We start from the raw sequence: 54218 nt of genomic DNA on the forward strand, positions 1-54218 counted from the left end.
AAATGCGACAGTTAGCTTGACGCGAATGCTGGATGATGTACAAAATATGCAATGGGTTGAGCACGGTGATGCACGTGCGCCTCTGAGTGCATCCACCCATGAGGACGTCCACCCCTGAGACGTCCGCTCCTGACGCGCCCGTTCCTGTTCAACAGCCGACGGGCATATTGCTGCAGTTGGAACTGTGGACATTTCGTGAAACGTGTGTATGTGATATTGAGTGCCAACGGGGTGATGCCGCCCACTCCGGACGCTGTATCAATGCTATGGCTGTCCGCGGCAGCCTTTCAATATTAGGTATGCCTCATAGCGTTTTTTATAACACTAGTCGGCCTGGGATGACCCTGGCGGTAAAGCTGAAGGCTTTCCGCAGTTTTCGAATGTTCGAACGACGCACTACCTTAGGCTTGGACACGGTAACGTACGTGGGACAGGAGCAAGGCATCAGTGGTTCAAGTAACCCGGTTAGAAGAAGTGCGTGCTTATTATTTAGAATGGTTATAAGGATGTCAACCCCTTTGTTTGCCACCTGATAATGTGTCGGCTGTATGACACAATGGATCCATTACGAACCTGAGGTTTTGCGCAGCTGAACACTAACACGTGATCCACACTACAGCCGGATACTCTCTGGTTTGGTTGAGCTGTCAGCGGTCGTCACACAATAACGTCTCGGTTTTGGCGGTATTTACCATCACCCCGCGCTGCAAAAACCACGTGCGCGCCACGTCCAGCACTGATAAGTGACTGCCACATCTTTGCTACACTGACTCGAGGGCCTGTAGTGGCCAGCTGCGCGTCATTAGTTTACCGGACTATTGTGAGCGCATGAGAGGTGGGTGGTCTCATGAGTGTAGTAGTGTAATGGTTAGCGCGTCTGCGCTGAATGCTGCGCGTCTTGGAAACAGGAGGCGCGGGGTTCGCTACCCCGCGGTGCCCGCTTTTCCTGCCTGGATGAGACGCGGGCGACACAATAGAGCCGCAGCAGCTGAGTGCGTCGAAAAGCCCCAATGACGATGGCGACGAAGGGCTACTGGCACACGGAAGCCTTATATGTGCTATAAAACACGCGATATCGATGCTGAAGATGCATAGCGATGGCTCGAGAAAACACCCTTTGATCGCTTCTGACAGCGTCTGGTGAACCCTCACACGCTGCATGTGTCCCTCCAGGTGGCTTTGGATCCATCCTGTGGGTATTTGAAGCTGCCGTAGCTTTGATAGCAATATCGAGTGGTCCACGAATTCAAACAGCTGCTCAAGTTGATCGAATTCCAAAGGGTCACTTCTGATCGGCCCATGACCCGTAACACCTCACGGGAGATCAATAAAAGTGCATTACAAGTTGAGTGATTTTCCATGAAGCCGTACTGGTCAGAACTGAAAAATGATGGTGTGTGAGCTAAAGATGAGCAGACGATAAACCATTTGATCGACTATTTTACAGATGCCTTGTAGAAAGTGGCCGAAAATTTCAGGCTTTTAATGGATCGTGCTTGTAAATGGGAATCACACTGGCGCACTTCCAAGAGGAGTGCAACGCTTCCGTGACAGAAACTAGTGTTGTTAATATGAAGCAAGACGTCTCGGAGGCCAAATTTCAAGGTTTTCACAGGAATGCCACTCTCCATGCTGGAGTGGTTGCTTAACTCAGATGATAAAATCCGCCACAGCTGTCCCAGAGGCAGCAGCGGCAAACGGCACCTGATGATCAATTACCATAAATCAGTTAATTGCGGCAGCCAAGTAATAATTTTCATTACAACTCTCAAAGTGTGCCAGCGTGTGCCTCCACAAGCGTTGAGGGAGGCCCCGATGGGACGCGCGAAGACCTGCCCGCGACGTGACAGGTGACGCGGAAGGACCTGCTCGCGACGTGACAGGTGACGCGGAAAGACCTGCCCGCGACGCGACAAGTGACGCGGGAAGACCTGCCCGCGACGCGATAAGTGACGCGGAAGGACCTGCCCGCGACGTGACGAGTGACGCGGAAGGACCTGCCCGCGACGTGACAAGTGACGCGGAAGGACCTGCCCGCGACGTGACGAGTGACGCGGAAGGACCTGCCCGCGACGTGACGAGTGACGCGGAAGGACCTGCCCGCGACGTGACAAGTGACGCGAGCGGGGCTGGCCCGCGCGGGGTCGTCACTGTGTCTTAATTCGGTCGCCGTCGGACCCTTCGTTAGTGCATGTGAGCCCATTCTCGCTGAGTAAGAGAAATACTGGTGGCTGGCTGACAGGTATAGGGCATCGCTCGTGCAAACACTACGTCAGATGAATCACAATATAAAACGGCAACAAGTTGGCTCGGTCAGCAAACTCACCTTATTGAGGTTTTCACCAACTGCGTATACTCTTAAGTCATACACGTTTGTTCGCTCATATGCCCCGTTTACATGCAGCATGGTTAAATGACCGATATGGTCCTGGGGATGCCTCAGTCGTCTTTATCAGCCCCGAGCTAGGTTCGCTGCGCTGATCACTTCCGAATGCGAGCCGTCCAGTGTGACCTGTACTGGCCCTCGACCTGGCTGTGGCTCCTGCTCCGTTTCTTCTCCGGTCGCTTGTTGCGGTCTTGCTCGCGCTGGTCTGCGACCTGCCGGCGTTCCTCCCGGGACCCGCCCGCCTTGCTGCTTTTGTGGCGCTGGGCCCGACTGGACGCCGACATCGGCCCGTCTGGCGCCATGCGCCGGGGCGACACCACCTCCACAAAACCGTCGCCCGTCTGCGCGCGATGCGTTCGGCTCGCTGCGCGGCGCGCTGATGGCGCGCCGGATGCGCTCCGCCGCTGCTTCGACTGCGGCGCGTCCCCTGCCGCGCGCTCCCGCTGCGAGCCGGCCGAGGTGGCCGCCGGCCGGCCGCGACGCGGGCTGTCCTCGCCGGTGTTCTTGAGGATGCCGGCCGGCGACGGCGACTTGTGCCGCCTCGCCGCGCCGGAGCCGCGCCGGCCCGGCTCCGGGCTGGCGCTGCGCGCCGTGACGTAGCTGGCGCTGCGGGCGGCCGCCGCCGGCGGCGCAGCTCCGCCCGACCGCCGACGCGCGCCGCCGGCCGACGCCGACTGGCCGCTTCGCGGCGTGGACTGCTGACGGCTCGCGCCGCGCTGAGCCGAGGACGACTGACGGCTTTGACTGCGCTGGCCGGAGGAGGACTGTTGACCAGCGCTTCGATGCAGTTGCAGTGGACTGACGACTCGGGCTGCGTGCTGCGGACTCCTGACGAATGGAACTACGGACCGTCGGTATCTTGTAGTTTGAGCTGTGCGCTGCCGACGGCTGACGATCAGGTCTGCGTGCTGTTGGTGCCTTGCGACCTAGGCTTATGCGCCGCCGGTGCTCGTGTCGTCCTCCGTTTGCGTTGCGGGGACGGGCTGCGGGAGGTGCTGGAGGAGGACGGCCGTCGCGACCGGGCCGAGGGCTGACTCCTGAGAGAGCTGCGGCTGCCGGGACGGCCCTGCACCGGAGATGTCAGTCTGGTCCGCTGCCGGGCCCGCTCCACGATAAACGTGTCGTCCTCGTCACTACCGAAAGCAAAGGAAGCAGCCCGCTGTCAGTGAGCTTCAGCGTAACACCCATTTAAAGCATTCAGTGCGTCGGTCGGTAGTGATCGCCAAGCTGATCCTGGGGGGGGGGGGGGGGGGGGGAAGGGAGACCGATGGGTCGTGGATGAAGCAATCGAACCTAACAACCGCCAGGAAGGGCCACGCAAAGCCCCAACGGAGGCGATGGTCCCTGCCCCGCGCCCTCAGTGGAAGTTCTCCTGGATCTCACTCGGCGGTGTCATACAGAGAAAAACATTACCTAGCATCCCTTTTGAGAGAAAATGTGACGTAGGTGAGTACTCAGCACATCAAACGGACTCGACAGCTGGGGATCGTGACGACCTTCAGGGCGTGTTCGGGTCTGGCGGGCTCCCGACGCCCGGGTGGCACGCACCAGACGTAGACGGCCGGGCGCCTGAAGCGGTTTCTGACGGCGCGCAGGCGCTGATCCAGTGCGCTGCCCACCGAGGTCTGCTCGCCGCCTTCCGTGTGCAACACCTCCTTCAGCGATCGGTTCATTGGCTAACGACCGGAGAAGGACAATATTGGCAACGCACAACGGAAAGGCGTGGAATGGTGATGGTGGTGCGCTATCAAAAGCGATCACATGTTACATTTATAACTTCGAGATCGGAAAATGGATTGGTGCCACTGCTGATCAAAACATATTTCGGTGTTTCATAGTATCAAAACGAAATGCTACGTAGTCATTTTTAGATGGAAAAACCAAGGCATCTGAAAGCGATAATTCGGTGCAAGAATGCTCTTTCCAGACAGTCCACAGTGATTATGACGTGGTCGCGACAAGCCATTTCCGGGAAAACGCTTGCGTGAAAGCTTGTTTTCACTATTGCGGCACAACTACTGAACCTTTTTGCATGCGGAGCCGATATCCAGCCTCCCCTCTCCCCCTCTTCCAGCCCCGCTGACACCATCTTAGAAACTTCTCCATTCAAGGCGAGGAAGTTATGCAAACTTGTTGACTCAATTTTGCACACCATGTTTAGCTTTGGGCGCCAAAAATGACCGTCCGGGACAGGTCCAGTTTTGATTCGTCAGAGTCAGGTGTTCTCCGATCGTGCTGCTCTCTAATCAGTGTTTTGCAGGATTGCTTTTCCTAGCCAAAAGTCGATGTCGGAAGTACGTCTTCATGTTATCAAATGGGAAATAGGTCCCCATAGTGACCATGGGTATGTGACCAGCACCGAGACCAGCGTGTATGCATAGCATGGTACAATCATAACTTAATGCTGGTCTCGGTGCATACATCCAATCCGCATTTCTACGTGTCCTCCTTTTTGTAACCGCGTACAGACCACAAGCAGCTACACGGATAATAGTGAGACTCCCACAAATTACCGAGTCCACGTTCGGGACGTCCCACGATCCAAATTCACAGCTGTCCACCATGGAGAGCGGCTCCAGTACGTGCAAAGACGGGGGTAGCAGTTGGTGGACAGAGATACAAATATCGCAAATCATTTTTAGTGATGCGGAGCCTTTCACGGTCTACAAATTCTTAGTGATACATATTTCTGAAATGGAAGGAATAATCAGTGTTTGAACTGTGCGGTCGGAAGAAAACCGTGCGTAATCAAAAGAACTTATGATCACTTATAAGGTCTTTGATTCCGTGGTCATAGCCCTGTGATCACGAGTGATCATAGGGCTTATGATCACCCGCGGTCATGAGCCAACTTGAAACGTCGAGTGCTGTCGATGTCCCCTATGTTTGCACTATGACTTCGTTTAGCCAGTACCGCCTGGTATACTGAAGGTCGGACAACTCCGCCTGGTATACTGAAGGTCGACAACTCAACAATAATGTTTTAGATAAGATTTACAATGATTTAAACCATGCTTTAGGGCACGCAAGCGCGCCCACTGCCGGATGAAAAGCCAAGAGCTTTGAACGCGTGACGCGGTCAATCTTTGTGACGACCCACGGCAGAAATTCGGCCGTGACCGTGCGAAACTAGTTTTGGTCATCGTCAGTGCGTGCTACTACTGACGCGTATGCTGACCTTCTCCGCAACCGGCCACCGCGCATTCCCGTATAACCCCGTCCGCCGGCGCTCCAGCTGCTTTAGGTCATATGGCGATATGTGTGTGTGTGTGTGTGTGTGTGTGTGTGTGTGTGTGTGTGTGTGTGTGTGTGTGTGTGTGTGTGGTGTGTGTGTGTGTGTGTGTGTGTGTGTGTGTGTGTGGTGTGTGTGTGTGTGTGTGTGTGTGTGTGTGTGTGTGTGTGTGTGTGTGTGTGTGTGTGTGTGTGTGTGTGTGTGTGTGTGTGTGTGTGTGTGTGTGTGTGTGTGTGTGTGTGTGTGTGTGTGTGTGTGTGTGTGTGTGTGTGTGTGTGTGTGTGTGTGTGTGTGTGTGTGTGTGTGTGTGTGTGTGTGTGTGTGTGTGTGTGTGTGTGTGTGTGTGTGTGTGTGTGTGTGTGTGTGTGTGTGTGTGTGTGTGTGTGTGTGTGTGTGTGTGTGTGTGTGTGTGTGTGGTGTGTGTGTGTGTGTGTGTGTGTGTGTGTGTGTGTGTGTGTGTGTGTGTGTGTGTGTGTGTGTGTGTGTGTGTGTGGTGTGTGTGTGTGTGTGTGTGTGGTGTGTGTGTGTGTGTGTGTGTGTGTGTGTGTGTGTGTGTGTGTGTGTGTGTGTGTGTGTGTGTGTGTGTGTGGTGTGTGTGTGTGTGTGTGTGTGTGTGTGTGTGTGTGTGTGTGTGTGTGTGGTGTGTGTGTGTGTGTGTGTGTGTGTGTGTGTGTGTGTGTGTGTGTGTGTGTGTGTGTGTGTGTGTGTGTGTGTGTGTGTGTGTGTGTGTGTGTGTGTGTGTGTGTGTGTGTGTGTGTGTGTGTGTGTGTGTGTGTGTGTGTGTGTGTGTGTGTGTGTGTGTGTGTGTGTGTGTGTGTGTGTGTGTGTGTGTGTGTGTGTGTGTGTGGTGTGTGTGTGTGTGTGTGTGTGTGTGTGTGTGTGTGTGTGTGTGTGTGTGTGTGTGTGTGTGTGTGTGTGTGTGTGTGTGTGTGTGTGTGTGTGTGTGTGTGTGTGTGTGTGTGTGTGTGTGTGTGTGTGTGTGTGTGTGTGTGACGTAGACCGGCTCCAATACCAATGAGATCAGCTAAGCATGAAATTACATGTTCGAAGCGAACCGGTAGCGAAATGCGTGACAGCACCAAAAAATCGCTGACATCTCCCAAGCTCATCATGCTGTTGCCACCGTGCTTTTCGTCACAATACTGTCTCAACCATCTGCGGATGCGTCACCTTCTTGGCCCTGAACTTGTCGATGACCATCTGGGCCTGCACGCGGACCCAGTGGTCGCTGACGGCGATGCGCGTCGGGTCCTCCATGGTGGCCGGGTCCTCGGCCTCGATGATGCGGCGCGCCTTCTCATGACTGCATAGTCTCGTCACGCGACGCTGCCAGACCCTGGCAAGGCGGCCAGATGGGGCACGGGTCAGGTTACCCCAGCCAGCAGGGCGCACTGAACGGCGCGACGCCGAGAGGCAAGGACCCAGCACAGCTTCTTTTCAGCCGACGCATCAACGGACAGCTGGGATCTGGAAGTCGTCAAGAAAGCTGCTGAGAAGTTAAGGTTTTGACTGTAAAACTAGATTCAGATGGACAACTGTACAAGCCACCCATTCCGGGCTTTAGTCAGTAACATTAACAAGTTCCTGTTGAAAAGTTTCGCGACATTGGAATTGACCGTAATCATTTCGGAGAAGTTAAAACAAGCACGTCAACAACTAGCGCAGCGCCATAAGCATTACACTTTGTTCTACGCGTCAGTTCAGATGGAGTGCGCGGTCGCATTTGAACAGAGATAGGAAAGCATGCGGTGAATGACATCCTTGAAAAACTTGCAGTGCATTGATGCGTCGTGAAAACGGCTAAGGTGTGAGTGGAGATAGCTCTGCACGTAGGGCTATCAACCCAAGCACCGCACCGCTCGGACGCAACACGAACATCGGTCAGATCAAAATCCACGAGGGCCCGCCTCGTCAAATTTAGGGTATGGATCACCAACAAACAACGATGACAGTGATGCACACAAACGGTATGCACGCGAAACGCCAGACGGCCAGGGTCCGCAGCGATGGGTACCAATTTGGATAGGCTGCCCTGTCACCCTGCTGTCTTGCAACAGCAAGAAGAAGGCCAGCACCTAATCCAGGCGCGTGTAATAGACCTCTTAAAGAGCACATATAACACGCGCACAACCTCAATGGCGTTATAACCCACTGGCTATTTGTGTTTCGAAAAAAAATAACTTGACCTGGATCCTATAACGAATAGTGTGTGTGTGTGCACGGAAAAGGTGTCGGCATTGATCGCAAAGCTATGTACCGCTCCTTTACCTGTACGCTTTGTAAACGGTTTGACAAAAGATGAGCAAGAAAGCACGGTATAACTTTATGGTGTCATCGTTGGCCTCACTTTCTGATAAGGTCCTCCTGAACGAGGCATTTGTACTCAGACGCCCTGTCGATTACGCGCTCCTCCCGCCTTATCTCTCGGTCGTTGACACGCTTGAAGATCTTGGCGACCGAGTTGCCGATTTCCTGCTTGGTCGAGCCCACGTCAGGCCCGTCGTCCGACTGGCTCTTCCGCGCAGCCGCCGGACGCCCCCGCTTGAACTCCTGCATCTGACGCTCCCTCTCTATGGTGACCTGATGTTGAGGGATATCGTCACAGGCCCACAGGTGCGCTAATGAGTGTGTTTTACCGTGACGTCTACGTCACAGTCATTGCCTAAGAAACAAAGCCCTGTTCAGTTCACAGGGTATCTTAGCAAAACTGCGTGTCTGTATACAGACAAAAGATATGAACGGGCAAGTCCTGAGCTGGTAAGTCCCCAGGAAATACGACCCATAACTTCCGATGCCATTCACAGCAGTTTCAAGCAGTTTTGCTACGCTCGCCTCGGACACGACAATGCGTTCCCAACCACGTCTTCCAGGCTGACCTCGATATTGATAGTTTGTATGAGGACACAGCGTAACAGCTCGTTGAGGCAAGCGTCCATCAGGTCCAGTGAGCGCTCCACCGCCACCTCCTCCCGCGAGCCCTCGTCCAGCTCACTGCACGAGAAGGCCTCAGACAGCTCGCTCAGCACCGAGGACATGTGCTCGCTTGTCGACGCCACCGCCTCCATGGCCTCCGGAGACAGCTGAAACAGCATGCTCAGACGGCCAGCGAGAAGACCACTCCTGAAGACCGCCTCGTGAGGTCACCAGGCGGGAAAATGTGGCGTAGTACAAACTGAACATTACGGGGAGGAAGCGAAACGGCACATCTAGGAAAAACTGGCTAGCGCTATTCAGATTGAACAAAAACGAGGATTTCGTGGGGACGTCAAGTCATTATGTTAGAAGTCAATTCGATGCTAATGATAGCTTATGCTAGAAGTCGGGTTGATTCGACTCAATTCAATGTGAAGTCACGTGGTGATCGCAAGCACCCGTAAAATTCAACATCCAGACGCAGTTTCTTTCGGAGTGATTACTCCTTCAGAAGTTAATCAGGAAGCTCCACATCCCCACGCTCCTACTCAACCATCACGCAACACTCAAGCCTGACCATGATCTCTGCAAAATGGCGTGACCCCGTTCCGATGACCACCGCGCACCTTGTTTTTGGCGATACCCTTGAAGAACATCTGTTTCCACTGTTGCGCCTCTGTCACCTCCTCACGAACGGTCTTGCGGTGCACCTCCCGTACCAGCTGCTCTCGCACCAGGTCCATCTGCCCCTCGGTGGCCTGCGTAGCGGCGATGGTTGCCTCGTTCTCCTCCTCCTCGGCCAGGCGCGCCACCTGCTTCAGCTGTCGCTGCACCTCCAGCCAGCCGGACGATACGGCTGCGCCCCGCGACTGGATCTCGGACATGCGACGCGAGCGCTCCCTGACGGAGGCGAACAGTGACAGCGCGAGCGCTCCCTGGCCGAGGTGGACAGCGACGGTGACGCAGCGCGGGGAGGCGGACAGTGACGGCGCCGCAGCGCTAGAGAGGCAGGCAGTGACGATGACGCAGCGCTAGAGGCAGACAGTGACGGCGCCGCAGCGCTAGAGGCAGACAGTGACGGCGCCGCAACGCTAGAGGCAGACAGTGACGGCACCGCAGCGCTAGAGAGACAGACAGTGACGGCGCCGCAGCGCTAGAGAGGCAGACAGTGACGGCGCCGCAGCACTAGAGAGACAGACAGTGACGGCGCCGCAGCACTAGAGAGACAGACAGTGACGGCGCCGCAGCGCTAGAGAGGCAGGCAGTGACGATGACGCAGCGCTAGAGAGGCAGACAGTGACGGCGCCGCAGCACTAGAGAGACAGACAGTGACGGCGCCGCAGCACTAGAGAGACAGACAGTGACGGCGCCGCAACGCTAGAGGCAGACAGTGACGGGCGCCGCAGCGCTGGAGAGGCAGGCAGTGACGGCGTCGCAGCGCTTGAGAGGCAGACAGTGACGGCGCCGCAGCGCTGGAGAGGCAGACATTGACGGCGCCGCAGCGCTAGAGAGGCAGACAGTAACGGCGCCGCAGCACTAGAGAGACAGACAGTGACGGCGCCGCAGCGCTAGAGAGGCAGACAGTGACGGCGCCGCAGCACTAGAGAGACAGGCAGTGACGGCGTCGCAGCGCTGGAGAGGCAGACAGTGACGGCGCCGCAGCGCTGGAGAGGCCTTGAGGTGTCGGGCATCCCGATGCAAAGTTTGCGGGCCAAAGATGTGTGAGTTGAGTAAGGAGACTGCTCCAGACCAAACGCAAGCCTTGTCGTGCAGGAGATGCATAGGCATTGTCAGCATAGCACCAGGCTGACCTTCAGTTTTGATGACAGGCAGTTTCCATCGAATTTTAAGGGAGTGTTCCACATTTGTGTGGGTTGTCGAACTGAAAGAGCCATCTTGAAGATCACTCAGTGGAGTTCACAGCCCTGCCTTGCTTAAGACCTAAACCCTTCCAGCTTCTGGGCTTAACACCCGCGAAGATTTGCAGACTTTTTCGTGCAGACTGTTATGAGCAGATTATTTCGTGCAGGTCATTTTGTGCGAACTATTTCAAGATCACCTAGGCATTCATGATGTCATAAAAACTTCATTCAAAGTCTGCCATTTCATTAGTCTGCGGTGGTCAAGGCCAAGAAAATATAATTGTCCAATGGTTCATGTCGGGCGTTTATAACAGTTGTTAATTGATTATCAATCAATGCTGTGCAAGGCACGATGGCGCAATCCACTAATGATGTATTGAGGAATATTTTTACCAAGTAGACAGATTGTGTTTAGAGCAGCCTTTCCACTTAAAAGTATGCCAATAGTTATGAGTGAGCTTATTTCATAAGATCTGATGGTTGCTTCGATATCTTTAAATGTGGAACATTCTCTTAAACGGTTTATAGCCGACTGTATGACAAAGTAACAAAAACCAGAGTAACTGTATGACCAAGTATGCTATAATGCAAAGCACTGAGGCAGACCGCGTGCCGGCCAGTTTGGACGGAGCGCGTGTGAACCCCCCGGCAGCAGCGCCAGTACGCCGGTGACCTACCCGTCCACGGCTCTGGCGATGGCGGTACGGGTGAGGGCGCGCGTCGACCTCTCCAGGCGCAGCGGCGCCTCAACCAGGTAACTAGTACCCCGGTACAACAGGTCCTTGGCGTCCGACTGAGCCGTCTTACGGTCTGGGAGCTGGCCACCGGTCAGAAGTACACAGGTATTGCAGCGCAGTATGCTGTGTACTGTTTCGCACATATGTCAAGGGAACGAGTTAACTGCGCCGGGAGAGTTACATCACACCTTGCGCTGTATGTGAGGCCCAGAGGTTAACAAAACTTAACTTATTTGGTAACGTTCCGATCCCAGCCATTACTGATTGATTCTTCCAGGACGCCCTCGTCATGTGGAGATGTGGATGGTTTGACAGGAATTATAGGACACATGATGATAATCCGAATACTTTAAAGTGATACGGTTCGTGCCACTGTGCGAACTGATCAAACCTCCTTTCGCCAGTACGATAAGACCATTCCGATTTTCGCGAATATTCTACTGTCGCCTGAGCTGTCTGAGCGTCCTGCTGTCTGCCGAATCAGGGATACTGCGCGTACATCGAAGGCAGGCGTGGCCATGGCTGGGGCAGCTCGTTGACGAGTACGAATGACGCGTCCTGGCATAATGCTGACGCCTCGCGGTGGCTAATCGATGCCCACGGTCAAATTTTTCGCTTGCTAATTTTGTTGTTTGTTGTATTTGTGCACAAATACGACTGAGGCTTGGCCGGAGAGAGCAATTCACATGGATGTGAAAATAAATAAATAGATGATGGCGATGATGATCATGATGATGTGGACAACTGTTAGATTGCTAGTGACTATTCACTTTAAGGAATAATGGCATAGACGGCATATTGAAGTTCGCTATTTTTGGAGAGCATCAAATTATCTTGCATATTTAAATCCTATGTAGTCCTCTGTGAACCCATGTAGGCACACACCTGTATTACCCATGGACCTATTTATTGTCTATTTATTACTTACGACCTACCTATAAACCTTTATCATCTTTATTACCTTTTCCAGGATTGTTATCAACACTGCTTTTAGGGTAAATGACATGTAAACTACAAACAAGAAAGGTGATCTTATTTGAAATTGAGCATGACCTAAATGAGAAAACGAGAAGTGGAAATCGATCACAATTTGTTCTCAACACCAGCAAAGTTTTACAGCTCTCTTCCGCGCTATGTTGCTATTGTATCGAAGTTAGAAGGTCGATATTTGAAAGTAAAGAGACTAGAAGATCGTGATTGCAGCTTGCAGGTGCTTAGGATATATGCATATGAGTTTATCATTCATCACAAGCATGCGAAACATTTCATATAGTTCTTGCTTCGTCGTTTCAGAGAAGAATCTGCCGCATTGCAGTGCCATGTTACAACAAACATACTAAATCAAAACCACTTTTCAAAATTATAGTGATTGTCAGGCCGCGCCTGCTGTGTGTACTGTGTACAGAACCACGTTAAGAAAGTAGTTCATGGTGGCCAAGACGACTTACCCGCATGTGGCCTTCCATACGCGGAATACCAGTGGCGGTTTTACGGATATTAAAGTTCAGCTTCAGCGCGTCCCGGAGGTTTTTGGCCTCGGTGCCGTACTTCTTATCCATGAACTCCTCCACCTCGCTGTCCGTGTCCTCATCGGACGTGTGTTGGAACAGCCGGCTGAAGCTCTCCGACACATGCACCTGCCGCGTCGCAAGCTTCGGATGAAAAGACCAGGTATAGACCCCCGCATCACAGGAGGCCAAAGCTCCAGCTGGACTCTTTTCCGTCCGCGATTGGCGCGACTGCTGCTAGCTGCAACCGCTGCGCAGCCCAAGATCGTGAGCAGCGTGGACGAACGGGGCGGGGGGGGGGGGGGGGGGGGTCGCATTAGTAATTGCAATATTCGATTACTCTAGCAACCGTCTGTATTCAGTGCATTTATTCGAATACCGAAATCGGTGCCTTGACAGACGAAAGCATAAGGACACTTACTGAAATAGCCTCACATACACCCCAAGGGCATTCCACACCAATTCTGGGCCCATTCAACAGATCGTCTTAAACCCCTCTCGCGGCTTTTCACGAGTACATACAAACAGGGTGTCCATCGTTTTTGGCGGTACATTCTAAGTCTTATGATGTAAAATAATGAAACTTGATTTCTTAGCTGTAATTTTCTGCTAACCATCATCTTAGCTTCGCCAGTTGAAGTTAAATGATAAATGACATCTCCACGGACTGCGATTTAAGGGAGAATGGGATGAATTGCGTTATTCCCACGTAGTTTCAGGACCATTTACTCCAAATCTGCAAGACAGATGCCGGCTTTGAGTCACTTGACTGACGTGCGGTAGCGCCCGCTATCTGTCAGCGCCTGCATATGTATTCGCCACGCTCACCTCGAAACGCGTGCACACGTTTCGAGGTGAGCGTGGTAAATATTTTTTTTGCACATCACTCAGAACTCTAGCGACCGATAGAAATATGTGTTTAAAGTCTAACGACGCATCAGAATGATCAGAATACCATATCAACTTGTGGGAAGTACTTGTGTGACATATGCCAAAAAAGTGTCTGCTTGCGAAGGATTTCGGGATGTCACAAACATTCTTTCAAGGTGTCAGGTGGTACATGTTGTATCAGCTGTGCATGGGGCATGTTGAATCAGTGTACAATATACCGACATTGATGTTGCAGACGGGTTTGCTGTCAGTGATTGAGTGACATGATTGCCCTGACTGATTTCATCCAGACAATAAGTTTCGTGGTCGCGGAGCTCACCAGGGGCACGGAGTCGTTGGACGTGTAGTAGTTTCCGTCGAGGAAGCCGCTGACGGTGCTCCTGACGCCCAGCGGCGCGCTGTCCGCCGAGCCAGCGCCACTCTGTGGGAGGGCAGCAGTCGCAGCGCCACTGGCCGGACTGGCCGCTCTGCAGAGCGCTCCGGCGTCCCAGAGCCAGCACAACGCCGCCGACTAGGCTTCTATGACACGAATGGAATACACGTGACCATCTGCTGCAGGGAAACGCTCCCGGCGTTATGGAAGATGAAGACCACCCAAATACTGCATGGATCTTACAAGCACTACACGGGGTAAGGGCTTTGTGCAAAATAAAACACAGCACAAGAGGATAAGCTTAGCCTCAGGAGAGATGAAGTGTAGCACACATCTAGAGTGCGAATGGAGCATGTAACTTCGCACATATAGGCCATACATTTAATAATTTGAACGAGCAGATTAATTGGAGGGGGGAGGTCTTTGTAGTCGGAGTCTGCTAAGAATGCCTCGATACATTCACCCCGACTCTGCCACACCGACAAGGCAGCGAGCACGTTCCAGTACAAAGGTAGCGTTGGCTGATGTAATTAGCGTTCCGCGTGATGTCACGACACGGCCGCCATGCCCCATTCTGATTCGCTCAGGACTAGCAGCCAGTTGACCCTTGACGAGTCCAATAGTCCAGTGTAGTTTGTTGCTACGCGAACTCACATAATCTGGTGCCCAAGTGGTCAGGTGTCCGGTGCTCTACTCAATGAGGGTGGTCATGGTCAGTTGTCCTGTGCTCTACTGATTGAGGGTGGTCAGGTGTCCTGTGCTCTACTGACTGAGGGTGGTCAGGTGTCCGGTGCTTTACTCACTGAGAGTGGTCAAGTGTCCTGTGCTCAACTGACTGGGGATGGCCAGGTCTCCGGTGCTCTACTGACTGCAACGGCGACGACTCAGTCGATGAACGGGGAACTTTATCACTCGTGAGTCACATTGTAGTCGGTCGTTGGCCATACGGTGTGGCCATATGTTGTACAAGAACATCTAGCTGCCCCTGTCGGCGATAAGTTACACTGGGTGCCGATCTAGCCATTCGTGAGTGATGACTAACAGCAGGTACCAGCCTCCTGATGTCTCTTCCGTGTGCCGAGGCCTTCCGCCGAACTGACATCGTCCGATCATTGCTCGTTCTTCTACTGCCCTTTTTGGATCCAGTACCATCCACACTAGAAAATAATAGAGGAAAATAACGTCAGTACCCGTGCTTGAGAGAAGAGTGAGGTGAGATATGGCGGCGGAGGCATAGTTCTCTTCCCGGATATCCTATGACCATCCCATGAATATCATCGCCTCCCATTTTTCTTCGTTGTGCTCTGTAGGGCACAACGCTGTATCCAATAAAAAAAGTTTTATCAGTCCGCTGGCATTGTACGAAAAAGGAAAAATGGCGCGGTCGTGTCAGCACAAGAGCTTCCATCCGGCCCCGGCCAATATCACTGGAGTACGAAACATTCCTTGATGGGCGATGTGTTGCTCTGTACGTCGCTAATCACAGAATCTTGCGCATTAGTTAACGAGCCAAAGACCATACAAATACATTTTTGTACACAAACTGTAGCGGAATAATTCCACCACTAATCTGCCTAAGGCGTCTGATGAAACGAACCTTATCTTATCGTGAGAAACTGGCGAAACAAGCTAATCTCTTATCATGCGTCGTCTCATTAATGGGTTTAAGATTGTTTTTATCCCAGCCTGATCATCGGTCCTTTTTGAGATTTGCTGAACGGGACGCCCGGCAACTGAAACGCTCCTCACCGCTGTCCATCCACCGTCACAATGCCGTTTTCCCCACTGCAAAACGAAAGGAGCCACACTTCATCAATCACTGGGTCATTCATGGCTCGCAGTTAATAGTGCGCGGTTCACACTTTGTCCCTAATGCTGTCCCCAATGTTCCTCACAATGCGTCGAGCACGACGCCCGGTAGCCGGGCAGCGGCGCAGAGCGGCCAGACAGGCTCCATGCCTCTGCTCTGGCACACCGGCTGTCAAGACCCGTGCCGCTGTCCTGGCACACCGGCTGTCAAGACGACCCGTGCCGCTGTCCTGGCACATTGACTGTCTGGACAACCCATACCGCTGTCCTGGCACACCGGCTGTCAAGACAACCCGTGCCGCTGTCCTGGCACATTGGCTCTCTGGACAACCCACGCTCAGACCACTGCCAATCCACAAGCACAATCTCTCCAGAGACGCCCCAGACCAGGTGTGCGATATGTCGTAATGACCCAAACACTGGCGTGGACCAGGGGTGCAGCCAGAGCCTTGGCAGGGGGGCACAGGTTTGAGAAAGGACCCCTAATGGTAACCCCCCCCCCCAAAAAGAAAAATCTCCGGATACAGCCAACCTTGAAGGGCAGCTCTGAACATGCATGCTCGCAAATCTTAGCAACAGAAACCTTGACTCCAGGCGTTGCAGTCTTTGTAGGTGTTCGGCGTTAGCCCCGCGGCGAACTTCAGTGTTGGTAAGCAGGAAAGCAAACTTGGTGGTGAAACTGGGAGAGTGGAGGAAAAATCCCCATTTGTTGCGTTTTTGTAGCTATTAGTTTGTCCAAACGACATGCTCAGAATAAAAAAGATACGCGCCGGTCTAATTTTTGAACAGTACATAAATATTTTGAGTCTCTCAGAACAATTTTCGCAACGGACGATCTCGCGCACACGGCGCCTGCCGTCTGGTGTTATTTAAAGTGACCAGCGTCGTCCGGCTTTACGGAGACTGCAACCGCGGCCATCGCTTTTCTCGCTCCTGAGATTGAGAGCGCACAGGCTCAAAACTTTTTGATGTCATTTGTTGTGCTAGTTGATCCCGCAAAAGAATCAACGTTCCCAAGTAAACAAGGGTTGACTTCGGACAAGAATGCTCGCTCCAATGCCTTCAAATGTGGAGCATTCCCTTACAATGACTTGCCTCTGAATGACGCACAACGTGCCTTACTCTCTCAATTTCGTTGTTTAGTTACAAGTGCAGCAGTCTTTTCACGTAAAGCGCGAGCCCCCGTCGGGATTAAGGTGGCAGACGTCGGTGACCATTTGGAACGACCCCACAACTTCGCTGGTTTTCGCTTACGAGTTGCAGAGCATTAAGCACGTTGCCTGCTGCCCACATCGGGCTGAACAATGGCCTCGGCACCAACACTCCATGGTTTGTTCACGTTATTTGTAAAATTATGGCCCCCTGATTGGAAATAAGTTGTCACAAATCAGAATCATGAAGGAATTGGCCCTATTCGGTCCGCCAAGTGGCGCCCGGCTCAAAAGGCCAGCGATTGTTTTGATTGATTTAACCCCTGGCGACCCACCGGCGCCGCCCCGTCTCTGCGTTTAGCATAGCAGAAAAGTGTTTTTGTGTAGCCGGCCTGTAGTTGCAGAACAGTTTTAGATTCGGTCCTGAAACGTGGACGCTGCTCTTGATGGTAGTTCTCACAAATGCTTGCACAAATGAAAGACCCCAGTGCGATAATTCGTGGACCCAGAGAATGATCAAGGGGAGAAGTGCTACCGCCGCCGGGACTCTCCGTGCGGCCTCCTCACTATCACAGAGCTCATTTTCAGCTGTCGGCCGGCGGGCCGGGCACCCGTACGGATACCGAGGATACCGTGGCTGGTACTCAGCGCGTGAAGGAGATTGAGGGGGGTGGGTTTCGGATCCCTTCTCAATCGCGCGCCACCCAATCCTTGTCCTCATTATACTTCGTCAATCTCAGGACTAACGGACCGACAGCCCCGGCCACATACCCATCGTGCGGACCGCCGGCGTTGGGTCCCGGTTGGCCGCAAACAATCGCTTGTTCAGATAAGCAAGCAAGGCCCTGAGCCTAGGCGTCATGATAACTTTGAGCTCATGGGTTGTCGCATCGAGCCATATGAATCGCTGTAATCCTCCTCCCCACATGCAGTCCTTATCGTAGTACCTTGAATCGGGTGGTGGGATGCGGGACCTCGAATGATGCATTACTTTGATTATTTAATGGTAGTGTCTGCTCAGATTCAAACCATTTTCTGTGCCCAACGTCTTAGTTCTTAAATGCATTTTTTGCCTAACTTTGTTCACGCGTGACCACAAGCACATCTGGAAGCGTCGAGCTTTGTCAATTTAATCAACACTTGTTTTATAACGTCGTTTAACGAGCATATTCTGCTATAATGAGGTTAGATTATTGCCAGAATAACAACTTCCAGCTTACAAGCCTTTGTTGAGTCTGACGCTTCTCCCAGGGGTGGAGGAGCCCTGTCTGAAGTCTACAATGAAAGTCCCCAGCGAGCAGGCCGCGGCTGAATCGGCTGCTAGCCAGCCGGCAGAGCAGAACACTGCAAACCGGCTGCCCTTGATATTTTATAGTTCTAGGCCCTCGAAAACCTCGCCACTCGCCCCAAAATATCATACCACTGGAAGCTATTTCTCGATAGATCGATATCCTTCCCGGCGATCCTCCCTCAATAGATTCCTTAAAACAAGCCTTTCAAAGAAGTCTTTCGCTGACAGGATGTGTTCATTTGATGTCTCCTGCATGGATTGCGATTAACACGGACTAACCGGCTGCGCACGGAGCAGTGGGAACAAAATAGTGCGGTAACTCAGGGGTGGCGGAAGCACAGTCTCCCTGCCGACGCTCGGGGCGCGCCTCGACAGCCTAGTGTGTAACTCGGTTGGCGGAAGCACAGTCTCCCTGCCGACGCTCGGGGCGCGTCTCGACAGCCGCAGCGTCCTGATGCCTGCTGCTCCCGATTCTCGCCATACATTTTCGAGGAAATTCGGCACACACATAATGACTTAAACAAACCCAAGAGGATTCAGGCGAGCCTATCACGTGCTTAATTGGGTACTGATCTGGCAATAAATTAACTTCTACATTTCTCAGGCACTTGGGGACTAGTGTGTTCCGCTCGTTAAGATGCACTGCGTGTCGGGTTTTGGGCGTTTTCTTCTTTTTTGGGGGTGGGTTGCGGGGCTGACCGTGGGGTGAGCATGCCATCCCGTAGATCTCGTTCCCCAGGTTGCATTCTCACACCCTGGATCACATATTTTACCCACAACTTATAAGTTGTCCCAAGGGTAAATCCCATTTCTCGCTCTAAGCTTATTCAATGAATCCCCGTTAACCAACTCACCGCGATAAGTGCCAGAACACCGTGTACGCACCGCAAAGTGCATTAAGATAGAACAGTGCTATAAGCCTTATTCCTCGTTGAAGAATGACTGGATGAAAATAGGTATATTATGATATCTAGGGTGCAAGCCTCCATCAAAAATCGATGATCGACCATCGATGTTTCACTACAGGCTTATACCACAAGTGTCATAGCAATATGCTTATATTTTTTGCTCTGTAATCATAGGGGTAGGAGCGTCTCAAAAAGTGGGGGGCCAAGCTCAGGGCGTACCTCAGGAGCTTCTTTTCTGGAAAAAAGCCCGACGACCGGGGGCGGGGGAGGAGTAGAGATGGAGGTTACTGCTCTTTATTATAATGACTGCTATTCTAGATATGCACCTAGAGCTGTTTCTCATTGGTGCACACTCTTGCCTATCCGACTTATCTATGTCATTCGAGAAATAAGGCTTTCCAGCTTCCCAAGGTAATTCGTCCGTTTCAACGTTGCCTGTCCTGGGGAACCGAAATTCCACGAGCGGGTAGGCATTTTGGATCGTTGAGGAGGCGTCTGTCTCCACAGGGTGGATGCCAAAATATGGCCTGAGCCTAGCCTGGTGAGAATTTTGAAAGTAAATCGATGGCTCACCGAACAACAGGTTTTGCATGAGCTTTCATTTCACTGACTGCTATTCAAGAGATAAGACTTGTCGCGGTATTTTAGGCGAAAACAAATTCGGAAGCATGAAACTGCCAAACACGATGTGACAAAAGCCATAGAGCTGGAGATTCTCCTTCGAAAACCAAGCCACAGAATGAAGACCATTCTGTCATATATTCTTTGTCTGAGCTCTGCTCCCGTCCACCGTCGGTGGTCACTGTCCTGGCCCGGCTGCCTCCGAATGACTGACCGCGAACTGATGTCATGGCTGCTTTGTTGCAATTTCTGGATCAGCATTGCTACTAATTGGGGTGCAAAGCATGTGTTGGACACCTGCGGCAGTACCTTTTTCCGAATTGTCTTCCCTAACACCACATCGCCCCAGCAAAATGCCGCCGGGAAGCTGTCTACTTTAGGTAAGAATTGGCCCAGCGAACATTCAGTTGCCCATCATTCAACGTAGATGACTTGATCCGTTTTTGTGTGTAGGCAGAGGGTAGACGGAGCCTTGCTAAGAGGAACACAGGGTTGACAAAAGGCCCCTTTATGTTGAAAAAGCCCCCCACAAAGGATATCTCCGGATATAGCTTGCCTGTTAACAAGGGATACAGTTTTCTTCGTTTCGTTGTTATTTTTACGTTTCAACCAGAACGGAAGCCAGCAGTTACCGTGAAATCAATTCTGTTTACATTTTTAACACGCGCCCGGGTGGCCGGCTAGATACCATTCTCTCGGTCGGGGGTCAATTTGACTTCCCTGAGATCTCGAGGCCTAAGAAAGCTAGATACACCAAATTCACAGGGCGTGTTGACCTGCACGTGAACTCACTTAGCTTAAAGTTTGAGGTTCCTAGGTCACGACTTTTGGGTCAAATAAATTCAAACAAGGTCTAATTCCAGGTTGGTCGCCAAATTGCACCCAGAACCTGGATAACTGTGTGTAAGCAAAACATCACATCTTCATTTAGGATCAGCGACCTGTTTGACCTTTTGAAGGTCATGGTGACCAAATCCATACAAGACCGCTCTGAGTTTTGCATTTAAATAAGCGACAAAGATTACGCTAGTCAGTGTATTTCTAAAAACAAAATGTTGACCTAGGTCAATGACCTATTCTGACCTCTAAGAGGTCCATGGAAGATGTATAATGCGGTTGCTGCTATCAATAAATTTGAAATGAGCACCAGAAGCCATCTCATGCAGCAAGCGCTAGAGTAACAAAACAAGCTGGTTTTGACCCTGGTCTGACCTCTATACCTGGCCTCAAGTCAACGTAATTTGCTCATGCAATATTTGTGTTGCCTAAGAAAGCATCTTAGAGATGCATGGCTTCGTCTAACACTCCATTGTTGCATCATATTGAACGATTCCCTAGAAGTTGACTTCGCTGAAACCATGCCCTGACTTTGACCTGCCATAGGCTAGCGACCTTACAAAGTACATCTAAATTGTGTTATGCTAAGCGATCCACTATTCAATTTTCTACAGCTATGCAAAACATGGCGCGACTGCACCGCGCCGTTCGAAAACCATTCTGGAAAACCCTTCGGGGCGAGTCAATTTGACCCCCAACCCGAGCGTATGTTAAGGTCAATAAACTGCAGAACTCAGGCGTTTAACGACCGCATAGAATTAATCACCGGTGTCCTTAACTTGCCATGACTTAGTGGACTCCTTCTTAACAGATATAACTCAGAAGCTTTTTCATAATATTTTATCTGCGTTCTACAAACATTAAGGAGATCGCGAAGGTAGATTGTAGATCCATATGTCTGATCAAAATTTGAGGGTGAACATTTTGATTGTAGATCGAGTAGTCAACAATGTGTATTAACGTCGCCAGGCCATGTTTGTCTGGAAATGTCTATCATTCAGTCAGAATCGATTAGTGATGCAATTTATATAACGTGGTTTTTAACATGCGCGCTCGCAAATCTTAGCAACAAAACCTCGACACCCGGCGCTGCAGTCTCCATTGTCCACGGAGCGCTAGCTTAATGGTTAACTTTTCGTCAAGGCCCACCGGTGGACAAAAATGACAACGGTTCTGCCATAATTTCTTTTAAACACTTAACCCGGTTCGTAATGAAAGTTATGTGACATAATTTTGAGCATGCGTACTCGCAAATCTTAGTTAAAAAAACCTCGACGCCAGGCGTTACAGTCTTCGTAGGCCGCGCAGCGTCGGTTTAACAGCTAATACCGAGTCGTGGCCAACGGGTGAAAGAAAATAATGACGCTTCTGAAAGAAGTACTTTTGAATGCTTCAGGATATCAGATATTACATCTACAAGGCAGTCTGGGCGCGTACTTTACGTGTGCGATTTTTGGACTGATGATAGGAACAGATGCGCTCTTAAAGCACCGCGAAGTGGTGCTAGAATCTGGTGGTGGAACTGGAAGAGTAAAGGTAGATTTTCTATTTTTCGTGTTTCCGTAACTATTAATCTGTCCAGAAGACAGATTAACGTGTCTCCCGCCGTCTGGTGACACTTGCAATGGCCGACGCCGTTCGGTTTTACGGAAGCTGCAACCCAGACCATCGCTGTCCTTGCTCTCGAGACTGCAGGAGGGCATGTTTAAACTTCTGAATGTAATTTTTCACTCATCCATCATGAAAAATGAGCCTCCTCGGGAAAACATGGGATGCCCTTGTTGGTTTTTTAAAAAATCATTTTGACCCACTCTTTTCAACAATAATGAGAACCCCACTCTACTCAATAATAATGAGACCCCTTATTTCCTCCCGGGCAAGGGGCCCCTTGAGTAGAACACTAGAGGCACATTACCGGTTCCGGTCAGGGGCTGAAGGGCCACTCCGTCCCATCGCGAAGTGTCTTCTGCCTGTCATTCTGGCCAAACGGGGTGGGGTCTCCTGGTCGATCCGGAGGACATGAGAAGGATATATCATATCATATTGTTGCCCTTCCTGAAACGGGAGGTCTTCTGACCCTCGCAGTTGGCCCCGGATCAGCATAGGAACCCTCATTGACGCAACAACATGCCTGATCGCTGAAGGTCGTCCAATAATTGTCACATAGACTACAGGCTCATGTTTTTCTGTGTTCTTCAGAGACATTTAGGACGCCCTGGACGTAGATAGATGAGATGGGCCCCAAATTTGTATTTACATGGCCAATTCATCTTCGTCTTAAAATGTTCAACATTCAGTTAGAATTGATTACTGATAAAAATCTATGCAACATGGTTTTGAACACGCGCGCTCGCAAGTCAACAGCCTCGACGCCCGGCGTTGCAGTCTTCATAGTCTGCGCGGCTTCGGCATGTGGCTGTGACACTGAACGATGACCAATAAGCAAACGAAAAAGATGACGCACCTAGAGGAAGATGGCTGGTGAACTAGACAAATTGGCACGTATGTTTAATGTGGTGCAAAATTAAGCTAAACGCAACCTTAATATAAATGGTGTGTGTGGAGGAGGGGGGCAGTTAGCACTGCTGTCCCACCCGCACCTTGAAAGGTGGGGGACCATGGCCCCCTGGCCCCCTGTTCCTACGTCCATGCTGTTCAAGAGATCTCAACGAGACCGGTTCCAGACAAATTGTACTGTCAGAAAAGCCAGACGTTTGATAACGAAGCGGGCTATGTGTGCCCTCATATGCTCCCGGATATCTGCAAACCAGGCGAATCTCGTTCCCGATAGAATGGCAGTCGGGTCGGGATCAGCGGGTCGCTGTTGACTCACTCGTTCCGAAACTCCGTGGCCCTGCCGGAGCCGCGACGTTTGGCGGCTGGCGAGCGCTCACCATCCGGCTGAGAGGTGATGCCATCTGTCGGCTGATGTCGTAAATGCATCAAAGAATGGTGCGATGCGAGCCAAAATTGCATGAACCGGGACCAAGCAAGAGTTGATTGTCTTGACCACTGAAAAATGCCCTACCCCTCCCCCCCAAAAAGATCCCAGGATCTCATTAACATGGAACCCTTTACGATTCAACTTTGGGATCTAGGCACATGTCTGAGTGAGCGGAAGTAGGGATCAACTCGGCCAGGGCTCACAATATTAGTACATTCGCTAGGCGTCTGTTGTGCCTCGCAAACACCACGCAATAATGAGCACAGTGACCACTAAGTTCACACATTAAGCCCTTGCATACAAAGTTGTTAGTGACGATCTGGTAACACACCGGTCATGAGCAACCCGAGAGATCTGGCACGCACTCAGCCATACCTGAAAACGTTAAAGCTAGCCTGGTGACGCTCTCAGTCACCGAAGTACGCTGCGCTGCATGCACCAAGTCTTACCGTGAAGAACTCATCGTATCCACCGGCTACCACGGAGCTGCGGCGGCTCCGTCCTGCACTCAAGTCCATCGTGGGTCGGTTCTCAGACAGCAGAACCAGAGTTTAGCTACAGGTTTACCACCTTGCGTCGCGTTCAAGCGGCACGCCGACACAGTCCAAGGCAACGAGGCTAGAGTGGTGTCGAATCGCGCATAACGACCGCGACTGCTCGTGGTGAACTGCTCATGCCCCTCAAACCGAAACGTCACTGCTCGCTGCAAACCCTGCTCAAGTCAAACCGAAACGTTTCACTGAATTGAAATGTAGGCGGTAAACGAAACGCGATGTTTGTATTTTCTCTTAAGGCGCCATATTGGTGCGCATAAGAACTCGTGGTATTCTGATTTTGCCGAAACGCTTAACACATCCGTACATTTCAATTCATGTCTCGTGCCGCACCCAACTTAAGATTTCCTGGTCAAGGTGACGGCCCAAATCTTGTACCAGATGATAGCCTTAATTGTGGCAGCCATAGGCTGGGGAAAATGTTCTCAAAACGACAGCTGGAAATGGGTTCTCGATTCACTTTGTGCAGACAGTGACGCAACACCAGATTATAAGCAATCGCGCTGAAACGAAATTAGTAAGGTGATGAGCATGCTTGCTGGATGCGCGGTTATAAAAATCGCACATTGAAGATACCATTCAGAGCGTCATAAAAACTTCAAAATGCTTACACCAAAAATGTATCGTGGCATCGCCTTCGAGGGGCCGTGCACGCGATATCCGTGTACGGTGGTGTCGTGTACGCAATGTACCGTGACAGCTATTAGGCTATCCGGCGAATAGCAACGTCACTGTCAGTTGCCACACCCAGACTTCAAGTAGAACTGCATTATCATGAGCAAACCAAATTATTAAAGGCTGGCCACTTACGTATCTAGCGTAAAATATACATCTAATTTTACTCACACCATCTCTAAACGAAACACGACCACTTGGCGGGTTTACCGCAGTTCTTGACAGGGCGTGAGGTTTCTTGTCATTTCTCAGCATTTATTTTTGTACGTCTGCTTTTCAACAGAAACTATGTACACGATGGCCAATGCACGATATTTATTTCGATAGCATCGATTTTGAACCACAAAAAGACAAAATCTCGCGATGACATTTTTCTTCCATATGCTTCACCTCCCTCGCCACTTTACGTTAAATATATCTGACCCATAACAAACAGGTGCACATGCGCAAAACACGATCACAAGCCAAACGGAATAGGGGCCCGCTCAAAGACTGCGCGTAAAAGCGCCGCAGTCAACCCCACAATGGCAGGGCCTCTCCATTCCCCCGCAGCTCCGCCGTTGTCCGCCGTCATCGTTGGGGTGAACTCGAGCGGGTGGTCGAGAGCGCCACCTATCGCGGCCGTCGGCTTCCAGATTTGTCACGAGCATCATCGCTACTTGAGCAGGCTCCACTTCAGCTGCTCCTTGGCCGACTGCAACACCTGTCATCGGCCATGGGCGGCTCATTAGCTTGTGCAACAAAATCTGGAGGGTCAGCAGGGTCCCGCCCACAACTTGTGCAATAACGGCTTAAGAAAACGGCCGCAAGGAGGCGATGGGGTAGAAAAGCCAGCAGCACCGTAACACTGGCAGAGACCACGTCGTGAAAGTTAGCCTTTATACTTTGCACGAGCTGGAAACATGCATGGGGGTTCACAAAGTAATGCGTACTCAAACCCGCATAGATTTGAGGGAAGGGCACATGAAAACTGACCATTCGAAATACGCGGTGGCCAAACCCCAAGACGTGTACGCCCGTCCTAGCAAAAAAAAAAACCTTTCGATTTGTGGGGATTGCCACGCGTCTGGGCCCTGGCCAGTCAGAACTAAACGCATTTTTCCCCTCCCCCGCCCCACCCAGTTGGATAGCCTTACTGGTCAGCGATTCACTAAATTCAATAAAATATATACACCAAGTAAACATGTGGCACTCCCCAGTCATCATATTTATGGGAAAACAGATCAAAAACGCCTGCAACAAGTTAGATATCAGCCAAGTTAGATATCAGCCAACTGGAACTGGGCTAAAAGGTCACGTCCTTTTCTGGGACAAATTGTTCGGGCTACGAGCGAACTGTTTTTGAGAAGAGGATGAGAATATCGCCACCTGCTCTCTGACTACCGGGCGACCGGTGGTATGATCGAATTAAGACCAGCGCAAGCTTCGAAAGCAAAATGCACCTGCATAGTACAGCTCTGAAATAACGTACTCATGAGGTATTGTACCCGCGACACAGTACAGTGTGCGAACCCGTTAGGAGCGGGCAAATATACCCGTATATTCAACCCTGTTTAGCTGCCGAGCTGCACAGCTTCGCCAAGTCATGCGCAGAACGCCCAAACTGGTACCAGTTAGCCCAGTCAGTTGACAAACGTGGGATTCGTGCCACTCCAACACAAAGCGGGACAGGGGAGGGGCTTTGCGTTCCTGTTGGCACAGCGTGATAAGAATCGAGATTCCTGTTGTGCAGTTATCACGCTAACATGGGTGATTTCACGAGGTTTGCTAAGCCTGATTGTTTACTTTCCAGTTAATGGAACGAACCACTAAGCACCGCGATGGAAGACAAGACTCATAATTGCTCTACGTAGGTAAGCTACGCAACTACCAGTATCATTTCAAACTCAGTCATGGCTTGACATCTGGTGGCAAACAACATATTCATGCCGAAAACGGGACGAAAGTGAAGACGAAAATAAGTAATATTTTAGTTGGCTTCCGATAAAGATAACAAAACTCCTCCATTTTGGGCACACGCACCACTTTTAAGCAGCATGACCACCCACAATATAATACCAACACATCCTGTACAAAACGCCTTTGCGTCGATAGTTTTTTTTCGGTAAAGCCGCCGCATCTCTTTGTTAGAACCCGACCACACGCAAGACCTCAAGAAGTGCAAGGTTTCTTGTGACCCAGCTGTACAAATACACACAACAAACAAACGCAAGTGTCTGCATGCCGCATGCTCCCCGCCGCCACCGCAGCCACAGCACGCGCGCTCACAGGGTACACTCCCACTCGTGCTCATTGCTGGCCATGGCGTGAGTCACGATCGGTTGTAACGCGCGTGCACGCTTGACCACGGCACGCCAGAAGCTCCCACCCATGGCGTGCAGCCAAACGAAGAATTACGTACGGCACGCCAACAGAGAAATACAGGAAATAACAGCTCAGTAAAGATAACCGCTGTTTGGTATGTAACCAGCGAACAAAGCGACTTCTGAAAGCCTGTTTGAAACTGCGTTTGGAAACTGTGTGATTTCAGTGATTTACTTGTTTTTCGAAGATTTCGGGTTAGTACGGGACACTTAGGAGAGCTTTTCCATGAACGCACGGTTCGACGAATTACTCGCAACTCATCCCACATAAAAGGCGTGGTCACAGACATCAGCATGGCCCGAATCACTGTAAATTCTGCCAGCGACCAAGACAACACCAAGATCCTTGTGCAAATACTTCTGGAGAGCTTACGAGTGCGAGGCACACCAGTAAATGCCCTTAGACGACCCATCACAATTCGGAGCCCGGTTGCAAAACATACTGACAATTTCGGGTTATATAGCGTGCAGAACACACTACACAACTGTCCGTTTCGGCAAGGTTATACATTTACTAGATCCCAACTGACAATCCTTTCATCGTTCATCTGTCACAGACGGAATGGCAGCCACCTTGTCAAACGGGCTGTGCGAACTGACTGGCTGAAGACGGACCGCCGGACGTCAGCACGAAACTCCCCTGCCCATACTGATGTGTAAAACGATACGGCCAATTCCTGAAGCAGTGGTTCCCACTGATGATGGAGCATGCGCATCGGCTTTTGGCGACACATGTTCAGTATCAGTCAACCTGTTCAGCAGCTGATGCGCTGCTGCTAATCTGGTGCCTGCCAAGGCCCTGGTGTCGTCAGCGTCTGTTAAGCAAGCCCACGGGACGGTACTGTTCAGCTCAGCCCGCAACGGCAGCGCACCCGGCGCACCGGATCAGGATGACTTAGTGACGCCTCCCGGCTGCAGCCCGTTACGCTGTCCATGCCCTGTCGGCCCAAGCAATTAGACCAGATCGCCGTCTGTCGCATCTGCGCGGGGGCTACCGATTCGTTCCCGACTCCGGCCTACTTGGCCAGAGCGTGCAGGGAGAGCGGCTGGCCGCCGGCGCGCGCCCCTCACCGCCACCGCACAAGCCGGCGCGGCCACAGACACCCAGTCCCGCCGGCCACTTACGCTTCCCGTCAGGCCCGACACCCTAGCCTTCACCTGCGGCGTGCAGACGGGTCCAGTCAGCGCCGCCGCGGCACCAGCTCCGCACACGCACACCACGGCGCACGACCGCCGACGACGGGGCGACGAACGTGCCACCGACTTGACACACGTACATACATGACCTTGACCTTGTGAAACGCTGACCTATCGCATCAGTCGTCGCTCAGGTCCAAATCCACGACCAATCCCAATATTTGGCATTAAGAAACATTGACTTACAACTATCTTAGAAACAGTAACGAGACTGACGAAGGTCATCATGACGCTTGCTTCATTTCTCCTCCATTGACAACAATATTTGGTTCCTGCGCAGCTTAGAAAGCGTTTCGGAATGTTCTTTTCCGTATCATTGCCGTGCACAACTTGGAAGGAAGGCAATAGGTCAGTAGATCAGTTAGAAAAGAAATAAAACTGCCAGGTCCTGAGAAAAGATTTGCACTGATCACTGCTGCTGCGGTAACAAGGAACTGAACACCATTAACTAGTCTAAGCTGCATTACGATGCAACGAACAGCTCGAGGGATACCTCACAAAACAGATGAATAACAGAGGAGAGGGTGGGTTGCTGCAGCCCGTGTCATGCTGGGAAAGAGCAATGCGGTCTCGGTAGGGGCAACGATCAAATCAAGCGAAGCCTCGATTAAACACTCTATCTCCAGCTGTTTGAGAGCCACCACAGTCCACGAGCACAATTACCCCCATCTGGGACATATGGACATAGAGACCCTCACTGGCACATCCCCCCTTATAAAATGCATTGCATGCATTCATATGAGCATGAATAAATAACACCAACAAATTCTGGGTACAATTAAAACAAGGAGATCAAGAATGTTTGATATCATCTAACATTGTTACATGTCAATGCATCTAATATGATGTTACTAACATCTAACATAGAGCACCATGTAACAAATTTCAGGCACCTGCAGCATGCTTACAGGTCTTCAGTGGAAAATTTTGAGACATTGCCTCTCCATATCGCGAAAACCTGCCTACGCCCATGGGCATACACGAAGGCTGCCTCATAACCATGACCACAAAATGCACACGCATAATCGAAAAATGTTAACATCAATTCTACACGATTAAAGTTTCCATCACCTAGTGTTTCCATCACGAAGTGGCTAGATATTGCGACCAAAACATGGCAGCCACAGGCCGGCTCGTCCCCATCGGGATGACCGCCGGCCGTTCGGCGCGCACTCAGCCGTTGAGGGAGAGTGCGGGGCGCGTGCGCGTCTCACCTGCGCCACCGTCTGCTCGCCCAGCGGGATGTCGTCAGTGCGCACGGCCACCCGCTGCATCACGGCCGCAGAGTCCGACTCCATGATGATGCTGCGGCAGCCAGCGCTCGGTCACTAACACGGCTCCTGGCAGCTGTGATCTCGGAGCACACGAATGGGCTTCACTCGTCATCTCGAAGCCGCAAAACAGAGTGCATGCACATGTTAGTCGATCGCAGGCGTGCCTCCTGCGCGCCGTACCTCACTATACCTTGTTACGCACGTACCGTACGTAAGAAAGATAACGCCTCAACGATAACGCTCGGGTCGCGACAGAGGCGGATAACCCATCATTTACTCTCCCTCAATCCAACCACCATGGCATGGCCGCAGGTCGCGACGGCGGACGGCGTTAAGGTCGATGTGCGGGTGTGGCGCGCTACACGAGATGAGCGGTTCCTGCCCAGCCATTTAGGGTTTTAGGAATACAGAAAAACAGAAGCCTCCATCTACGGACCCATTGTCACAGATCTCGTCCATTGCCAGCATGACGACGTCCATGTTGTCCAGTAGAGCACGCTTCTCGATGTTCTTCCGCAGGATCATGCTGACAGACTCGTACAGGCAGTTGAGGACGGACATCAGAATCAGCTGTGGGTGCACAGACAGCTTCAGTCCACAATCCAGTTACAAATAGTGGCGAAATGGCGGAATCTGATTTACATTTTCCCATGGCTGGGAAGTCGGACGCTGCCAAAGCAGTAACATAATCAGCACACCAAGTCCACTCATATGAGTCTTTTTGAGAAAACAAACAAACTACAGAGTAGTCAGCATACAGCATACATCTAACAGTGCACATAACCAAAGACTGTACTCACTTCATTTTCATGTGAACTTCCCATCACATAAAAGAAAAGGTCCACATTGCTTTTGTACACACAAGTAAGACCATCCAGCATTATTATTTCAGCACTTGCTCTGTGTGTCTTGTTGAATAGATTCTTTTCAAACATCTTTTGTTCTTTGGCACTTGGAAATGTTTCTGTATCATAGTATCTTGTCAAAATTCTGTTGCCATCATTATCCAGAATTGCCATGCCCTTCACACTGTATAAAGATGGCTCCTGGAAAAGGGATTCATCTTAGCATAAAACATATTTTCTTCACTCACACAAGGGGTTCATATCAGGCCACTTAATCCAGGGTCTCAATTTAATGATACTTTCTGGCAGCCATTGTTGACAATGACACTATGCTAGGGCTTAATAGAAGTGAACTTTTTTACTGTTGATTTATGAACACAGTAGAAAATGGCACCTCAATTAAGGTTGTTCCACAAGTCATAGCTAGCAAAGTGAGAAGAAATGCTCCTATACAGTCACATACAAGTGACCCCAATAACAGCTGGATGTGGATATGTACACATTGACATGCACCTATGCCAAATAAGAACAACCACACTTGTCATGGCTTTTAATGAAGGCTTTGAATGGGGAGGAACCCTATGGCTTACAATGCCCCGACAAGCAAATTGTCGTGAACGACCCAGCCAGCATTTGCAAGAACATCTTCCTCAAACAGTGCATCATAATCATGGGCAATAATAAACATGGAACTTTGAGGCTACCAATACTCAAACAACAGATGTCAAGCTGCTTGCCTGGGAAACCGGGGTATTGACTGGTGTGAGACTATGACTGGTATGAGAGTCAATTCCTTCAGTGCCCACCCTTCCTGCCTGGACTGCAAAAACATGTTACCCCAAACAAACATAAACATGTCCCATGTCCAACATGAACATGTTCAGCAGGGCAAATTAAACCAACATTTCAGTGCAGGTGTGCAGGTACACAACACTCAGAGCTTGGGAGCTTGACACACCTTGTTCAGCCACCAATTTCAGCTTCTGGACATAGAATCAATATTTCAAGGAATTGTGATGCTGAGGAAATTCTACATGAAATTGAGCAAAAAACATCATACTTAAGTAATCCCAAAATTCTGTGCAATGTATCCTGGCCTGAGTTTGGTGCACGCAATAATAACATTGATGTTATGCAGGCATCTTGCACAGTGGATCCATTTTCATCCACTACAGGCTGACTCCCACTAGGGTGAGAAGCAGGTGATACCGTAAAGCATCCACAGCTAGGCGCAATAAAACTCCAATCATGCACACAAATATGCACACATGTCACACACACACAAACCCAGATATCAAACTGTATGTGCATGAAGGTTTGTACAGCCAGGACCACATGGACCAGTTACCCTTAAAGCCAAACAACCATCAGCAAATTAGTGTTGGATGAAAATATGCTAGACAAAAGTGCAAAAACCATTGCTAAAGTCATTACTGTTAATCTGTGCTGCAGTTTTCTGTCTTAAAGAGGGCAATTGATGTACAATATGTTTATGTAAAGTTAGACACAAATATGCATGTTGTTGCCAATCCGTGTACAGTACAACGTGCTCATGTACGGCAAGGAAATTATTTTATCATTACTATAACTACGCAAAAATCTTACCAGCAGTCCAGTCCGCATCTTGAAAGTTAGTTGAGTTCACAACTAACAACCAAGATGCAAATGTTGGCCTCGATTAAGAGATGATGGGCACTCAACTGGGAGCCTATTTCACGACGAACCAGTCGCCTATATTCAGTTCAATACAAATACTGAACACTGGCCCCTCCCAACAGTCTTGACCATCCAAAATCCACTCTGAACAAACACCACGCTCAGCGCCCCTTCCACGGCAAATCACTAGGAGGGATCCCAGCCGGCAACCAGTAGGGAATCAGAGCTTAAGTGGCTACATAAACTGCGGCCTACATGGCGCAGTATTTACGGTATGACGCGTCACAAGGAGAGGGACTAAAATACTGATATTAGTAAATGACATACATATACTAAAAACCATACCGCTGATTGTCCTTAACCGTCAATCAATGCTCGACTTTAATAAGTTGATTGAACGGTGGCTACATAGTTTCTTGATATAAGTTAAGATGCGTTAAAAGCGCCAAAAGCAATATTTCAAGTGCAATTGCAGACCCAGGCTAGAATCCAATTTACCGCTACACTGTTGCTTTGACTCAAAATATTTCCTTTGCCAAATTCACTGGAGGGTCCGATGACGAAGATTCTCCTTCTTGGAATTATTTCATTGTATCACACTTTTCCGTGGTCCCTGGCGTTGAAGATACGGACTTAAGTACGACAGGGAACTTGTAAATCAGTTTTCGATCTAGGCTTTGTCCTCACAATTCATCCGTGTTATTGTCAGGGAACTCTCACCGTTCGGAACGGTTTGGTTAGGTCCAAGCGTCGCTCCATAAATGCTGACCTTTGGTCAACTCGAAGGTCGTCAACTTCACCACATTCCGATCAACAAGAATATCACAACTCGGTGAAATTGACTTCCTTTGACTTGACTAGGGCCCGGCAGTAGCCGAGCCTTTGTGACGGTAGGAAGTGGCAAACGTGACGCTTACTTTTTTCATATACCGTACTATGATAATTGTTATCCGGAGTTCCCCCCCCCCCCACCCCATTTACCGCCCCTGACTGCTTACCCTATGAAACAACAAGGAGCCCCCAAAAACAGCAAATCAACGAGATAATCGACCATGGGGAATCGGGTATTGATAGTTTTGTGACAATTTCACCGGTGGATTTCAGCGCTTAATTGTCCGCATTCTGGAATGACGTGAAACTGTTCAGCTTTGGCTCTTCTTGGGTGCACCACTTTTGAAACTGCCGACGCTCATGAAGTTGGCGACGGTTGACTCCGGATATTCAGAGATGCATCTATCAACGAATTCCCATTTCGATGAACACGTATCAGATGGTCAATTGCAACTCAAGAACACTGAACCTGAAGTATGTTTTGCTACCCTTCTCATATCCTTTTAGAGGGGACCTCAGCTCAGCTGAGCTGGTGCGACCTCACGGGCTCCATCGGGATGAGGAGTGGCTCCAGCAGGAAGGGCGACACCGCATACGCCACGGGTTTCAATGGAATGATTCAATAGCCATTTCCCTGGAATTCACATCAGCTTTAGGCTGTCGTACTGTGGCATCTCACTCACCGGACCTATTGGCCCTGGATTTCATGCCGTAACAACTTAACGCCACCTTCAGATTTCAAATGGAAAGCATCACCGTGTGCAATCGACCGGACAATCTAGTACCTACCGCAGCCTCAGCTGTTGCGCATCTTGGACCACTCGGAGGCCCATCTGGAACACCTTTCGTTTTCACGATTTGAAGTGTGCGCGAACATCGACTATTGCTGTCGCCAATCATCTTTAAAAACTGCCGCTCACGGATTACATTGCTCGTTATCTCAAAACAGGTTATTTAGCAATGACCAAACATCTGCAGACAGACTGGTCTTACCAAGGAAGGTGTTCGCATAATGAAATATTGGGTACCTACAATATAATATTTATAAAAAATGAGAATGATACTAATCGTGATGAGCCTAGGCATATAGTGCATCAATAGTTGGGAAATTTTCTGCATTTGTTTGGCAGTTTAGCATTCAATCGGGCACCTTATTTGTGCCCACCTGTATTGCGGGGGCTCAGAGCAGCATTGCGGAAGAGGTAAAAGTCAGTATCGGTGGGATCAGACCGCCCACCCCCTCCCAAAGGATATAAAACGACGACGTTTCAGATAATTATGGGCTGCATTCAAGGCTATCGGTGCATCAATTGTTATTGATCTTGTGATAATCGCAAGGGTCGGTCGTGAAAACTGTACTGTCTTCAGATAAAACGTTTAGAATTTGACAAGACTTACGGTTTTTAGTCCACCCTAGTGTCGTAACTTTAATTTTTTGAAATGCAGAATGAAATAAACTACGATGATCGAGCGTTAAGGTTTTGTGACCACTGTACGGCAAAATAGTTGTTTACGGCAAGGTGTTGGAAACTTGACGAAACTGGAAATATTTGAGCTAACTCAGGGCCACTATTTCGAAACTACACGAGGTACTCGACTATAATGCATAACGTACTGAAGCTTCTGTTGCAATCTAAAGAACATGGTTTAAGGACTGTGTAGTACGCATGCAAGAGTCTTGAATGCAGTAAAATTGACACCACCGTAATGGGTGGAGAAGTAGAGATGCACACCGTCACACCATTTCACACTGGCGACTCGTCGCAACATAAATCCTTCATAAAGTTTATACGGGTGTCTTTGTTTGGCCAGGATGGCCATGACCGGTTCATTGTAGAGTACAAACGCTCCTGAAATGTGTGTGTGTGTGTGTGTGTGTGTGTGTGTGTGTGTGTGTGTGTGTGTGTGTGTGTGTGTGTGTGTGTGTGTGTGTGTGTGTGTGTGTGTGTGTGTGTGTGTGTGTGTGTGTGTGTGTGTGTGTGTGTGTGTGTGTGTGTGTGTGTGTGTGTGTGTGTGTGTGTGTGTGTGTGTGTGTGTGTGTGTGTGTGTGTGTGTGTGTGTGTGTGTGTGTGTGTGTGTGTGTGTGTGTGTGTGTGTGTGTGTGTGTGTGTGTGTGTGTGTGTGTGTGTGTGTGTGTGTGTGTGTGTGTGTGTGTGTGTGTGTGTGTGTGTGTGTGTGTGTGTGTGTGTGTGTGTGTGTTCAAAATGCATGTAAATATCACACGAGTGTACTGACTTTTTTCGTTTACAACGAGCCGGTCATAGCAATCCTGACCAAACAAAGGCATTCGTACAAACTTTACGAGAGATTTACGAAGGATGGTGACGAGTCGGGACAAGTCTTTCTTTCCAAGTAGCTACAGGCAGTGAGTATAATGTGGAGCGGAAGCGACAGCAGCAGTCACATTGCGCCAAGCATAAGCAAAGCCCTCAATGAATTAGAGAAGATCTAGACATTATCCGATGAGTACATAACGCATCCAACTTGTCAGTGTTCAATCCTAGTAAATGCCTGCCCAAAGTGCAAGACGTCTTTAGTGGCTTGTCCAGGCTCCATCCAAAACAGGTTCAAAATGCATAAATCACGAAACCAGCTTCATTCAATCATCTTGTAGGCACCTGTTCCGTGCCACACCCTGGCTAATATCCTGAGCGGCCTCATGGATATGAACAACCTGTCTATTCCCTGAAGTCGCAAATCAATTTGCTGCGATGATCAAACTGAAAAAACCGAAACCAGTTGGAACAAACACCAGTGAGGGGCAGCATGGGTTTTTATGATATTGTGTGCTTCAATGAATGTAAGCCGTAATGCGCAACATAAATCGTCCGCAGAAACTGCAACATGGAGACTGAAGGGACTGTACCACATTTATTAGCTTTTGAGCGGAGATAATCATGTTTAACATCATTTCCTGCAGCTCACATTTGTGCCCCTTGTAAAACATCCCGGTCTCTTGAATCTAAGCTTTGACAAACGCGAACTTCGGCGACTTCTTTTGCGTCGCTTATTTGAAAGGCAATCAAGCATGCATGATCTCATAGGAACACCTAAAAGTTCGCCCTGTCTCAAAAATCCTCTCATAGCAATCATTTGGTAAAGTCTTTCAGTCCCTCCTTTTATCTCCCTTCAGATAGGTATATACCGTTCAGCTGATGATCGCTGGCGTGCGCCGGGTCCGCCCGACGTGTCGTTCCAGCTGGCTGCAGCCGGACCGGAATGCAGCGGCTATCTGCGGCCTCCAGGGCTGTGCCAGGACCGGTGCCCGCCGGCCGGCTGGACGGCATCAGGTCGGCGGCGGACCGTGTCGACGGCCTGCGTCTCCCGGCGCCGCGCGGCCCGACGCTGGCGCTGCAGAGACGGCGCCAGCCCGCCTCACCGGCCGGCGCAGGACCACTGCTCCTGCCCACAGCCCCACCCCGTCGGCCCAGGAGGCGGTGCCAGCCCGCCTCACCAGCCGGCGCAGGACCACTGCTCCCCCCCCCCCCCCACAGGCCCACCCCGTCGGCCCAGGAGACGGTGCCAGCCCGCCTCACCGGCCGGCGCAGGACCACTGGTCCCGCCCACAGGCCCACCCCGTCGGCCCAGGAGACGGTGCCAGCCCGCCTCACCGGCCGGCGCAGGACCGCTGCTCCTGCCCACAGGCCCACCCCGTCGGCCCAGGAGGCGGTGCCAGCCCGCCTCACCGGCCGGCGCAGGACCACTGGTCCCGCCCACAGGCCCACCCCGTCGGCCCAGGAGACGGTGCCAGCCCGCCTCACCGGCCGGCGCAGGACCGCTGCTCCTGCCCACAGGCCCACCCCGTCGGCCCAGGAGGCGGTGCCAGCCCGCCTCACCGGCCGGCGCAGGACCGCTGCTCCTGCCCACAGGCCCACCCCGTCGGCCCAGGAGACGGCGCCAGCCCGCCTCACCGGCCGGCGCAGGACCGCTGCTCCCCCCCCCCCCCCCCACAACCCCACCCCGTCGGCCCAGGAGACGGTGCCAGCCCGCCTCACCGGCCGGCGCAGGACCACTGCTCCTGCCCACAGGCCCACCCCGTCGGCCCAGGAGACGGTGCCAGCCCGCCGGCCGGCGTAGGACCACAGCTCCGGCCCATGGACGTCATCATTGGGTATCGTCTTCAGCAGTTGCAATATTTTGTCATCAGCGACGGCTTAATGGCATCAGCAAAGCGCATTATTGTGGCATAGTGCCATGGCTAAAGTTTTTGTCATCAGCAGTGTCATTCTCATGAATGTCTGTCAACAGCAGCGGCTTCGTTTTCAACAACGCATCTAGTCTCAGCAAGGGTGTTGTTCTCAGCAGCAGCAGTGGTCATGCCAGCAATAAAGAACATCTTCACATTTTGCGTTTCGTGCGGCGATAGTTTGCCGCGTTTTGAGACCACCAGTAAGCCGTGCGATGACAGCCGCCGCCGGCCTGGAGCCAGCGTGCCTGTTTCTCAGGCTTGACTGGATCGATCTCGTCAGGGCGGGTGCTGCAGTGGTCCGGCACCCTATAACCATATCAATGTGTTTATTTATGTCGGCCGGTATGCCGGGAGCGGGACGAGCAGCCTCGAGCGCTGCCCACGCCCTGCGCAGCCGGACGCCCTCCCCCACTCGCCGTCCGTGTGCCCCCCGGAGCCGGCTGGACGCGGTGCTCGCGCGCAGACCCATCATGAGGTCGGTGCTGGCGGTGCTGGTGCTGGCGGTGGTGGCTGGCGCGCAGCAGGCGGCAGGTGGGTGGACAGGCGCAGCGGGTGACGGACAGGTGGAACCGACACGAATCGGAAGCCGGCACCGACAGGTTGAATAATCCTGTACCGTCAGGCGAGCGCGGTGTGGAGGGCCAGTGACACCCTACAGGCATCGGTGGAGATGGACAGCTCACACCAAGTCGTTCAAACCGTGCACGCTAGTCATATCGGTTCCTAAAGAAGGGACTCCGTGCCCAAAAAGCACACATGTGCCTGATTTGGATAAACAGGATCCTGGGACCAGTTCCCTTAGCTCTGGATTCAGTACTTTCTGGAATCTAGGATCCATTTGGCCATTTGTCGAAGAATGTCCTGGGATGCAGGAACCATTTTACAATTCAGCCGAGGAATCGTCAGTGATCTTAAATACTTTCAGTAATTTCACAGGGAAGAGAAATGGTTCTCCTGGTCGAAAGCAGGGCCTCCTAATTCGCAAAGGAGGCACTGCCTTTGCAAACGACCTCCTTTTGCCCGACTTTGCAAACGACTTGCTTTTCCTGATAAAGAACCTTGTACGTGAAACCATGAGCCTCCTAATCAATTAAAGGGCCTCTGATCTATAAATGCGGTGTCTTAATGTAGATAAGGGTCCTCACGACCTTTCAAAGGGCCTCCGCACCTCAAAAAGGCCTCGAGTCCAAAAAGGGCTTCTTAGAACAAAAATCGTATTCGTAATCCATAACAGCAGCGCTTGATTTGATCGGGGAATTTTTGATCCAATACAGGACATCCTTATTCCATGACGGTATTCCACCACCCATGACTGGCGCTACCCGAGCAGTGTCTGCAGTGGAACGCCGTAAAGCTAGAAGCACATTTAAGGGTAAATACTTGCCTGTTTGGACAAAATGAAAGCTGGTACATTTACCGACATCCGCCGACTTGCATCTCCCCGGTGGCCTGTTACTTTCCTGTTTTGGATAAAATGAAAGCTGGCACATTTGCCGACATCCGCCAACTTGCCTCTCCCCTGTAGCCTGGGCATCTAGGATGGCGCCAGTATGGTGGCGATAGCAGTTGTAGCGAATAATTGAATTTAAAGGGAATGTTTCACATTTGAAGATGCTGAAGCAAGTGTCAGATATGATGCAACAAGCTCGCTTATATACTGGTATACTCATAACTATGGTAACTATTGGTATACTTTTTAAATGGAAAAGACTACTCTAGGCAGCACAGTTCTTTGTGTAGTGCATATGCTCCTCAATGCGCTATGTTTTTTATTGCATCGTCCTACCCTGTACGACATTGATTGAAAGCCAGCTGACGGCCGTCATACCTGGCAATGGCGTTCACGAAAGCCAAATATGAACGCTTCGACGATTACACTTTTTGGCCTTGATCGCTGCATGGCTTATGGAATGGTAGGGTTTGAATGACATTATTACGACGTTGTGAATGCCAAGGTGACTTTGAAATACTCTCTCCGATATACCTTTCCCGATTTTCGCGGGCGTATTGCTCAGAAACTACAGACGCTTAGGTCTTAAGTAGAGCAAGATTGGGGAGAGCACTGAAAGGTCTTCAAGACGGTTATTTCAGTTCAAGCCCCCATATAAATGTGGAACACCCCCTGCAAAGCTCGTATCGTTCATTTGACCCCAAAACATGAAGTCGAATGAACAGCCTCAAGTTTTACTGTTGAATGCATACAAATTGGCTATCAACAAACAGGATATTCTGCTGATACAAGCGTTAAGAAAGCGCTGGTTCGGGTGGTAGGACCAAGTTCGAGGGGCTTAACACACAACCACAGTAGGCATGCACTGCATTAGCTTTGTAAATGGGGCACAACAGATAAATCCCCAACTTTTGCCGATTTGCCATTGTTCCTCTGGCGTTGCATGGAAACCTACCAAAATCTCGATTCGACCCTGCGCTACGTCTGACGAGGGGCTGACCCACTAAAAAGGCAAGACTGTCTTTTCATAATGCAAGATTTTCTTTTCATGAGACCAGATTCTCATTTCATAAGGCAAGATCGTCCTTCCATAAGGCAAGATTCTCTTTTAATAAGGCAAGAGTCCCCTCACAAGGCAATATTCTTTTTTCATACGTCACGGTACTCTACAAGCCACTAGAGCTGCTGACAACGTGGGAGCAGTTATTGACTGTACTGAGTAATGGCAATCGATTGTCTTTCGCCATCATGCCTCGGGAACCAATCAGGTTCATTTCGCCGTGATGGCTCGCGAACCCAGCAGGTTCCTTTCGCCGTGATGGCTCGCGAACCAATCATGTTCATTCCGCCGTGATGGCTTGCGAACCAATCAGGTTCATTCCGCCGTGATGCCTCGGGAACCAGTCAGGCTCATCTCGCCGTGATGGCTCGCGAACCAATCAGGTTCCTTTCGCCGTGATGGCTCGCGAACCCAGCAGGTTCCTGGCATATGGTAGTAGGCGACCAGCGGATTTTGGTGCTATTAGTCTGGAGTAGGAACTAAAGTCGGTTCGGCTGCTTGGTCAGACCACCTCAACCAGGACCAACGAATGACTTGGCATGACACGCGCCTAGGGTAGGTGTGATGTCCGCTACAAGCAGGGCCTAAAGCGACGTGATAAAACATAAACGGGCCGGTACATGCGCTGTGACCAGTCATCGGTCACAGCGCATAGGACGTACAACACGAACAGGAAAGCACCAGCGCTACAACCAGATCTTCCATCAGAGCGTATCTTAAATGGGTTATACAGAACCAGGCTGAGCTCCTGACTGAAATGAATATTTCACGCACATGACGGCAACACTAACGATTGCCACAGTTTTATCTGGTCTCCTGGTGGGAATCCAGCCTGTGATGCGTCACGCCGACAAACACGTTGGCGATGTCCAGTCATCAGAGGAGCTCGCACCGTTCGACGCCGCACTGGGCTGCCGAACGGCTGGGTACGCCGCAGACGATCCCGGTCGTCTGACGTGTGCTCCAGCGGGGGACGTCACACGAGCCTCGTGAAATCACCCGATGAAATCACGACCAGTCAGGTCGGTGTTTATTCTTGGCAAAGCAGAAACTACCGTGCCTGACGGCGATGGACTTCAGTGCCAACGCTTATTAAACATGCTCCTGCTCTGATGTTGTCACACATCGACTTACGGACGGCCTAATACCGCACACACTTCACCGTTGCGTGAATGTAACTGGAAAGCGACGGGATGGCTCTAAACCAAATAATGCGCTGAAGCGTTTTGGGAAATCGCAGATAAAACACACCGACGCACAATAAACAAATACCCTCAACGCGGTAAAGCAAAACAGCCTTCAGCGACACTCCATATAGTTACTGGGGTGCCTAAGGGCTATCGCCGGCCTAGACATGGGTTGGTGAGCTGGCACGATTCTACAGGCACGATTCTACACGACATGACACGATTCCGCACGACAGCACGATTTTGCACGACACGGCACGATTCTGCACGACACGGTACGATTCTGCACCACACGGCACGCTTCTACACGGGACGGCACGATTCTACACGGCACGGCAAGATTTTGCTAGACAAACCATGCCTTTTTGTGTCCTGTGCAAAGCTCTGAGAGCGACAGTACGTGACCTGAATGTTTTATTCAAAGATTTTGTTAATTTTTGTCCATGTTGTAATACAGTGTTCCGGAGCGCAGATAACCAGAGCTTTCGATCGCCGTTTTAGTTCTTCCGGTCCAATGAATGGATCTTAAGATACCAGCGGGTTACTTTTAACCATCCGGGCGGTCGTGGATGTGTGATACCCTAGGTGATGTCGGCTTTAGATGCAGTGCAACTCATTTGTTCACTTTTGATGATGCAAATAGTTACTATGCATCAGCGTTAGTGCCTCACTTTTCCATTACTGTGGGTGAAACACACATGATTTCGCCTTACAACACAAAATTAAATATTACCGGAAGTGAATAATTAGCTGTTTCTGAGGAGCAGTGAAGTCACATATCTGGCTACATTTTACACCTATGGGCGCATCTAAATGTAATAGTTGGCACATGTTGGCACATGTTTCATACCTATTGGTTACGATTATTGACTTTAGACCAGCCGTGACCCCTCCGTTCCTGCTACCTAACCAATGGATTTCTGAGGTTATAAGTACATATCTCTGTGACATGTCCATGCCCTTCCAATGGATCACATCCGGCAACTACCCTGTCCATTAAAGCAGACTTGTGCTCATATCTGACAGCCCGACCAGCCATTCTGGTCTGCTCATAAGCAGCATGGCAGAATTGGTTGCCGCTAACGGAACGTAAGTCACCGCCTTCTTGTCAAATAATCGAGCATTATTTTACCACGACAGGTGAAAAGGCGCCCCGAAAGCCAGCCACGCCATGCGTAAATGCCGTCCAAACCCATCTAGCATGCGGCGAGATTGCTAGTCCAATAACAATAAATCTGAGACCAATAGGGTAACTGGGATTTATGCAAACACCGTGCTCTGAGATGCCCCTATTCATTTTAGTCCAAAAAACCTCATCATCCACCTCAACTATGTGCTGTGTATTTCAAAACCTCTGCCCGAAAAATTACAACTATCAGTTGAGCGAATGGTTAAACATATTCTAAGTTTGACATTTATGCAGAATTAGCATGCGACAGCTGCTTTCGTGTTGTCAGTGTTTTCAGCACAGGTTTGAGCGGCTTACACCATGTCATCTGGCCGTTAAGCGCCGACTCACATTTGTGTACATACCTAGCCTTCTGTCAGCAGCGTGACCTTCGGTTGCCGGCAGATGGTCGGCCCAGTCGGCGCTGCGGTCTAGACGAGGCCACGTGCGGGGACGGCACCTGCATCAACGCGGACTACATCTGCGATGGGCGACAGGACTGTCCGGATGGCTCCGACGAGAACAGATGCAGTGAGCACCACGCGATGGCTTACACCAAATCAGACCAAATCGGCCCCACGAGCGCGTGACGACTCAGACTATCATAGGTACAGCGTGCTTCATTGAGAACTGTCATGGTTTAAGCAAGAGGTTTGCAGTACGTTTTGGAGAAACAGCACAGGATGTTTGGTCGAGTGCACAAACAGTGAACAGTGATATCCACCGAAAGCGCAAGGTCCACATACGTCAGCCGTCGTACGTTTTTATTCACATTTATTGTCAGCATCGCCCAGCCTAGTCAGCGGAGTCCTTGCTGGCTAAAACCGCTTTATGAAATATAAATCATTAAACAAAAAATAGTTGTCCTCCGGCCAGCAGTGTTGCGAAACACATCAGGACAAGCGTATTCCTTTTATTTACTCATTTTGGTGGCACAGGCCACATAGTTTTACGGGCTCTGCGTACTCATCATTACCATCTTGAGTAGAACTTTTCCTTTTGGGTCATTTGCATACGCTGAGGCCCAAAAGGTTGTAGGTGGTAGTTTGGCCTCATGAGACTTATCAATGATTTATAACGTCATTATTTTATTTCCAGTTCTAGCAAAATTGTGAGATGAAGTGCACCAACTAAAAAGCATTGCTAAGCATGGATGAAACCGACAGAGCGCAATTAAAAACAAACGGGGCATGTATTTCCAGGTGTACTTCTTTGTGTACTACCTAGTGTACTGCCTCATGTACTGCTGACAGCGACCTCACACCTCGTTTACTTCCGACTACGACGGGTCGGAGCCACTCAGTAGTGGTAGGATTCCATAGAGCATTGAACTGGCATACACGTGGTGTGAAGCGCTGGGTCACACGTGCCACGCGTCACGCTGACGCGAGTTGGCAAATATATGTTGCCATTTTGGACATCTCTCCCCTTTTGCTCCGTATCTCTAGTGCACGGAGCAACTCAAGAATGTCATGCTTCAAATTGAGAATCTAATAACAAACCGCGTCGTGTCAAGGGCAAGATCGCGCAGGCCACGTGTCACGACGACATGCTACGGTAAGATGGCTTTAGTTATTCTTGACGGGCTTACCTGTTTTGTGTCACACTTCTGCACCCAAAACACGGAGCCACTCGGGATTGGCATGCTTCGATAGAGAGTCAAATTGACAATCACGTGGTGCAAATTGACAATCACGTGGTGCAAATTGACGATCACGTGGCGCGAATTCTGACGTCGCGCGTGCCATGTGGCCGGCGTACACGAGCTGGCAACGCAGATTTGGCCGTTGTTGACTCTTTTTCACGTTTTGTGCCAAGCCTCTACATTCAGAGCAGCTCGAGACGTGAATCCAACTGCATGACATAGATAATCAAATGCCTACATTTTCGAAAGAGCGCAGCCAAGCAAGCGTGCAAATGCGTGCAAAAGTCTGCGCAAAAACCCACCCACAGCAGTTTGATATGGACGGTGGGAAGGAAGGTCAGCATCCAGTGCTGTGTTTGTGTCAAAGCTTTAAGGGATTTACGCCATGATGCTACACTAAAAAACTGACTTGCGAAAAAAGTTCACCCTTCGGCGCCACGTTTGCCTCCCATGGACCAATACCACAACGTTTGCCCGGTGGTGGGCAGATGCCTAAGAAAAGGCCTCTAGATTGGCAGAAGACTCCCATGTGTTCAATATTTGTGTGACTAATCGTCATGCGTGGTCACGATTGATTTGTAAAACAAAGTAGGCGAAGCCGTTGGCCAAAGGCCGATGAGTCCTACTTCTATGTTTACTATTTGTGTAAGGTGCCTCTGTCTGCCTGTCTGTCTACCTTTTCTGTCTTTTTTCATTGAACTCGTGTGCAGGTCAAGCAGATAGAGATACGGGGCTGAACTTCGCAAACGATGCACATGCGCATGAGGCGGTTTTCCACATAAGGTTCAAGTCGTTGCGGTCCAGGTTTCGGGTGTGCCACGTACCAAAAGTAGCGTCTCTAGGTCCGCTGGTTTGCATAAGAAACACTTGGATATGTGACCTACGGGAAACGGGCGAGCAGCCGTTCGAAACTGCGGCCATATTTCCAACAGTGAAAGGTCGGAAAGACACCAAACCGGTACCGTTCGAAAGGCCGTTGAACGGGGAATCGCTCGAGTCGCGTGCGTGATTGCACGTGCCCCGCGTGATGCGCGCAAAAGCGTTCAAGAACAATTTGGCCTTTTCGACGTGTTTCACGTTTTGAGTCACAGCTCGGCAGCCAGAGCCGGTGGAAGCGTGAATCCAGCTTTTAAACGTCAACCAACGTACTGCCTGCATTACGCGTGGGGAACACGAGGTTGAGCGACGCACGGTTGCGCCAGTAATAGTCGGACAAGCCGGAAACGTCGGCATTTGGAAGATCAGAGCCGAATACAACATGCTGTCGTCGAAGCTGTCGCCGAGTCGAGAGTAAATTTATATCCCCGCATTCGCCGACTCATGTCCTGCATGTACCAACCATTTATTCGTTAGTCTGTGGAATATCTCGTTTAAATATCAACTTTACCCAGAGGGTTGCAAGCTCTCCTTTTTGTGACGCCAAAATGCCACCGCTCGATTGTTGTCCTTCAAGTCAATACCACCGCTCGATTGTTGTCCTTCAAGTCAATACCACCGCTCGATTGTTGTCCTTCAGGTCAATACCACCGCTCGATTGTTGCCCTTCAGGTCAATACTATTGCTCAGAGTGCTCGGTTGCTCAGATAGTACCGTTTCTATACCCTTGGCTCAGTCCCCGCCGCATTTTTTTTAAAGCAAAATGTTGGAATGCGCACGTGCTGTGTGTGAGGTGGATCTAGCGGTAGCTCATTCAACTACCGTTTATTCATTGGTGTCGGACATACAGGCATGCCAAATGGAGAACAGAATACACAAATGCAGCCATTTGCGTGGAAAATTAAAAAGAACAGATACGCATATCAAGTTCTCAATGGGCTGCAATGTATTCATGAAAATGCAGCCCTGCAATGCGATATTGCAGCCGAGTGCGGCGAGTGCGGCGCATGGAGACGCAGCTAACTGACTTGCCTTGTACTCAGGAGAACTCGATGAGCCGCTCAGTGCACACACGTCCTGCTGTGATGCGTACTTGAGCCACCGTTGCTGGACCGCTTTTTATCACTCGGCAGGGTAGCGTCATGGCCAGCAGCATGCCATACCAAAATGGCAGGGTAGCGTCATGGCCAGCAGCATGTCATACCAAAATGACAGGGTAGCGTCATGGCCAGCAGCATGTCATACCGAAACCCAAATGTCTGATGGCTGTGAATAACGGTGAGCATTTGACTTTTCACATGCAAAGCGGTACATACCTACCTTTGTACATGTAGAGATCAGAACCACGACCGAGGGGCAATGTGCGGAACTTCGCGTGCAGCTCAGCTCACAGCGTGAAATCTCTACTCCTAGGCGGCCAACGAAATTGAGCAGCGAAATCGTCCAAGTGGCAAGAAGCCATGACGAGCGCCGTGCTCAATCAAGAATAAAGAGCGAGCGCGAAGTTAACTTGTCCATTTTACTATGCATAGCCACGCTTCTACCTTTGTGGAGAGCGCATGGCGTGCAAGCGCTAAACCAGTGTGGTACTAATTTGGCCATTTTACTTCTACACATGCTCTTAATGTTTATGCAGTGCGCACATTCCGGAAACAGCCAAACACTTCTGGACGCATGCTTCTGCCTGCTCCGTACGGCCAAAGGCAGGCTGATCCCTTGCCTGTGAAATATTTACAAGGCATCTATGTTGAATACGTAAAAGGAAAGGTGGCTTCGAATCGGTGAATATCTGTCGTGTCGTCGAGAAGAGCCGCTGACGGCCAATAACCCATCCCAAAGAAAGAAGAATTTACACTTAATCATGAACACACTAATTGTGCGCAAATGGGGAAATAAGTAAACATCGACACAAAATGATACGAAACTTTGCGCCAAACCGACACATCACACTCACTACAGACACAAGCGAAGCCCACGCCCAGAAAGGTTGTGCCCAACAGCGCTTTCTTTTGCAGGCACTCGCGACGAGTGTGAGCCGAACGAGATGCAGTGCGATAACCGCATCTGCGTGATGAAGCATTGGCGCTGCGACGGCGACAACGACTGTGGCGACAACTCGGACGAGCAGAACTGTGGCGGCCCGCCGCCAGGTGAGGTGTTCGGGACTGAGGTGACCCACCGACAGGTGAAATAGATGAAACTGTGGTGACCCGGTCCCAGGTCGGACAAGCGGGACTGTGGTGACCCGGTCCCAGGTCGGACAAGCGGGACTGTGGTGATCCGCCCCCAGGTGAGGTGTTCGGGACTGAGGTGACCCACCGACAGGTGAAATAGATGAGACTGTGGTGACCCGGTCCCAGGTCGGACAAGCGGGACTGTGGTGACCCGGTCCCAGGTCGGACAAGTGGGACTGTGGTGATCCGCCCCAGGTGAGGTGTTCGGGACCGTGGCGACCCACCAACAGGTAAAACGGACGAGACTTTGGAGACCCGCATCCAGACCAGACGCAAAGGACTGTGGTACCTGCCCCCCCCGCGGGGTCAGACGAGTGGGACTGTGGTGACCCACCCCCGAGTCAGACAAGCGGGACTGTGGTGACCCGCTCCCAGGTCAGACGGGCGGGACTGTAGTGACCTGCTCCCAGGTCAAACAAGCGGGACTGTGGTGACCCGGTCCCAGGTCAAACAAGCGGGACTGTGGTGACCCACCGACGGGTGAAACGGACGAGACTGGTGACCCACTCTCAGAAAAACAATGGGATTGTGGTGACCCGCTGACAGGTCAGACGATCCACACATAGGGGGATCCGCATCACACGTCACGTGTTAGGCAAAAGTCTCAGTAGAGAATATCGCAGATGACCTGTAGTTGAGGCAGCCCAGTGAGGTGGATATCATGTCTGAAGGCAGACGCACACCGCCCATGTGCAGCACATTTCAGATGACAAATGACGATTTCATTGCGGGTGAAACAATGTAATCGCTGGTAATAATACAACAAACTATGCCGATCCACGACTGTGTAATAAAGCGTACCTTCAGAACGTAATCAAAGCAGCCTTATCTTAGCGCGCAACGCTTACTCCCACTCTCAACAAAACCGCGCAAATAACTCCACCATTGCGAGTGAGGGCCCCCTTCTGTGTGCTCGGCAGGCTCTGACTGCTCGGCCAGCGAGTTCCAGTGCGTCGACAGCAGCGGCGCGGCCCGGCAGCAGTGCGTGCCGCGCACGTTCCAGTGTGACGGTCGCGCCGACTGCCAGGACGGCAGCGACGAGTTCGGCTGCGGTCAGTCACGCTCACACGCGTCCAGGCACATATGTCGATGGAGAGAGACTTCGTTCCAGCACCTGACTTGCAGCACCAGCGCCCTTCTTCGTCTCAGCACCCGACTGAGTCCTCCAACTTGATATGCAGCCCACCCAACTTTTAGAAGATAGGCTCAGAGAATTCAAGCATTACGCACGTAACAAATGCACATAGAAATCAACGAATAGCATATGCAAGATCACATATGACCTCCCATGTGTATCAGTTGTTTTAAGCAATGAGTGCACACCCATAGCGTTATACGCTGCCCAGAAAAACCTAATTCATAGCTGAAAGGCATTTCGGACGAGATCACGAGCACCACCCACTAAAAAAAAAACATTGACCACACTATTCCAAAAAAACCTTTATATGCTAAATGGGTTATGGATTCATGTAGACAAAAGTTTTCTCAGGGTCTCAAATGCCTCGTTTCGTCCAAATTGTTGTAAATTTTGACCGAATTCCTCAAAATTTGTTAGATATCTAACGTTCATTCAGTGCCCTTTTAATGTAATATTTTTTTTCATCTGATGCCCTTTTCATGTCCTTCTACCTATTGCTCTGATATCCTGACTCCCGGGAGGGAGAGAATTTGGCACCGTGGCTCTCCTTCGCTACTTGGCTGTTAGAATTTGACCGAATGATCTGCTGCAAAATGCAATTTCCTTAGAGGAGCTCCTGCTCTACTCAAGTATGAACGTGTAGGATCAGGGAGCTAGAATTGCTTTTGAACTAGGATGGGAGTGAAAAATTCCATCTAAAAAAGACCGTGCAGGAGTGAAAAGATCAATTCACAAAAGATGGAACTTAAGAGCTCGTGACTGATGCTTCAGCAAACAAAGACATCTATTTCAAGTTGGCATGGAGCTAATATCATAAACCTGACAAAGGTTTTGGGTTTTTAGCATCTTAAGCCGTTAAAGTAAAACAGAATACATTAAAGCATAGCAATTTCATGACAGTGTAATGAGCATACACAGTTATTGACACCAATAATTTGATGGTGTACTTTGCACTTCCCTTCCACAGCACTTTAACACAAAATAAAGCAAAGGAATTCAATAACAAAATAACAGAAAATTTAACAAGCATAAAACACTCAAACAAAAAGAAATCTTAGAATCTTACACATCAGCCCATCACCAAGTCAAACACAATAGACATACCCCTGGCTTTTGTTAAGATGGAGTCAGGGAAAACAAACATTTTGTCACTGTTTCTTACCAATGCTTACCAAAAAATACAAAAAAATACCAATGCTCATTCCATGAAAGTAGCCTAACTATGCCTAACGTAAAAAGGCCTTACTTCATCTCATCCTGCCTAACCTGTTTGTATCACAGCAGCAGTTGTGGGTTACTGATTCTTGCACAATTCCTATTGCCACTTGCCATGCACTCAACCAACTTGACCTATCTTAGAGTAGCCCATATGCTGTACATCATCTCCATTCACCTATCTTGACAGCAGCACTTGTGATAAAAGCATGACGTAACTGAATGGTGGCTGGTTGCAACTTGCGTTTTTATTCAGTTCATTCGTGTATGCATGTTAACATCAGACAAAGTTGACAGCACAAATAAAAATGCTTGAAATCACTTTTGAACAACTTATTTTGATTGCCATGGTTAGCCTATGTCAAGAGTAATAATGCGTATGCTCCACAAAACAATCTCTCTTCTCCAAAAGTAACACAACCTTTAAATGACCATGCCAGTATTGCTGCTTGCATTTCAGCAGCAGCAAAGGCATCTATTTAGGCTTGTTTGTTCATATTCAATGGCAAAGTTTGACATATGGGCTCCACTTTTGAATGGGATGGTCTGACTATTTGTTACATACTAATATTTAACTCATACTATAATTGCTATGCAGCATAGAGTATCCCTGTGTTAAAATATGGTGCATATATACGGCACAGTCATTTGCCAACCAGCAAACCATGACAACTATAGAACACATCTGGTTAAAGCAGCCGTGAGGGACCACTTCAAGAAATTTGGGGCAAATAATCAAGAATATGGAACAAAATAAGCCCATTGCATGCCTCGTGGCAACATAATTTGTCTTATGACAAAACTCGATTGATTGAAACAGAAAATGGTTAACTCTGGTTACCACTCATGTGCTGATCGCAGGTAAGGTAAGCAATTACTTGGCCCACAGGAGGCTTACTGGTTTCTTCCTGCTCCCCCAGGACACAAAGTCAGTACCTTTTGCATGGTCTGCTGACAGACAGTCATCCCACTCATCCCCCAAATACAAATATAAATCATGCCCACCAACCGACAAGATTAAAATGAGAAACCAGTAAGAGGTGTGCATGACAAACATCTCCAGAGGGCAGAATGTCGCCATCAAACACTTCTGTAATAGCTGCGTCAGGTCTGTCCCAAAGCTCTGTATGGCAGCATCAGGATGGCCTTGTCGGGTAGCCTGGTGCGTTAGACACTCGAAAGGCTTAGATTTATCGTTGTCGAGCACCACCATGAACCAAAAAATGGCTAATCGAGGGTTTTACAGGGCAAAAGGGGCGGTAAAAATAAGTTCCGTGCTTCAAATTGTCTCCTTCATTCCCTGTGAATTGTTCACTCTTGGGTGCATATCAAACATGTTTAGGCGGCTGGCGAATTAATCTAATTTGTGTATGAAATGCGTACAAGGTTTGCAGTTGGAGAATGTTGCAGAGAAACTGGTCAACATTGTAAGCAACAGATGACACCTCTAAAGGCAATCTAAAAGAAAGGAAGAATGAAGTGGTATCACATTCGTATGATACCAAGAAAAATAACAATAGTTAAACAGATATAAAGACTGCCACTTTTCTGGCAACATTTTGCAATCAGCTGATTTGACTTAATCTGTTAACTTTAATATGTTAACTTAAATCTGTTAACATGAGTGCTCGAATGGTGATATTCATCTTGTAAATTTAATATTAAAAGCATTTCTTGAACTTTTTGTAAAATTCAAGAAACATGTGCAATGCCGAAGAAAACTGGATCTAGAAAATCGTATACTTTGCCGCCAAGGTTATCAGTGGCTGAAAAAACCGAGCACAGTTTCAAAGTTTTTCAAGGAAATCAACTAGCTTTTAGCGTCTCAACGGATATCACGTCATCGGGTTTGTTTAGTTTGCAAAGTACTCACAACCGGCTTACCTTAAACATTCAGCGCATCACTGCTGGAGTACTCCAAGATAGATCGACGAGTTGGAGGGTAGATTTACACTTTAATCTCTCGGATATGGACGACGTTTACTACAATGGTGTTTCAAGGGCGATAATTATGTTGTCGGCAATATTACACTTCGCACGTCAAAGCGCTTCAGAAACCTTTGGGAGACCCCAAATATCTTGCAAGCCGGTTGGGGAAACTTGTGATTTTCCTAGCTTTCCTAACCCTGTCAAGCCTCTCACCATGCAGGTGCAGGCTGGAATGCCTCCGGCTTCTCATACGCGTAACTTAACCATTAAACTGCCGGTATCACTGCACTTGTCATTGTAGCACCGATATTAAAAGGGGAATGCGCATCTCCTCCAAAGCCACAGACCTATACCACTATCGTCAAAAGGTCTCATGTGATCAAATGTACCAAATTCTTACAATGCCTCCTCGAAAATCATGAACCAATAGCACTTTAAATAAGTTGTCCAAGACATTTGAAAATGTCACATGTAAACAAATGTAACCCAGTTCCTTGCAGACTTTTTTAATGGCTATCTGGGGGGGGGGGGGGGGGCAGCATTGGGCTGCTACCTTTTTTGAATATGGAAGAAAGGTTCGCGTTTTGGTGACCTTGTATTGGTTTTTTAGCGAGCCCGGTGATCGTTGAGCAGCCGCCATCAGTAGTGGTCATCAGCATCGGTGACGTGTTCATCATCAAGTGTCGCGCCGTGGGGAAGCCCACGCCGGAGATCACCTGGCGACGAAACTGGAACCATGTGCCCTCAAAGTGTCGCCAAGAGAGGTGCGTCCTAGTTGAGTTATCAGGCATTTTGTTTCGGCGGAATGTGCTTTATCTCCGTTGATCATTCCGAGCCCAGCACCACAACCGTTGCTCGGATGGGTTGCACTAATAAATTTGGTATTTCAAATTATAGGCCGCCCTTGACGAGCAGCTCGCATGCTTGCAATGCATGTAAAAAATGGACATTGTGGGGGTTATACGTATATCTGTATATATATATATATATATATATATATATATATATATATATATATATGACGAAAGTACGGTATTCTCTCGTGTGTGACTGACTGTCTAACATTTCGGAGTCGTGTTACAAGCGTAAGTCGCCGTCCGAATAACTGTAAATTTTGTCAAGACTGCGGTACTACCATTAATCCTGTTTAAATTATGACAGGACAAGTTCTATCGTGTGTGATGCACTTTGTCCCTTTTGTTGAAGTGATTGTCATGAATAGCTGATAAGTTCCGGCCAAGATGCGACAAACACTTCTTTAAGACAGCAAACATGACAGCTGCAGCGCATTTCATATTCATGTAAATTATGCACGAAGCATAAGCTTTGTTTTAGCCTTACTTCGTTACGGCTTGAAAAGGAGTGATACAACACCAGTGACGGATGTTGAGAAGCCTATTCACTTTTGCAACAGGTTTGGTGATTGCATAGCCACCGGTTTTGCAAACAACATCAAAGCCTGAGTTGCAATGGATTAAGAAGAACTTGCCCACCCCTGGCCACAGGGGCCGTGACTCGGCCGAGCGCCCATTGTTCAGCCACGGTTCGCATGGGCGGTGACCTGTGCCCATGGTCGGTGACCTGTGCTCATGGGCTAGTGACTGGTACACACAACAACTATGTTTGGTTGGTGCTGACCGGCAAGTCTGACTCTGGACATGGGCATGACCGCGGCCAATCTGTCCGTGCAGCCGAGACGGCCGGGGCACACTGACCTGCCCGGACGCGTCGGTCGGCCGACCAAGGCGCCTACTCGTGCGAGGCCATCAACACTCGCGGCGTGGTGTTCGCCATACCCGACACCAACGTGGTGGTGACCAACGGCGGCCTCTGCCAGCCGCCTCAGTTCAACAATGCTGCTCTCACCAACGACGACTGCCAGAACTGTTTCTGCTTCGGCGCTACAAGCACCTGCTACAGCTCGGTCCCTCAATGCGTTCACGGTAACATTGGTGACCGCTGCAGTCCCTGCCACGCAACAGTCATGTCGGTTGTCATGCCGATGGTCTGATAGCTCGCTCTGGTGGGCCTTGATGCTCTGATAGCTCGCTCTGGGGGCCTTGGCTCTGATAGCTCGCTGGTGGGCCTTGATGCTCTGATAGCTCGCTCTGTTGGGCCTACATGCTCTGATAGCTCGCTCTGGTGGGCCTTGATGCTCTGATAGCTCGCTCTGGTGGGCCTACATGCTCTGATAGCTCGCTCTGGGCCTACATGCTCTGATAGCTCGCTCTGTTGGGCCTACTTAGCGTACAGTGGGCATCACCTCCTCCTAAGGCTCTTACTACACCTCTACTCTACTACTACACCTCCTCCACCTCCTCCTAAGGCTCTTAGGATGATAGAGACGGAGAGTGAAAGAAATAGCCCTTTTTAATCCTAGTGGTTAGGAGTTTCAGAGGATGCTCACGTCACGTGTTTCTTGTATTACGCCTGTTCGATGCGTAGGTCAAATTTAGGTGAGGCCCTGCCCGCCTACTATGTCGATCAGCCGCTCCGTCTCGTTCCCAACAGCGGCAGGACCTGAGCGCCAGGGACGTCAGGCTGGTATCATCTCCGGCCAGGGGGCGTCTCCCTGGGGACGTTGCAGCGGCCTCGTCCGCTCCGTACTCCGGCCCGCAAGGGGAGATTTTGGTGAGCGGTGGTGCCGTCGTCCCATCGTGGGCTGAGCTGGGCTGAGCTGAGCAGAGCTGGGGTTTGCCCTCTGGGATTAGATGGTGAGCGGTGGTGCCGTCGTCCCATCGTGGGCTGAGCTGGGCTGAGCTGAGCACAGCTGGGGTTTGCCCCTGGGATTAGCCTGCGCCGCGCGGCCAAGTCGAACAGCCTGTCCGAAAGCCACGGCTGTTCAAAGGGATGCACAGCAAATGCTTATTTCACTACATAGTAACTCATAGTAACTACACCAGTAATTGACCGGTGTACGTCGTCGTCTTAAGTGCAACATCATGACCAGTTAAGTGTCGGTTGCCAGTGCTGATTTGCATCATTCTGAAGTGCATGAACTCAACGTGCATTGAAAATAGAGACTTTGCTTTCACTACGCACATTTTAGGTCTCCAGATGTAAGTAAATCAATACATACCTTGGCAATGGGCAATCATGTTCATTGTAGTTTTATCTGTTTTGTGACAGTCCACACGATCATGTTGGTGCCACACAGCCGTGCTTACTTCACTGAGAAGATCCTTCAATTGACGGTGAAAATGTCGAAACAAGTCTCCAAGCCACGAGCCAAACCATGATTCCCTCGAATACCGTTTGCACTTACACGT

The 54218-nt window shown here is 50.1% G+C and overlaps 3 protein-coding genes across 4 annotated transcripts; 1 reads left to right on the forward strand and 2 right to left on the reverse strand.

The window, feature by feature from the left end:
* Positions 1–2481: 2481 nt before the first annotated feature.
* On the reverse strand, positions 2482–23957 carry LOC119109821 (uncharacterized). Its single transcript, XM_037233573.1, has 12 exons — positions 23913–23957; positions 23353–23444; positions 14945–15059; positions 13849–13950; positions 12579–12767; positions 11071–11210; positions 9158–9431; positions 8495–8698; positions 7966–8198; positions 6789–6954; positions 3935–4062; positions 2482–2656 (listed from the first exon to the last, which is right to left on the reverse strand). The coding sequence occupies exons 3-12, from the start codon at positions 15002–15004 to the stop codon at positions 2482–2484; spliced, it is 1671 nt and encodes a 556-aa protein (XP_037089468.1). The 5' UTR covers positions 15005–15059; positions 23353–23444; positions 23913–23957.
* Positions 23958–24985: 1028 nt separating this feature from the next.
* On the reverse strand, positions 24986–32211 carry LOC119109642 (coatomer subunit zeta-1). Of its 2 annotated transcripts, XM_037233351.1 has the most exons (6): positions 31977–32211; positions 30327–30572; positions 29963–30096; positions 29467–29557; positions 28181–28213; positions 24986–25395 (listed from the first exon to the last, which is right to left on the reverse strand). In XM_037233351.1, exons 1-6 carry the CDS (start codon positions 31992–31994, stop codon positions 25348–25350), a joined length of 570 nt encoding a protein of 189 aa, XP_037089246.1. In that variant the 5' UTR covers positions 31995–32211; the 3' UTR covers positions 24986–25347. The 2 variants fall into 2 exon arrangements, with proteins under 2 accessions (XP_037089246.1, XP_037089247.1); XM_037233352.1 differs by lacking the exon at positions 28181–28213.
* Positions 32212–37470: 5259 nt separating this feature from the next.
* On the forward strand, positions 37471–51774 carry LOC119109822 (basement membrane proteoglycan-like). Its single transcript, XM_037233574.1, has 5 exons — positions 37471–37578; positions 42318–42443; positions 46449–46583; positions 47588–47719; positions 51560–51774. The coding sequence occupies exons 1-5, from the start codon at positions 37518–37520 to the stop codon at positions 51772–51774; spliced, it is 669 nt and encodes a 222-aa protein (XP_037089469.1). The 5' UTR covers positions 37471–37517.
* The last annotated feature ends 2444 nt before the right edge of the window (positions 51775–54218 follow it).

This window comes from Pollicipes pollicipes, unplaced genomic scaffold, assembly GCF_011947565.3.
Source record: "Pollicipes pollicipes isolate AB1234 unplaced genomic scaffold, Ppol_2.1 Scaffold_7231;HRSCAF=8579_pilon_pilon_pilon, whole genome shotgun sequence".
Taxonomy (NCBI): domain Eukaryota; kingdom Metazoa; phylum Arthropoda; class Thecostraca; order Pollicipedomorpha; family Pollicipedidae; genus Pollicipes; species Pollicipes pollicipes.

What these genes read in the sequence shown, in the direction of transcription:
- LOC119109822 (XM_037233574.1), top strand. Translation starts at nt 37,518, where the DNA reads ATGAGGTCGGTGCTGGCGGTGCTGGTGCTGGCGGTGGTGGCTGGCGCG. An exon ending in CTCCGACGAGAACAGATGCA is followed by an intron (nt 42,444 to 46,448) that starts GTGAGCACCACG and finishes TTTCTTTTGCAG; the next exon opens with GCACTCGCGACGAGTGTGAG. An exon ending in CAGCGACGAGTTCGGCTGCG is followed by an intron (nt 47,720 to 51,559) that starts GTCAGTCACGCT and finishes TTGGTTTTTTAG; the next exon opens with CGAGCCCGGTGATCGTTGAG.
- LOC119109821 (XM_037233573.1), bottom strand. Translation starts at nt 15,004, where the DNA reads ATGTCAGTTCGGCGGAAGGCCTCGGCACACGGAAGAGACATCAGGAGG. An exon ending in TACAAACTATCAATATCGAG is followed by an intron (nt 8,199 to 8,494) that starts GTCAGCCTGGAA and finishes CCTCAACATCAG; the next exon opens with GTCACCATAGAGAGGGAGCG. An exon ending in ACAAGTTCAGGGCCAAGAAG is followed by an intron (nt 4,063 to 6,788) that starts GTGACGCATCCG and finishes TCCGGTCGTTAG; the next exon opens with CCAATGAACCGATCGCTGAA.
- LOC119109642 (XM_037233351.1), bottom strand. An exon ending in GACGAGATCTGTGACAATGG is followed by an intron (nt 29,558 to 29,962) that starts GTCCGTAGATGG and finishes TGGCTGCCGCAG; the next exon opens with CATCATCATGGAGTCGGACT. An exon ending in GCGAGCAGACGGTGGCGCAG is followed by an intron (nt 28,214 to 29,466) that starts GTGAGACGCGCA and finishes TGCACGCCGCAG; the next exon opens with GTGAAGGCTAGGGTGTCGGG.